Genomic DNA, 72089 nt, shown 5'->3' on the forward strand with positions numbered 1-72089 from the left:
AGATATAAATATAAAAAAGTGCAGTGTTGTACTTTTTAAAATTAAAATCCAAATTCCATGCCCGCAATGAATAACGGAGGGGGGGGGGGGGAGTTGAGAATTTGTAAAATTTGAAGGAAGTAGGCTGGAAAATAACTTGTTGCACTCATGGATGCCGCGTGTTGAGATCCTCTTCAAGAGAACTATACTACCAGCCAGCTTGTGTTAGCTACCCAAGGTCGACGGCCCACTGTTAAGATTCAGCGCTTCGTTTCGTGTTGTCACTGGGCGTCCTCACACGTACATACCCAAACCACTTGAGGCAGACATTCCTCCAGCTGCCCGAAAGTAGTGGCAATCTCCTGATAGTTCTGCAGATCTCTTTCCAGGAGTGTCACGTGAAGGCTGACATTTCACGAATGTGGTAGCACGGTCGTGGGCGGCGAGTGCTAAGAGATGGTGTTATCATCTTGTGACGCGTATATTTATTAATGTGTTTGTATTTAAATCTGTTTAGTTTCGCTATTTAAAACGTGTTTATCTTAAAACGTTCATTGGTTACCAAAAAGTAATCAGTAGGTAGAAACCAGAGTCTATAACTGTAACTGCCATTTTTACTTCCACGTATTATTATCATAACGAAAAAAGCAACCGTTTTTGCGGAGCGTCACAATACGACTGGGCACATAGCGGCGGTGAGGACTGACATACACACAGTGTGTGAGGTAACATTGCGTGAAATATACCCTGCATTATTTGAATGCTGATATTGTTCCCGTAGATGCTATCTGCCAGACGAACGGTCACGTGTCACGGCTTGCTTTGGTATCAATTCAGGTCCTACATGTACTTGTAGGTTATCAGTGTTTTTTCATAAGACAGCCATATATTAAGGGAAATAAATAGTTAGATATAACAGTGTATTATTTTCGTGCTAGAGAAGGTTGAATACGGATTCAAGAAAAGAAAAAGGTTTTTATTAGGTTAGATCGGGGATGGTCAAAACTAGTCCAAATGACAATAACGATGCTTTTACCTGGAATCGTGAAGTGTCGTATGATTAAGAGTCTACTGTATATCGGCAAATAAGCAATGATGACTATAATATCTTATGAAAAAAGAGAAGTTTGGCTTCACCTGAGTAACAACCAGCAACTACAGATGTGCCTGTAAATATTAGCAATTTCAATCTTTGATATTCGACTTCCGAATGTGAATAGTTCATAAATAACTACGCAACTATTCGTGTTTACGAATATCCGCACACCTCAATACATTTTCCATTTTTTTGTGACTAATATTGGTATACTAAAATTAAATAAAATACTCATTTTTAGGCAACTAATAAGATTTTCAAACTGTTGTCTCATTGCTATGTGGATTCATTCAATGTAGCTTCCTAAGTAAAAACAAAATAATCCCTGATAAAGGGATTTATCTTTAAGTTACATTCAGAAAGTCGTCTAAAAATTTACAATTATTTTTTCTCCTCCGAAGAACAGAACAACTTAAAATGTTATGTAATAATACAATGGTATATGTACCTACCGGCTGCCTAATCTACTAAGCCTTTTATTTAATGTAAACCTTAGCATGCAAGTATGAAATCTATTATGAAACTTTTCGCACAGCGGATCTAAGTTGTTCCCAAATATGAGGTGGTGAAAGTAATAATAGTGTAAGTCAATTTAACAAAGTTTTGAGTAATAAGAGGTTTTACTAGTTACGCTACAATCAATTCTACGCCTTTCCGTTACATTTAATTATGTTCTATATTATCTTAGCAATAATGTATCTAACTTTTGCTATCATATATGTAACAATTATGTACACATAAGGGTGAGTTTAAGAGGGTTAATATAACTTACATCACTTTTCCTTCATATCTTTGGGGTATATGTTAACACTGCTGGTTTTAAAAGTGTAACAAATTGTATTTATATAAACATAGTGCATTAAGTAGTACATACGTATGTTAAGTATATAGCTGGCATTAGAAACAAATGTGAAGAACACATTGAAACACTGATGTAACATACATTAAAGCACTGAAACACTTTGTTGTTTTAGTGATGCGTGTTGTTTTAGTCATCACTTTCATCCTCGTCCGTCAGAGGTCCTGCATCTTCAGTGAATGTAGCATTTACTGCGAGATTCTTAAAGTACGTATGGTGTATTGGTGGGATGAAAGGTAGCAAGTCACTTATGTCTTTTTTCTTCTGTACATGTACTGGTTTAGGTGTGCTGTACAGGCAGTTTTTACCAATGTTTTGCAAAAGCCTTGGCCTACCTTTCTGTTTGCTTGGGAGTATACTGATAGTCGAGAAACACATTTCTTCATCAAGATTCTCTTTGTAAAATAAAGTGAAAGGCTCATTACGCTGGCATCGAATCCACTGGATTCGTAACCACGACACATCATCATTATCCATATATATATATATATATATATATATATATATATATATATATATATATTTCTCTTTGTGATGGCTTTCACAAGGGTGGCCGCACTCTTAAAATCTTTTCTAGCCATTTGTGTGACATGGGTTTCTTTCTTCGTGATTTTAGAATCGCTGAGTACCAATCTTCTGGCAAATAAATATGCTTGCCTTTGGAATAGTTCTCAACTGACCCAAAGTCTGCGTCATTGGGTAAGTATGAGTGGCCGCTGACCATAAATTTATAGTCGAGAGTCTCAATCTTGTTGGTGTATTTTACTAACTAACTTTAACATCGATAAGGCAAAATTCCAGTTGCGATTTTGGCCTGTACATGAATCACTGTATGTGACAATGTGTTTCGCACTCACAGCCTGAATTTCTAAGCCTTTTTCGGGTTTCCTTTTTATTTTCATATTTTCGTCTTTTTATAGTTTGTTTTGGAGTTTCCCTTTCCTCATGTGAAGCACTTCCTTTCCTTTCTAATGCCTGCTTGCCTCCTTCCCCCTCTTCACTTCCTGAAAAATATCCACAGTTCCATTAGAGCAAAAGTAAAATTAATTTCTCCCAATACAATATACCATAGCACTAGCCTATTTCCATTTGAATTCATGTGTTCCATAAATAATTTGTCTCTTATAGGTTATCTAACTTAAGAGTTAAATGATTGTAATAAATTAAAAGTACATCATAGCCAAAGTCACGGCAAAACTAAAAATACAAAACAAAAATAAAAAGTACTGTAGGTTCCATGCTACTTTGTAGGTTAGTTTATGTTTTCAATAACAATCAATATTACTTTCATTAATATTTACACTTACCAGCATCATCTAAACTTAATGGTTTTCATTCATCAGTTCCTGAATGTGCTGAAACACTAGGCTCACTGTCATCGTCACTTACATCGCCAATAACAACTTCATCAGCCATTGTAATGTTTACACTATGAACATTCCTCTCTGACTACGCCGTCCAAAGAGGAGGAAAAGTGGTGTAAGTCTGACTTGCACCACTATTCTACAACCTAAACAATACGTTCCCTTGACATTCAAACAAGTGCTGCTATCTATGGGCTTACAGTAAAAGTTATGACTTACGCCACTTTCCCATCTTATAGAATATAATGCGGAGAACACGGGTATGCCATTATCTCAATATTTAAAAAAAAACTGACTTACACCACTATTACTGTAACCGCCTAATATGTAAAATATATTTAACCTACCTAAGGTACAAGTTTCAAGTTTCCACTTTTGGTTCACATTGTCTTGAACTCCAACAAAAAAGGAGGGGGGGGGGATGAGAGAAACTATCACCAAAATTTTTGCTATCTCAGAGCTAGTGCACTGAGATTCTTAGGGTAGACGAATTAAGTAAAAATTATTGACGGAGTAACGAATGGTGCTAAGAAGTTAAGTTTTCCGCTGAATATGGGTTGAATTCCCCAACGTAGCCATGTTAATTTTTTAAGTCTTACACATAGGAACTGAAATAATATATATTGAATTGTAAGGCACAATATTTTTATAAGCAGCAATTAATTTAAAAGTTGGCTAATTGTAACTAACAATTTGGCTTGGACAGTATAATACTCACGTGAATGAAAACAATACAACCGAATTGAGAACCTCCTTTTTTTAAGTCGGTTGAAAATTAACTTGTTTTCATGCTTACCAAATCTAATTTTCCACTTAGAACTGTTTGTTTACTCTTACTTTTAAGCTGAGGATTTTTTTTCCTAACTTATACTTACATAAAAATAAACGCATTTCTTGAATCAGGATAGTTTAGTTTGCAAAGCGTCACTTGATTACATTTCAAATTGAAAAAATGGGAAGTTTTTGTAAAGCACATTATGGGACAAAATATTTTTTGCCCAAACACACATTACAGTAAATGGAAGAAATAATTAAAACTATAAAAAATTTGGGTTCACCTTCTCTTCAAACCTTTAGGATGGGTCCGAAGTAATGGCAACACGGCAGCCGGCTGCACGCTCCCGCGCGCAAGACAGGCGCAAGTGAACCTACTCGCGGCCAGAAAAAATAGCTGAAAATGCAAAATACGAAATATTTCTTGTTCTAATAAAGTTATCAGTATGCCACCGCTTACTTTTTTATCTTTACTTTAAAAGGAAAAATTCTGCAGACTCTAAATATTTGTATATCTTACAGCCTGTTTTTAGACCACTTTTTCGGTTTTCCTTAATTTTAAAAACGTAAAATAAAATACTTATAAATATTTTTTCTACAATATTAATCTGACAGATGATTTCTGTTGTAAAACTGCAGCAAACAAGCCAAGTACGAAATTTTTATTGGAAAAATTGTAGAAGATGTAGAAAACACTTTTTAACCTACAATTCCCCATCAAGTCGCTGGACCAGGGACGGCCTTAATCACGGGCATGTTTTGTTCCATGTTCATCTACTATGTTTCTGCAATAAAATTAATATTTTCTCAGAACAGTAGCCCATAATATACTTTTTTTATGTCCACTTTTGTAATTTATAGTATATACATATATATAAATTATTTTGAATTTAAAATGGATATATTAAATGTATTAGTGTATGTTCATTTTATTTTATATATCGAATCAATTTTTATCACAAAATGAGTAACTGCTTGTTTCCAATATATGTGACATGTATAACAACTGGTGTTAGAGAAGATGGGATAAATTATATTTTGTAGAATGAACTGTGGTGAGACATTGTTGACTTTCCAATTTTGTGAAGTGTTTTTAAGTTTTTATTTAAATTTTATTCAAGCAAATAGGAAAAGTATGTTCCGGAGCAACATGAGACTGCGGATTATTGAAATCAGCTGGTGGTCGTGTTGGAATTGCAAAAATGGCCACTAAATTGTACATATCCGCATCATACATTTGACTAATCGTGAGCAAATATTAATGAATTTCGCACATCTATTAATGATATATGCCTATAAATAGCCAAAATGTTCCATGATTTTAGAAACTGTTTCACGATTATCCCATATATTCCTAAAAATTTCCTTAATTACTCTTTAAAAAATAAATCAAATTCTCACTTAATCATCCTGAAAAGCCACAAAAAGATACAACAATTTCAGAAATTAGCCATAAATTCATTCAATCTGTATTAAAGCCGATTGGAGACAAGTCCAGTCGACTACACCTAACATAGACAAAAACAGGGGGGGTTTTACATTAAAACCCAACGACAGTGGGAAGCTGGTGCAAAGCAAAAATATAAAGTTTTAGAAAAAAATACCAAATATAGAAACAGAAATAGAAATACCAAAAAATAGAATTTTATTCATGTAATCTTATAAAAGTTTAAAAAAAGTTTACAGTTTATAAAACAGCTTAAAATTCTCATTGGGGCAAATCCTAATGCGCTCCCGCGGGACGCGAAATAAATACAATCATTCACACATACAAAACAAGGTAAGCAAGAGTAAAGCGGACATGGTGGCAAAGCGCTGTAAAGTAGCAGAACAAGTAATATGTGCCGCTAGGTGAAAAAAGCTGAAGGCAGAATCAAGAGAGAACTTACAATGCGGCTTGACAAGAAGTGTCCAAGGCCATCGTGGCATGCCCATATACAGCCGCAGAAATGTTACAACATGCTACGGGCAGTACTCGTCGTGAGCTAGGCCGGGTAAACACTCCGACAGAGAGCGCTGGTGAGGCGGCGGGGAAGAGAGCAAGAGGGGGGGTAGGAAGGGGAAGCTGGAGAGGGAGGGGAAAGGAGAAGAGGGGAGGGGAAAAGAGGGGAAGGAATGCTGTACAGTGCCGAAAAACGGAGCAACTGCTTCAACCCCCCTCCCTAAAGTGTCCCTGCCCTGAGAGCCAGAAGATCCACACAATGAAGAAAGTTCATAACGTTGAAATCGGACACTGGTGACAGCATCGAACAGCAAGCTTCAGGATCGCCGCGGCTATCAACAAGATGGCTTCGAACGTAGTCAGACGCTACGCAGGTCGAAGGACGCTGAAGAACAAGTCTTCAGAACAGCGGTAGACGACAGCCAGCGGCTGATACGGAGTAAGAGGTCCAGAGATGAAGTCGGTGATCAGCCCAGAACAAGGGCTCTGAGCAGGGCAGCCCCGCGAGTCGCAACCACCCAGGCATGGGAGGGGACTCCAGCAGGGAGCACCAAGTCGCAGTGCCTTAGCAAGCTGACGAAGGGGTCAGCTACGATGTCCAACACCCGCCAAGCAAGGGCTAGAGGCAGCCATGGACTCACGGCGGTGCGAGAGGCACTCAGCTGGAGTCAACACGGTCGCTCTCCAAGACCCAGAAGTGGCATAACAGCATCGAGCCTCCACGCAACCAGGAAGCCCTCAGGCAAGCTCATGGTAGCACGATGGGCTCTCATAGGCAGGTACCACCAGTAGGGAGGAGGCGACGTATGGAAAGCCCCACAGAGACGTCTCTCGGCGAGGTGAAGCTGAAGATCGCTGGCGGAAGTCGGGCACAGCAAGCAAGGGTAACAGGGAAAAAGGATGGCACGCCAAGCTAAAAAAAAAGAAAAGGAGCCGCAACACCGCGCACAAACCCAACAAAACACAAGCTTCAAACACAAGTTCCTAAGAACACAAACACTTAACAGGCCAATAGGCTAATCTCATATGAAAGGTACAATAACAAATATATACTGCAAAAAAGCTTACAACAAACCCATAAAAATCTATTTAATGAAAGGTTTCACCTGGGTTACGTGAGCCTTTCGGAATTTAAACTTGCGCCTACAGCACTTTAACAAAAGGGTGTTGACACCCAATAACTTGTCGACACAATAAGGTCCCTCATAGGGAGGAAGTCATTTCACATTTAACTGATCAGTCAACTTAGGCAATTTAAACACCCTGCATAGGACTAAATCCCCAATCTTAAAACCATGAGGAGCTCTAGCTTTCTTTTCTTATAATTGTCAGAAACGGCCTTACAGGCCTTATGAATATTACAGGAAACCGTGTCGAGTACACGTTCCAATGCCTGGGCGTCCAGGTTGGTGTCGAGGGACGGCAAACCCCACTGGTTCAGTAAAGGAACAGTAAGCTCACGGCCTAGGAACGGGATCGAGGGTGGAAAACCAGTAGCAGAATGAAGAGCAGAATTTAGTCCGACATTGATATACTCAATGTCTGAATCCCAAAGAGTCTGATCAGACCGATAGAAAGAAATCAGGATGCCTTTGAGAACCTTATTTTGCCGCTCTACCAGGTTGCCCTGTGGAAAATATGCTGAACTATAGATAGGCTTAACGTCCCATTCAAAGAGAAAATTCTTATAGATAGTAGACTGAAAATACGGAGCATTGTCAGAAACAATCATACATGGAGGACCAAACAACTTGAAAACCTGTTCCTTAAGCACCTTAACGATAGTAGCAGCCTTCATGTTTCTAAGAGGTAATAAAATGATAAATTTTGTAAAACTATCCAAAACAACAAGCAAACATACATTACCCTTCTTAGAATGTGTAAGAGGACCAAAAATATCAATATGTAAGACATGCCAGGGGGCTACAGGAGGATCAGCAGCATACAGACCCACCTTAGAATTATGAGGTGGCTTAGAAATCTGGCAATCCAGACAAGATAGAACAAACCTCCGAACATCAGCACGAAGCTCGGGCTAAAACAGGTGCGCTGAAATTCTGCGAAAAGTTTTATCTATTCCCAGATGACCACCTAAGAGAGATGCATGAAAATAGGTTAACACCATAGGCCTCGATACAGCTGGAACAACAGCCTTTCGTGCTCTGCCAGAAGTTCCTGTAAAATATAACATACCACTCTCCTCAATATAGGGAACAGTCTTCTTATCATGAAGATCTCTAAGTACCTGCTTGCAGAGGGGATCCTGAGTCTGACATTCCTTGATATTAAAGTATGATTCAGGAAAAAATTTAAAAGCAGTAATAAATTTAGTAGCATCAGATGAATGGGGTTCAAAGGGCTCAAATTCATCGGTGCAAAACATGCGCGAAAGAGAGTCAGCAATAACATTTTCTTTACCTGAAATATGATGAACGACAAACTGAAATCGTGGTAACCTCAAAATCCAACGACACAGCTTACCCAGCTGATGAGGATTATTAAAGAGCCAACTAAGGGCTCGGTTATCGGTAAATAAGTCAAACTCCCGGGCATCGAGATAACTTTCGAATTTTTCTAGGCCAAATAGGCAAGCCAAGGCCTCCTTCTCGTAGACGCCTAATCGCTGCTCAGACTCCGATAGCGAGCGACTAGCATAAGCAATGGGCCTAATCCGGCCTTCCTCTAGGTGTCCTAGGATGGCTCCAAGCACAATGTGCGAGGCATCAAATTGAACGGCAAACCGTTTACTAAAATCGGGTAGAATGAGAACTGGGGTGAAGCCATACAATACTTCAGCGCCTGAAAAGATTTCTCTTGTTCGGGACCCCACTCAAAAACTGAATCCTTCTTACGTAAAACATTTAAGGGCGCAGATAAGAGGCAAAATTATTAATGAACCTGGCTAAATAACCTAACATACCCAAATAAAATGCTGGACTCCCTTTAAATTTACAGGCCTAGGAAACTGGATGATAGGGGCAATCTTGTCAGGATCCATAAGGAGGGTACCCTGTGAAATAACATAACCCAAGAATTTAACAGACTTTTTACTAATGTAACCTTCTTGGGGTTAACAGTGAGCTTAGCCCCTCGTAAACGAGAAAGGACTTCAGTCAGGTGAATAATGTGATCCTCAAAAGTGTTGCTATAAACAATGATGTCATCAACATAATTAAACACATAATCATACTTGAGATCAGTGGCGGTTATTTCATTAGAGCACACTCGTACGTGAACCCCCTCGCCTCAGTTAAATAGGCGCTTGCTGTAATACTTAAATATCATACACATCGAATAATAAATAAATGCATTTGGTCTTATAACCATTAGCAATATTTTCCAAAACCGCCGCTATAGAGTAAGCGCAGCTTGCCGCTGCTTTGCTTGCTGGGATCGCACGTGCGATGGTGGCTAGGCGGGCGATGGCGCGCCGCTTGGCTCGGAGCGACGTGGTGGGGGTAGCTCCCCATATGCCAGCCTAGGAGCACAGTCCAGGCGTGCGCAACACTATCCTGTGCGCGGCGCGACATTTCTTGTCCTGTTTCTCCCATTTTTGCTCGCTCTTCGAGAATGATGACGGCACTGTTTCTCACGTGTTATTGTTCTACTTTAGTGCTTTTAGTGCGACGTTTAAAAAGTTTGTTTTAACTACTAAGTTAAGTTACTCGTTATGGCCTTGAGTAAGTTAACAGTCTCGGACATAAAAACACTGGTGTTCTCTAATTTGTCATTGGAAAGGAAAATCGAAATAAAACAAGCAGGCAGGCCAATGCCTAAACGTACTATAGTGCAAGTGACTAAGTCAAAAAATAGGGAGTTCAGGAGAGAATTTAAACAGGACATTTACGAGAAAAACTCGTGGATCTGTGGATGCGAAGAAACCAACCGGCTCTATTGTTTTCCCTGCCTGCTCTTCGCGAAACGAAGTGGTGAATCTAATTGGGTAAGTTTTGGCGTCTCAGATTTGTCTCACTTAAGTCAAAAATAAAGAAGCATGAGAGTGCAGAAACACATTTGAATTCCGTCCTGGAGTTTCATCTTTTGGAGAAATTAGACATTCGCCAACAACTTGATAGTGCGTACTGTTTGAACATTAATCAACATAACGAGCAAGTTACAAAAAATCGTTATGTCTTGTCTAAAATTATAGATTGTATAAACTTTTGCGGGACTTTTGAACTCGCGCTGCAAGGTCACGACGAGACACAAGAATCTGCTAATCCTGGAATTTTTAGAGGGTTAGTTAATTTTTCAGCAGAGTTAGACAAATCTTTGAAAGACCACCTTGCAAATGCAACTGTTTTCAAAGGGACTTGTAAAGAAATCCAAAATGATTTGCTAGATTGTATGCTTAAAGTTTGCCAAGAATACATCAAAAAAGAATTTTCATGTGCAAGTTTTGTTTCAGTGATTGCAGACGAAACGACAGACATATCATCTTTATTCCAATTGGTTGTAGTTTTTCGCTATGTGTTACCAAACGGGCAAGCAGTAGAACGATTCTGGCAGTTTGTAAATCCTCCAGGACATGATGCTGCGTCAATCGCAGAATGTATTCGCATTGTTTTAGAAGTATTGTTGACAAACCCGAGAAATTGATATCTCAGAGTTATGATGGGGCTAGTGTAATGAGTGAGCATCACAATGATGTTCAGGCCATTATTCAACAAAATTACATATATGCACATTACGTGCATTGTTATGCGCATCAGTTGAATTTAATTGTGGCACAATCTACAAGCCAAAACCCACAAGTCAGTGTATTCTTTCCAATTTGACTGATATAGGTAACTAACTTCTTTAGCCACTCACCACAGAGAATTGCTGTTCTTGATGGCGTTGTTGGCAGGAGAATTCCTCGTGCTTGGAATTTTCAGTGTCGTACTGTTAACGCGGTGTACGAGTACAGAAAACAACTGATTGAATGCATGAACGAAATTGAGTCGTCATGCAAGCAGTCAACAACAATCAACCAGACGGGAGCTATTCGGCGCATGTTGAATGATACAGTGTTTGTATTTTGGCTGACAGTTTTTCACAATATAATGCCGCACGTAGACATTTTGTTTAATCAGCTACAAAAAAGGAGCATCGATGCAGATAAAGTCAGGAAACATGTTGACAGTTTTCGACTTTCATTTGAGAAAGAAACAGAGAATATGGATAAAGTGAGAATGCGAACTGAAATGTCGGTGCCAGAGCAGCATTCTAAAAAAATGAAAGTGGAAGATGTTCATGTAAATAGAACTGTTGCAGTCAAGGAAGTATGTGCTGTGATTACTAATCAAGTAAAGGAGAGGTTTTCTTTCACAACATATTATTCTGCGGTATGCCTTTTTGATTCCGAAAACTTCCAGGAATATGATAAGCAATTTCCTGTTCATATTATTGAATAAACAACCAAAACGTATCCTTTCTTAGATAAGGCTCGTTTGAAAACTGAGCTAGCAGTAATTTACAAGCGACACGACTTCCGAGATATAGATGGATCAGCTAGTCTTCTGCAGTTTGTTCTTGAAAACAATTTACAGACCACGTTTACGAAAACACACAAATTGTTACTTATTATTTCAACTGTTTCGATGATTACAGCTGAAGCTGAACGATGTTTCTCAACCCTGAAGAGGATAAAAACATTTTTCAGAAGTACAATGTGTGAAGACAGAACCAGTGTGTTAGCAATGCTTTCAATAGAAAAAGACATGATAAACAAAATTCCAAATTTTAATGACATGGTCATTGAATTATTTTCTCCTAAAAAACATAGAAGGATGGATTTAGTTTATAAGAACTGCACTTAAGCAATTCAATTTCAATAATTTTCTAAATAATATCCTCACATTATGTTTTCCTATTTTGTTAAAACCAGAGGTCGTAAAATGTTCAACTACATTTTTAGGCGAAATGAATTGTTCAGCTCATTTTACAGTGAATTGTTCAGATTCCTTTCAAGTTAAGATGTATATAGTCAACGTCCCTCGGCTTTAGGTCCCTGATTCCCCGTTTGTGTAACTGCCCTGTCTTGCCCGTGCAGCTCTCGTCGGTGAGGTGTGGGTCCAGGCCAACGTGGCCGGGACCGGGAAATACGGGACCTGGAGGGAATTGTAGGTGAGGAGGAAGAATGGTAGGCAGTTCCAAGGATAACTCGGTGTTGTCCGTTTCACGAGCCCCTTTTAGTGTCGCATAGAGAGCCTGCCGCTGCCTGGCGGACCCGTCGCGGAATGAGCGCCCTCCCCACTGCGACTCGGACTCCCGGAAGAAAGTCTCGTCCGTTAATACGTCCCGACACAAACTGGGAAGATAATCCCGTAATTATCGTCCCGGTTACGATTGCTCTGTAATGATGCGCAGCGTGTGCGCGGTCCGTCACGTAAGAGTCTCGTACTGACTGAGAGATTCAGCGGCCCGTAACTGCGCGTACCCAGCCTATGACGTTCGTCTGGTGACGTCCCGGAAAACTCGTAAAACTCAATACGGCGAGCGATACAACGAATGCAGCTCAGCTGCAGAGACCAGCCATGACGTTTCACTGTCGTCGGAATGCGAGCTGAGAAAACGCTCCTCACGAGCAGCGCATAGTGGCGTGCACGTCCGCTCTCGATCGCGCCCAGAACACCACTGCGCTCTCCCGCCCGCCCGCGGACCGAGGCCCGCAGGCCGCGGAGGAGGGGGGGAGAAAGCGGCCGGCGTGGGAGAAGCCCGCCCCGCGACGCGCCAGGCTGCGATTACATTACTAGCACGACAAAAGCACTTCAGAAAAATCACAGAATTATTAACACAACTTAGCGAGTAATTAATTAAAAAGCTAATTTACACATGAATTTAATTAGTTACGATTACAAAATATACACAATTGTTGAGGCTCGTGACCATTTAAAACTACATAAAAAGCATAATTTTTTACACAAAATGAAGCCCACTGGCATACTAGGGCGCACGCGGGTACGTCCCTGACCGTCGCACTTCACAGTCGGTGCACTAGTATTGCAAGAGAGGACGTTGACGAGGCATAACGGCCTGAAGGAGCCGAGGAGACACTTGGGTCGACGTCAAATGTCCCCCCTCCGACGAGGCCGTTATGTCTGTCAACGCCTCTCATTTACTCGCATGGACGTGATACACTGGGCCGTTGCACTAGAGCACTAACCTGGGGAGTCCGTACCTGTCGCCATGGGGCTGGCCGAGGTGGGCGGCGGCGACAGCGTCGCGGCGCCTTCAGCGTCAGGCAGCGGCGTCGCTTCCAAGGTGCCCCGCGTGACAGGCGGAAGGGGCGTGGCACCTTCAGCGGCGCGCGCGGCAGCAGGTGGCAGCGTCGCGTTCAAGGTGGCCCGCGTGACAGGCGGAAGGGGCGTGGCACCTTCAGCGGCGCGCGCGGTAGCAGGTGCCGGCGTCGCTTCCAAGGTGGCCCGCGTGACAGGCGGAAGGGGCGTGGCACCTTCAGCGGCGCGCGTGGCAGCAGGCGGCGGCATCGCGTCCAAGGTGGCCCGCGTGACAGGCGGAAGGGGCGTGGCAACTTCAGCGGCGCGTGCGGCAGCAGGCGGCGGTATCGCGTCCAAAGTGGCCCGCGTGACAGGTGGAAGGGGCGTGGCAACTTCAGCGGCGCGCGCGGCAGCAGGCGGCGGCGTCGCTTCCAAGGTGGCCCGCGTGACAGGCGGAAGGGGCGTGGCACCTTCAGCGGCGCGCACGGCAGCAGGCGTGGGCGTTGCTTCCAAGGTGGCCCGCGGGTCAGGCGGAAGGGGCGTGGCACCTTCAGCGGCGCGCACAGCAGCAGGTGGCGGCGTCGCGTCTAAGGTGGCCTGTGTGACAGGCGGAAGGGGTGTGGCACCTTCAGCGGCGCGCACGGCAGCAGGCGGCGGCATCGCTTCCAAGGTGGCCCGCATGACAGGCGGAAGGGGCGTGGCACCTTCAGCGGCGAGCGCGGCAGCAACCGGTGTCGCTTCCAAGGTGGCCCGCGTGACAGACGGAAGGGGAGTGGCACCTTCAGCAGCGCGCGGCAGCAGGTGGCGGCGTCGCTTCCAAGGTGGCACACATGGCGGCGGTCGTGGCACGCCCTTGGTATCGTGCGGTTGTGGCATGCTCTCGTTGACATGCATGACGGGCGGTTGTGGCAGCACGGCCGGTTCGCACCACGTAGGTTCCTCGTGAGCCCCTACGGCAGTTGGGTTGCGGCGGCATCAGGGGGAGGCATGTCTTAGTCGGCCTGCCGAATACACCCGGACGTCAAGTGCCAGTCATACCACAGGGGCTGGACTGGTGCGGCTTCCTCCGTGTGCAGCGATGTCCTTCCGCTCGGCGTTTCCACCCCATAGGGCGGGGGCTGTGTTGGTGGCGGTGTCGGAGGCGGCGTCGGAGGCGGCGTCGGAGGCGGCGTTGGTTGCAGTGGCATCGGGAGTATCGCCGACTCCTGCAGAGTGTCGGCGTCCGCCCAGTGTGACCACTCGATCCTCATGGTCGAGACACTTGCGGCAACACCCACACACAGCTTCGCTCGGCACTGGTCACACATAAAGCCGGACATCCATTCCTCTTCTCTCGCGACCAGTTGTGAACACTCCCTGTGCCATAGATTCCCGCTTCCCGCACGTCTCGCAGATCCGCCCATCAGATGTCCTGCCGGGGCATGAATCTGCACCGCACATTGTCCTACCATACGCCCGGTATTCAAAGCAAAATCCGCACTCATAATCTGCGAAGTGCTCGCAGCTCTCGCCGGGCTCTGGAAAGTCCGCTTCCGCCCATGTCTCGTACGCTTCCTGGAACTCGTCCATGCTTATCGGGAGTGTCTCGCTGATCGGTAATGCATTCTGTGTGTTCCTGCGGCATTAACTTGCACCGAAGATCCTTGCTGCGTCGCGGTCTCAGGTTCGTGGTGCTCCCACGTCGCGTTATCTGTTGCGCCAACGATCCTTGTCGCGTCGCCTGCCGTCTCCGGTTCACACCACTCCCACGTCACGTTATCTTGCGCCGAACGTCTCCGGTTCGCGAAGTTCCCACTCCTTGATAACTCTCGCCGAAATCTTAGGTTCCCGTCGCTCCCACGTCGCGTAATCTCGCGCCGACGTCTCGATTTCGCGTCGCTCTCACGCCGCGTTATCTCTCGCCGGAGCGCCGGCGCGACGACTCAGGTTCGCGTCGCTCTAACGCCGCGCGGCCGCACCTGCCTCCGTCCTGTCTGCGTGCGCTTACGTGAGTTCGTGTCTGTTTACGGCCACACTAATTGGGCGCCAAATGACGTCCCTCGGCTTTAGGTCCCTGATTCCCCATTTGCGTAATTGCCCTGTCTTGCCCATGCAGCTCTCGTCGGTGAGGTGTGGGTCCAGGCCAATGTGGCCGGGACCGGGAAATACGGGACCTGGAGGGAATTGTAGGTGAGGAGGAAGAATGGTAGGCAGTTCCAAGGATAACTTGGTGTTGTCCGTTTCACGAGCCCCTTTTACTGTCGCATAGAGAGCCTGCCGCAGCCTGGCGGACCCGTCGCGGAATGAGCGCCCTCCCCACTGCGACTCGGACTCCCGGAAGAAAGTCTCGTCCGTTAATACGTCCCGACACAAACTGGGAAGATAATCCCGTAATTATCGTCCCGGTTACGATTGCTCTGTAATGATGCGCAGCGTGTGCACGGTCCGTCACGTAAGAGTCTCGTACTGACTGAGAGATTCGGCGGCCTGTAACTGCGTGTAACCGGCCTATGACGTTCGTCTGGTGACGTCCCGGAAAACTCGTAAAACTCAATACGGCGAGCGATACAACGAATGCAGCTCAGCTGCAGAGACCACCCATGACGTTTCACTGTCGTCGGAATACGAGCTGAGAAAACGCGCCTAACGAGCAGCGCGTAGCGGCGTGCATGTCCGCTCTCGATCGCGCCAGAACACCACTGCGCTCTCCCGCCCGCCCGCCGACCGAGGCCCGCGGGCCGCGGAGGAGGGGGGTAGAAATCGGCCGACGTGGGAGAAGCCCGCCCCGCGACGCGCCAGGCTGCGATTACATTACTAGCACGGCAGAAGCACTTCAGAAAAATCACAGAATTATTAACACAACTTAGCGAATAATTAATTAAAAAGCTAATTTACACATAAATTAATTAGTTACGATTACAAAATATACACAATTGTTGAGGCTCGTGACCATTTAAAACTACATAAAAAGCGTAAATATTTACACAAAAAGAAGCCCACTGGCATACTAGGGCGCACGCGGGTGCGTCCCTGACCGTCGCACTTCACAGTCGGTGCACTACTATTGCAAGAGAGGACGTTGACGAGGCATAACGGACTGAAGGAGCCGAGGAGACACTTGGGTCGACATCAAAGTGATGCTCAAAGAAAGTTCTGTCAAAGGAAAAGATTAAAAATTAAATTAAATTTGTGAATGCCATATGTTTATATTACTATTGTAATACTGTAATTATATTTTAGTGCTTAAGGAAAGTAAGTTCAAAGGAAAATTATAAACTACCGGTACTTCAAATTTTGTAAGTCAATGCTGTATTTAAATATTGTAAATGTTATGCTATTGCAAATACAATATATCTATTTATATATAATTACTAACAAAACAATGGATAAAACGATACCCCTTTTTTAAAACTGGTAACATCAATAACACTCTTGCTAGCAACCTGTATCAGAATTCTGTGTACTTTACATTTTATGGTAATCATTTGTATTTATTTTAAAAAGACTTCACACTGAATATATTAACATTTGCTATATTATCAGTGTGAGCGGCATATCCAGTGGCTATTTTGGAGGTAAAAACTTCACTTTCGCCCCACAATAACTTGGAAAAAATTGTTTTTATTTATGTGATTTAAAATTCCCAAAAAGCACCATTTTACACCTTAAAATCCAATTTTTTCCAGGGGGAGGCCCCCAGACCAACCGCTTCAAAAGGGAGGGGGGGTCAGTGATTACTTATATAAAGAGCCCAATGCTGTGAACCCCCATTTTTGAAAGGCACCAGCCGCCACTGCTTGAGATCAGATAAGACATGATCGAGGAACCGGCTCATAGCCTGACTGCCAAAGAATTGACATGGAGGGCATCAGCGACCACAGGATCCCGATGGTGGAGATTGATATGGAATGGTGGGAGGAAAAGGAAAATAGGGAGAAAGTTGTAAGAATGTGGAGTAGTATGGATAAAGTAGGAACGGGGGCATTTTTTATGATGGCCTATTGTAGTTGGGTAGGGTTTGAGGAACTAGAAGAAAAATGGGTTGCCCTGAGAGGCATACTTGAGAAGATGGTGGAGCATTTTGTACTGAAAGGCGGGTAGGTACAGGCAGGGGCGCAACAACTAAATTTCCAAATGGAGGGCAATATACCTTTTTATAAAGAATCATCGATATTGAAGTGGGGGGTCAGGGATTCCTTCCCTGGGAAAATTAGTATATCAAGGTGGAAAATGGTGCTATTTAAGCAGTTTTACTATCCAAAAATTGATTACACAGCACATTATTTGTCCCCGTTTGCCCCCACTTCAAGGTTTCAGAAGGGGGGCAAAATACTATTCCCCCCCCCCTTGTTGTTGCGCCCCTGAGTACAGGGAGTGATCCTCCTTACTATGGTAGAGAGATAAGGGTGTTATAGAAAAAGTGTGGCAGTCTCGTGCAAGGGCCAGGAAGCTAGGAGGGGAGGGGCATAAAGCAGAAATGAAGGAATTGAGCAAGGAGTTGGGGAAGAAAACAAGGGAAGTGAGGGATGCCTACATGGAATGGCTAATGGAAGAAGAGAGAGAGAAGGGACATTGGGCAGACCGGTATCGCTTTGTCAAAAGAGTAAATGGGGTGAAGGTAAAACCAGTGCTGAGGGAGAGAGAGGGATAGGATTGTGTGAAGGACCTGGATAAGGAAGGTTTGCTGCAGGAGCAATACTTAATTTTTTTGTGGAGGGAGAGGTTGACATCGACCCAGGTGTCTCCCCTTCTCATAATGCTGCGCCAACCCCTAATCCTCCCCTGCCCCGTGCAGTGAATGTGTATTGTGTGAAAAATATTTTATAATCAAGAACGTGCCATTTTTATTGTTTGTATATATTATAATTTTTTTCGTGAACTTTTGTTATTATAATTATATGTCTTTCTAAAGTATAATGGTAATTACTGTAACCGGGCGACGAAGCTGAGGCCAACACCCAGAATCACTCCGAGCGCTGCACGTGTCGCGAAGTGGGGGGGGGGGGACGACGGGCGGATAGGAGAGATGCAGCAGGAGGGGGCAGTCATCATCTGGCGGCCAAGGAAGGCAGTCGCCCGGCGAGACGAGTGCGGCAGCGAGACATGAGCCAGAACTGGTGAGGCTGGATCCAGGCGATCGGGACTTTTACGTTCGCGGGCGTTACGCTCTCGGTCATCATTGTAACTAATTTAATTGTAAATAAGTATTTTCTTGGTTTTGTTGAGGCGGGACATTGCGCGAATCGGCGGACACGTGCGTACCGCATCGGGATGGACTTCACGTCGCTGGCGACGGCATTCCAACTTAATTAGTTTCTCGCTATTATAGGGCCGGGGAGAGACAGTTCATCAGTCACATAAAGAACCAAGGGGTGCAGTCCGCACTTGGCGCCTGCCCAACCCCAAACACGTGCAGCCAAGCCTCACTCCGCAGAGGGACGGGTGTTGTGCCGCGGATTGCCCATGTATCTAGATTATGCGAAGGGCTCAATAAATATTTGTGGTCAAACTGTCGAAACATCATTATAGCTTGGATAGTGTTAAATTCCCCCGCCACGAGGCCTGAGCCCTCCCTGAGAATACTACGCAACCCGCATCACGGGGGTGATATCCGGGGTTACGACAAGTGTCGCCCAACTTGTGTGGCCAATTTCTTAAGAAATTCATGCTGAACATTTTCACGAACTTTTTATTAACTTCTGAGCGGGCTGGGCTGAGACGCGGCGCAGCAGGGCTGAGCGTGGGAGAAGAAGCTGCGTGCGGAAGCCGGCGCGACAGGCCGGCGCGACAGGGCGGCGCGGCGAGATAGCAGCGGGTCGAGTTGCGACGCGTCCCACGGCGCTGGTGTGTAAGAGTAGCCGGGCGGCGACATCGAGAAGAAAGCGACGGGAAGATAGCGGATGTCGACGGGACTGATAATGTCGGCAAAGTGCGAGTGGTGTGACTTACCGCATCGGGACGATAACTCTGCGGGCGACGACACAGAGGGATCGTGTGCGTGTCTGTGGACCCGGGAAGTGAAGCCGGACACAGACAAGTGTGACAGGGACAGTAGCGGTGAACTAACGCACGCGCAGAGCAGGGGCAACAGCGAAATGGACGAACAAGCGATGACTAGTGCGGGCGTGACGAGCAAGGAGGGGAAAGTGGCCGACGGTGAAGGAGGGGTAGCAGTGACGGCCGGACATAACGAGTTTCCCGCGGTGCTGCGGGTGGCAGAAAGGTTGACTCCGCTGCCGGAGTTCGCAGGAGAAGTGCACAAAAATCCGCGAGCATTTATCAGATATGCCGGGAAGCACTGAGAGACGTACCGCGGAACACCTGGGCAGCTAGAGTAAGCGGAGAACTGCGAGGGCGGGCCTTACTGTGGTGGACTGAAACGGGCGATTTCCTAGCAGACTGGAACGAATTAGAACGGACATTCGAGCGCCGTTTCGATGGACATCTCGCACGGGCACAGTGCCAACAGACACTACACTGCGAAGTGTAAGGCCGGGATGAAAGTGTCGAGGCGTTCATACACAAGAAGGCACAATTGCATCGCCGACTGAACCCAAATGTACCCGTGAAAAAGTCATTCCCGTCATCGGCGAATTAGTGTTACCAGAACTGAGACCGTTTTTGAGGGGAGTGGCGGACCGGGATCTAATAGACTTTGTGGAAATAGCCCGGGGAGTGGAGCAAGATCTGTGTAGACTCAGAAGTGTACACGCGTCGCAGAGACGGGGCAGCAAGGTACACATACAGGAGCGGTCGGAGACCGAAGAGGCACTGGCAGTGGTGCCATATGCATCCGCATCGACAACAAAGGACATGCGGCGACAAGGCAGACCAGCACCGCCCATCTCGGAGAAGCAGGAGTCAAGGCGTCAGGACAGAGGGGGAGACGGCGGGATACCACCACGTTGCCTGTACTGCCACAATGTAGAGTATCATTGGCACGCATAGTGTCCGACCAAGACTAGACTGTGGGAGAAGATTCCGAGAGAAGGACGTCAGCCGGGAAACGGACAGTAGGGGACAGTGACGCAGTCGAACACTGCCCCCTAGAGACCGGACCTTCCGACACACTCAGAACAGCATCGCCGAAGAAGGACATCACAGCAACGCCACCCAGCTTAGCCGCACAAGCAAGGACGAGCGAATCAACACCAGCACCATGGTAACCACGGCCGATGCGGAGCCATGACGGACGTCGGACGCGGACACCGGCAACGCCCCCACCTGGGGCACGAGGTGTCCCGCGGCAACATTGATTCCGAGAGGAACACCGGCGACAACCCACATCCACGTCGAGACAGCTGACCCAGACGTCGCACGTCCAGACGCCGCGGGAGGCGCGACTGCCGACGTGGGGCCGGACGCCGCGCCGGACGCCGCGCCTGCCCGGCTGGGACAGCTGGGGGACGGCACGGCACATCTGCTGCAGGTACCTGTTTGCCTGGATGGGCGGCCCGTCCACGCTCTGGTGGACACGGCGGCGAGCCACACGTTCGTCGCCGCCCGCCTGGTGCCGGAGTCCCAGCTGCTGCCCAGGGAGGAAATCATCCAGATGGCCACGGAGGGAGTAGACGCGCTCACGTCTGGGCACATGCAGGTAACAATCGCCATACGAGACAAGCTCTGTCAGACTACCACATTGGCGATCCCAGGCTTGCGCGAGGACCTGATCCTGGGGCTGTCCTGATTGATCCAGGAGGACGCAGCGATCGACATCGGCGATGGTAAGCTGCATGTGGGCCGGCAAGGGCGACATACTCTGTACGCTGTCGGACCACCACGACCATCCCCGATGCCCCCATCCATAGGTCTGGCAGGGATACGCAACAAGGTGCCGCCCGAGTACGTGCGCCTGTTCGAGGATGTGTTGGAGCAGCAGCCGCAGGTGTTTGCAGAGGCGGACCTCGTGCGGCGCACTACGTACGCAGAACACAAGATCCCGACTCGGCCCCATGCCCATATTTTTGTGAAACTGTTTGAGTTTGGTCCAGGTGAGCGGCGGGTCATACAGGAACAAATTAAGGACATGCTACATACGGGAGTCATAGAACCTAGCGAGTCTCCGCACAATAGCACCATTGTCATGGCAAAGAAAAAAGACAGCTCACTAAGATTTTGTGTAAACTTAAAGCCTATTAATTCTGTGACTGTTCCTGCCCCGCCGCCGCTAATTAACATAGCTGATGCCCTGGCTGGCCTGGGGAGGGCAAATATTTTCACTTCACTGGACCTAAAGTCCGGGTATTGGCAGGTGCCAGTCTGCCCGGAGGACCGCCCCAAGACGGCGTTCACCGCTCCCGACGGCCGCAGATTCCAGTTCTGTGCCATGCTGTTCGGGCTAATGGAAGCTCCTGCGACGTTTCAGGCCATGATGGTCCGTGTCCTGGACGGATTTGTTGGTGACTTCGTCACAGCCTACCTGGACGATGTGATTGTCTGGTCTGACACGTGGGAGGAGCACGCGCAACATTTGTCTCTGGTCTTAGAGCGGCTGGCCAGACATGGATTAACCTGCAATCCACATAAGTGCAATGTCGGGGCGGCAGAGCTGCAGTTTCTAGGGCACCTTGTCAGTGCGGACGGGTGCTGGCCGCTGCCCGAACACTTGGACCTGATTGCGACAAAACCAGTACCCAAGACACGGAAACAACTGCAGAAGCTCATGGGGCTACTGAATTGTCTCAGGTCATTCATCCCAGACTTCGCCACCGTGACAGCACCAATGACTGACCTACTATCACCTAAGACAAAGTACCAGTGGACGGAGGCGGCGAACCGCGCGCTTACCGCGGTCAAGAGTCTGTTCCGCGACTGTCGTACTTTGGCGAGACTGACCCCAGGCGAGCCCCTGTACCTGCATACTGACGCCAGTCAAGTGGGTATGGGGGCCGTACTGTACCAAGTCGGGCCCGACAACGAGTGCCGTGTGATTGAGTACGCGAGCGCGAAGTTCGGCCCGGCCACGCAGAGGTACGATGTCAATGAGCAGGAATGCTTGGCAGTGGTGTGGGCGGTTGGCCGCTACCGGCACCATCTGGAAGGACGTAAATTCACCCTGCGCACTGACAACCAGTGCTTGAAGTAGCTCAATACCATGCAAGGACGGAAGCCCAAGTTTGCGCATTGGGCCATAAAACTGCAGAATTACGACTTCCAGGTGGAGCATGTCCCGGGAAAAGCAAACCAGCTGGCCGACGAGCTCTCCCGACACCCGTACACGACAGTAGAATACGAGGACGATGGCAGTTGGGACGACCTAGTGCCACCAGAGGGCAGGAGACACGACACCGCGGACGTCAACGCACCTGCAGTGCTGTATGCAACAGCACAGCCCGTGCCGGAGGCGAATCCGAGGCCGGTGGACACTCTGCATGACCTGGTGCAGGCCGTAAAACAGACCCAGGTAGGGGATGCAGACACACTGACGATGAGGGATTCATGTGAGGCGGAGTTTTCGCCGTTTCAGCGGTGCGTGGACGGAGGTGTGCAGACCCGGAGTCCAGGGACCATGGGGACCTGGTGCACGTACGTACCAAAGGGGGCACGAGCCGCTGTGCTCACGTTCTTTCACGATCACAGTTTAGCTGGACACCCTGGGGCTGACCAGACTATAGAGGGGGTACATAGGACTTTCCATTGGCCGGGGGTGACGCGTGATGTCCGTGATTACATTCGCCGGTGCCAGATGTGTCAACAATGCAAAGCACGGAGGTCAGACAGGGAGGAGCAGCAGCGACCACGCCGCCCACAGCAGCTGTTCCAGACGGTAGCACTGGACATCATGGGACCGTATCCCCGGACAGCCAAGGGGAAACGGTTCCTGGTTGTCGTGACCGATCTGTTCACGCGCTGGGTGGAGGCGTACCCAGTGTCCAACATAAGGTCTGGTACACTGGTGGCACTGTTGGAGGGGGAGGTGTTCCCCCGGTTTGGCTATCCGGTTGTGCTGTTGAGTGATAATGGGGGACAGTTCAGTGGTACCCGCTGGCGGGAGGCATGCAGGAAGTGGGGGGCGAGCACCACACGACCGCCACATACCATCTCCACGCCAACCCAACCGAGAGACGGAACCAGGAGGTCAACGGTTGGGAAACGAACACACGAAGAGGGACGTACATATCCTTAACTTGCTTTATTGTCTGAGACGTCGGACCAATGCCGCTACCGGGTACTCGCCCGCGGAGCTGGTCCAGGGCCAGAACTTGGCCCTGCGGGGCGAGTGCCGGGTGGCTGCCGCGGCAACGGAGGAAGAGATGGGGGAGGCCCTCAGGACAGAGTTGTCCGTCATGCGGGACCAGGCACGTCAGCGCCAAGAGGCGTACGTCCAAAAGACGATGCCGGTGGTGGGATGTCCTTCCCCGCCGCTGGAACCCGGTGACATGGTGCATGTGCGGCAGCACCACCTGTCGTCCAAGGCTAAGAATTTCAATGCAGGGCTGGCTCCTAAATGGTCAGAGCCAAGGCAGGTCATCTGCAAGTTCGGGCCCATGTCGTACCTGGTACGGACGCCGAGCAGACGACCTGCAAATATACACAGGGACGACCTTCGGCGGGCGGGAGGAGACCAGGCGGAGTCTGAGATGACAGAGGTGCAAGGGGGGTCACCGGGGAACAGGAGGCGGGCGCGGTCTACGGACCGGGAGGAGGAAACGCCCCGTAGGAATGCGCGGGGAAGTTTTGGCCAGGGGAGTCGCGGGGTGCAGAGGGACGTGGATGTTGAGTCACACGAGAGCCAGGAGCGAGTTTTTGCCGTGCGGACAGAGGACACGAGCTCTGGGAGGGAACCGGACAGGATCCTGCTGGCTAGCGGAGAAGGGATAGCGTGTGAGGAGCGGGGCGAAAGGCAGGCATCCCCACGTCACGGTAAAGCGGAGCAGGGGGCGTGTCTTAAAGGGCAGGGAGGGGAACACGACATAGGGTGGGCACGGGAACTGACAGGTGAGGAGGGTGAGGAGATTGAGATTACGGAAGTGGAGAAGGGGGACATGGTAGTGTGGCCATCCAGCCACGAGCTGGCGGGGACTGAGCAGGAGGGCACCGTCACGGTGCCAGAAGCAGACAGCGAGGACACGGAGTCGTTAGGGGACTGGTACAGCCCTATCTGGCCAGTGGACATCAGCCTGGCTACCTCCAGTTTCACGGTCTCCGTTACGGAGCCGGAGTCGGAAGGGGAGGGGTCGAATGTGAGTGGGTCAGTTCAGGGGAAGAAGAACCCGCCACGCCGATGGCAGGCGCCGGTGCAAACGTGTTGTCCGGCGAGTCCTGATGAGGGGGCTCGCGGCCACACTGAGGTACCGGTGGATATCCTGGTAGACACGTTGTGCGATGTGTCGGACGAAGCTGTCCAGGTGTCCACGACGTCAGGGGAGGAGACGGGCATGAGCGGGTCAGTCCAGGGGAGAAAAAACCTGCCACGCCGATGGCAGGTGCCGGTGCAGACGTGTTGTCCGGCGAGTCCTGATGAGGAGGCTCGCTACCACACGGAGGTACTGGTGAGTATCCTGGTAGACACATCGTGCGCCATTTCGGACGGAGCTGTGCAGTGGTCCACGACGTCAGGGGAGGGGCAGGGACCCACAGTCCAGGGGGACGAGACAGGAAGACCCTCCCGAGCACGCAGGGTGCTGACCTACCTGATGGACTACGATTACCACCCACTACCTACACAGACAGCCACTCATGACGAGACGCCACGTGTCAGCGTGATGAACCTCCTGCCCTGGTTCGCGCACAGGGATAACACAGACAGGACATCCCTAGGGCGGCCAGCCGGCATGCAGCACGAACCCGATTGTGTCTTGTAAATATGTTCATGGTAGAGGGGCGTTGGCGCACATAGCAGCCTCATTGACGGGGGGGCATTTGACGTCGACCCAGGTGTCTCCCCTGCTCATAATGTCCATTATGCTGCGCCAACCCCTAATCCTCCCCTGCCCCGTGCAGTGAATGTGTATTGTGTGAAACATATTTTATATTCAAGGACGTGTCATTTTTATTGTTTGTATATATTATAATTTTTTTCGTGAACTTTTGTTATTATAATTATGTGTCTTTCTAAAGTATAATGGTAATTGCTGTAACCAGGCGACGAAGCCGAGGCCAACACCCGGAATCACTCCGAGCTCTGCACGTGTCGCGAATTGGGGGGGGGATGATGGGTGGAGAGGAGAGATGCGACAGGAGGGGCCTGCCATCATCTGGCGGCCGAGGAAGGCGGTCGCATGGCGAGACGAGTGCGGCAGCGAGACGTGAGCCAGAACGGGTGAGACTATCCAGGCGATCGGGACTTTCACGTTCATGGGCGTTATGCTATCGGTCATCATTGTAACTAATTTAATTGTAAATAAGTATTTTCTTGGTTTTGTTAAGGCGGGACATTGCGCGAATCGGCAGATACATGCGTGCCGCATCGGGACTGACTTCACGTCGCTGGCAACGGCGTTCCAACTTAATTAGTTTCTCGCTATTATAGGGCCGGGGAGAGACAGTTCATCAGTCACATAAAGAACCAAGGGGTGCAGTCCGCACTTGGTGCCTGCTTAACCCCAAACACGTGCAGCCGAGCCTCACTCCGCAGAGGGACGGGTGTTGTGCCGCGGATTGCCCATGTATCTAGATTATGCGAAAGGCTCAATAAATACTTGTGGTCAAACTGTCGAAACATCATTGTAGCTTGGATAGTGTTAAATTCCCCTGCCACGAGGCCTGAACCCTCCCTGAGAATACTATGCAGCCCGCATCACGGGGGTGATATCCGGGGCTACGACAAGGTATGGTATGGAGCACTTAGAGATAAGCATAAGGAAGAGGGAGGGCTGGTAAAAAAAAATGGTGGACATGATGAAGAAGGTGAAGAGGCTAAATGGGACGAAGGTGGCCGGGACAGATGGAGTAGTGAACATCCACTTCAAGCTAGGTGGTAAAGTGATCTGTAGATATTTTTGCAGGTGCTATATAAACAGTCGCTGGAGGAAAGGAAACTGCCATGACAGTGAAAGGAGTCAGTGGTGATACCTATTTTCAAGGTAGATGGAGATATGGCACACCCTGCAAACTATAGGTCGGTCAGTCTGACATACAGTGCAGGAAAGGTATAATGGAAAGACTAATAGTGAGGTATATAGTAGAAAAAATTGAGGATTTGGATTGGATGAAGGAAAGGCACCGTGACTTTAAGAGGGTTTTCTCTTGTGAGACACAGATGGTGGGGCTGCTGGAAGACTTGGTGGAGGCAGTGGACGAAGGCAAGCAGGTAGATTGATTTCGAGAAGGTATTTGATAGGGTGCTGCACAGGAGGTTGATGGAGAAGGTAATTCGTTTCATATGGAACAACAGAATCGTAAATTGAGCATGAGATTTCCTCAAGGTTAGGAAGCAGCAGGTGAAGGTGGGAAATGAATGATTGGAAGAGGGGGTGGTGATATCAGGTATACTGCAGGGGAGTGTCATGGGGCACATGTTATTCTACATTATGATTAATGATGTATGGGAGGAGATTAAATGTAGATTAAGATTGTTAGTGGATGACTGCATGATATAAAAAAACTGTGAGGGAAGTGGCTAATCTGCAAGATGAGGAAGTAAGAAGTTGGTTAAGTTGGTTGGGGAAAATTTAATGGGTATAGATGCAAACAAAACAAAGATAGTTATATTCACGAGATAGAAATCTAAGTTTTGAATAACAAATAACTCTCACAACTCTAGCGGGATTGCAATTCCGACAGTAGAGGAGGAAATTAAGTAATTCTGACAGTTTGTGATGTCAAGCCGATACATAACTCCGCTAACCATTATTCAAGAATACAGTTAAAACTATATTTCGTATTTCATTCATTCCTCTAGCTCATGACTCATTACTGTTTTTTATGTTCTTGGCTGTATATAGTTCACACTGGCCATCAAAATTTGGCAATTAGAAAAAAAAGTGCTGTTTTTTAATTTAAAAAAGTAAAAGTAAAACATTAAATAAAAGTTGTAATATGAACGTTTGTTTACCTATATGGGTATTAATAACGTAAAATAGAATTTATGTATGTTCTGATCAGTGTATCAGCAGCTATTTTATCCGTTAACTGTATAATAATATCTTAACGAATCGAAAATGGCAGAGTCCAAAAGTAGCGAGGGTGATAAAAGGAAAGTAAAGTCAGAGGCAAACGACGAATCATTGCATTCAAGTCGAGTATTCACCGTTGAAGGTAATTATTTTATTGTACTTAACGCTTTTTAACTTAATTGATGTTTGTATTTTTTATTTAATGTGACATGTTTTATAAATATGTTTTAATTCGTGATTTGGGTTTATTGTAATGTACCTGTATAAATTTGGAAACGGTTTGAATGTTTTGTTAGAAAGTTAAGTTAGTGTTAGTGTTCAAACAGTTTACAAGTATTAGCATAAGTTTAAAATGATGAAAGTAATAAAATTAGACTACCACCAAAATATCTCGTCTAGGATTGCGGTCTGCGAACCTGAGCGACTCCAGCGTTGACGGCAGTTCAGATGACGACGACGATGTTCCGTCAGAGCCACCTCCTTCTAGAAAGCGAGCTCACAGTGACAGCTCCAGCCATGATGATGCTGAGGCTTATGGCACCGTGGCAAAGAAGTTTGTGCGGTATGCCAATGACATGGAACCGAATTTCGGAGAAAATAAGGCTCAGAAGATGATGGCAAAGATGGGTTACAAGTCAGGACATGGTCTTGGTAAGCACGAGCAAGGTCGGGTGGCCCCCATTGAATTGTCGCTTCAGAGAGGGCGACGGGGTCTCGGGCTGCATCTGCCTGGGCTCGAACCTGCCAACTTGGTTTGGAACTCGGAAATGGAACATATATCTCATGAAGAGGAAGTTGCTTGGTTCACTCACGATCCTTATGAAGATGTTACGTATGAAGACATGTGCAAGTGGCCTGTGATAGGGCGTAAGAAACTTACTATTGATGATGAAACAAATTTTTGTGACCCAGGTGTCTTGAAAAATGTGTTAAGTGAGAAGAATGTGTTTGATAATTTGGATGGCTACGAGCTTAGAAAAGCACGATCAAGGTCCAATCCTTTTGAGACAATACGCGGTGGAATGTTCCTGAACAGGGCTGCTATGAAGATGGCCAACATGGACAGAGTGTTTGATAACATGTTCACCAAGCCGGTGGATGAGTATGGGCAAAGCCTGGTGGAACCGGGGGAACTATTGTATTTTGCGGATGTGTGTGCGGGCCCGGGAGGCTTCTCGGAGTATGTTTTATGGAGGTGTGGCTGGGAGGCCAAGGGCTTTGGGTTCACGCTTAAAGGAGAAAATGATTTCAAACTGTCAGATTTTTATGCGGGCAATTGTGAAACATTTGAGCCTCACTATGGTGTTGGTGGTGCAGAGGGTGATGGGGACATTTTTAAACCAGATAACATAGACGCATTTACGAAACACGTTATGTCTCAAACGGACGGACGAGGTGTCCACTTCATGATGGCCGATGGAGGATTTTCCGTAGAGGGCCAGGAGAACATTCAGGAGATCCTTTCGAAGGAGCTGTACTTATGTCAGTTTATAGTAGCTCTTTGCATAGTGCGTGAGAAGGGCCACTTTGTTTGCAAATTGTTTGATCTATTCACGCCCTTTAGTGTAGGTCTGGTTTATCTCATTAGCAAAGCATTCCAAAGAATTAGCATCCACAAGCCCAACACCAGTAGGCCGGCCAATTCGGAGCGCTACGTAATCTGCCAGTGGAGGCGGCATGACTTTCAACTTGAACCGGTCAGGGAATATCTTAGGTACATTCATGGAAAGCTACACGAGTGCCAGCAGCAGAAAGATAAAGATGTGGTGGAGATTGTGCCCTTGTCACTGCTCACGGAGGAAGGCAAGTTCTTTGACTACATGGTTACCTCCAACAACGTCCTTGGGGAGCGTCAGATTGTGAACCTGGTGAAGATATCATCGTTCTGCAGAGATCCAAACCTGATGGAACCCCTGCAGACGGACATGAAACAGAAGTGTCTGCAGTACTGGGACGTGCCGGACAAAGCCCGCACCATCCCGCCACGGATTAGCCCGGAAACCAAGTTTACGGAGCTTCTGGGGTCTACCAAGACAAGCGAGAGTGTGTTGGGGAGTGGAGAGGAGGAGTTGACTCCAGGTAACCTGCTTGCAGTGCTGGGATCAGGGTTCGATTGGCACTGCATGGTGCTGGGTACGCGTGACGAGGGTCGCCACCGCACCCTGTACCTAGGGATGGGACGCGGCAAGGTGTTCCGACTGGATGGGCCTCGCTGGCGTAAGGTGGAGGAGTCTATAGAGCTCAGCCCCGACACGCTGCTATACGCAGAGATGGTTGCAGAACTTCTTGGGGAGGGCCGGTCTCAGCGCAAGGTAATGTGCCTGCACATCATTGATGCGCTCGTGCTAGGGGGCCGCCACATCGGCCAGCATCATCTCACCGAGAGGCATGCCCTCTGCCAAAAATTCTGTCGTGCTCTCAACAAGCCTCTGCGGACTCCGGCCACCCATGTGCGAACCAAGGAGCTGTTTGACCTGGAGGCGGCGGAGCAGATGTTTGCTCGCCTCGATGCTCGCATTCTGAAGGGGTGCGGGCAAATTTCCCGGAGGGTGTTCCTGGTGGACGATGGCCATCGCTGCTATGTGCCCGGAGGTGTGCTGTTCTTGAATGCGACGCGCCCACCTTGGTTGCGCTTCCTCAGCAAGTCAACAGGCTTCAAGTACTACAACAACCCAATCACAAAAACCTCGTTGTTCGACCGGCAACGGCCAGATGATGCGTGTGCCAGCTTTGAGACAAGCGTGAAGCACAGGCGGGTGTGGTGGTGGGGGGCGGGGGTTCATGTCCATTCGGTGGATGCCCAGGAGGAAGATAAGGACAGGCTTCAGGGTCGACAGCTTCTGGACTTTGTGAACAGCATGTATCTGCAGCAGAGAGCAAAATAGCTGTATCTGACCCTTGTTTGTGACTCTTTTCTTTGGTTCCCTACCGTAGCAGTCTCTAAGCCAATGGCTGTGCTTTTTCTTTTCCAGTTCACTGAACTGATGGCAGTATTTATTCCTGAAGACTGTTTCTCTCTCTCTTTTGAAGCTGGATGGTCGTACTTACTTATCCTGACAGACAGCTTCTGTATTCTGTTAGTTGACTCCGTGCTCATTCATTGTTGTCACTACTTTCCTTTTTGGAAATGATTTAGGTAAATTTTATTCAGTTTATTTATCATGCAAGAAAATTTACTTTTCAGTCTGAAAATTTGTCAATGAATTGGTTTATTTAGTACTTGCACTTTATCTACTTTAGTCTGTGTTGAGTTTATGATGGATGTATTCTTTGTATGTGATGTTTATATTTTATCCTAAAAATTGCTTGGTCAAGAGTAGGCTATTTTGAATGCCTTATTCTGAATATCATGTTTGTGTTAATAGTTCATTTTATTTTGGAACTAAGATATGCCGAAATTAGAATAGAAAATGTTTTACGCTTTAGAATGTTAACAAATTTACAGTAATTTTAATTTATTTTCTTTGGATTCATCATAATTTATTACCAAAAATGTTTTTGTCAGTTTAAAAGAAAGTTTAGAAAGCCTGCAGATGTAAGCTGCTTCATAAACTTGTCGATGCAAGGAACATTTTCTCCTGTTTCATTAAAATTTGTTGTGCAAGCACACGGTTGCTACCTGAGGTATGAGCCAAGTATGTGGAGTTAAGACAGATGCTGAACCTAAAGCTACCTTCTTCTTTACTATCAGCTAGTAAAACTTAAGTAATAAAATGATTAAATAAAAACATATAATTACTTTAATGTGGTAATTTTGCTAACTCTTGTAAATTTAATTACACTAAACAGGAAACATGAAATAATAATTTTGATTTCTAAGTAACTGTCGGCCGGGTCGGAGTTGCTTGGTTGTAACTTACTGCGAGTCCACAGCCATGGTATCGGCATATGCTAGTGGTTGTGCAGTATCACCAACATGCCGCGTGGAAATGCCTTTTAAACATACTAATTCAAAACCCCAATGTGTAATAACTTCAGATGTCTTTGTATTGGCTTCATACAGTCCTTAAAAATTTCTTAACTATTTTTAACTTTGCAGCTAAGGGAAAATTGTTACTGTTGCCAAAGTTTTTGAAATGATAGAAGCACTTTTGGAGATGGATATTGCTGTATCTTTAAAGTCTTTCACAAAAAAGAATAATCTTGCAGAAACATTGGGTGTAGTATAGTGTAATGTGATCAGAAAGACAATTAACACTAGTTATGTGAAAGTCAGAAGTAAACTTAATGAATGCTAGAGGAAACAGAAATTCAGATATTTTCTATGTTCACTGCTGTTATTGATATTGTAACACTCAACGTTTCTTGGATGGGACTGTGTCTATTGCTTATTAAGTGGAGAACTATTTTGACTTTTTGTAATCTAGTATTTTATCTTTAGAACGACTGCAACCTGGTATGGTAATATCATGTTCTACTTCGACTACAGCATGTGGTTAAATTAGTTTATATTTGTTGCAATGATTTTTGATCTTCAAATTTTTTCATCAAGTTCTTAATTTTTTTTTGTTTCACAGGCATAGAACCATGTTTAACATATTGATGGCCCCTTAGTAGTAGTGGAAAGTACCGAGGTGTATCAAAGAATGGTTGTTCAACTATGCGGACAATGTGTATTAATTATTTTGAAACTTATCTTTGATCAGTTTGGTATGTAAAGCAATCTGTGAACACTGGTGAACTTTCTGAGGTTCTTTATAACGCAGTGCCATGTGTTTTAAAGTGAATTCAGCGGGAAGTTATCATTCACCAATAAATTGGTTCAGCTGCATCTTGGTTCTGAGTTCACATTATAATACCCACATGTTCTCCACATAATATATAAATTAAGGGTTTTCGAGGATGGCGTCATAAATAAGTCAATTGGGGTGACTGATAATTGTATGCAAAAAGTTTGTAACATGTATAGTGAATTTTCTAAAGCAACTGAGAAATTTTGATAGGTGGTGTTGGTACTTCTGATTCTGTAAGATTTGCAATAAGGCTGTTGCTATTGAACAAAGTGTGTGTCTGGTAGCTAATTAAAAGTACCTAATTTATGAGGCATTATGTAATGAATGATTTGACCTTCTAACTTCTATGTTCCTTGGTAACTGATTTAAATTTTAAATATATTTATCAGTTGGTTATAAATATTTAGAGATTTCTTAGCTAGATGCTATAATAGCCATTTATTTTAAAATAATTTTATTGATGGCATAAGTAATTGACTACAATGGAGTGGCTTTGATAGCATTTGTGGGGTGACTTTGATATAGTACCTATACATAATAAATATTTTATAGGTGCAGTCACAGTGATGAAAATGTAGAAGAAGCTGTACAAAACATAGCAAATGGACACTTGTCTATCAAGAAAGCAGCCCAACAGTATAAGATACCATATGGCACACTGTACAACAGGTTCCATGGTAAACATATTCACAAGCCGGGAGGACAAACTATACTTTCAGAAGTGGAAGAAATGTGTATTGTGGGGGCTGTGCAGAAATATGGGGACTGGGGTTTTCCCTTATCAACAATGGATGTCCAGATGTTCACTAAAAGCTATTTTCATAAAAAAGGAATCACCACAACCAAATTTAAGAACAATGTACCAGGTCTTGATTGGATACGAGGTTTCGTGAAACGTCACAGGAACCAACTTTCACAAAGGATTTCACCAAACATTACTCAGGCAAGAGCAAATCTTTCTAGAGAAGCTGTGAAAGATTACTTTGAAAATTTGACAAACACTGTTGAAAATGTACCTTCTACACACATATTCAATTATGATGAAAGTAATTTGACAGATGATCCTGGCAAGAAATTATTACTTTACCGCAGAGGTGTTAAGTATCCTGAAAAAATCATGAACCATAGCAAATTATCAACTACCATAATGATTTGTGGTTCAGCATATGGAACACTTCTGCCACCATATGTTGTGTATCGCAGTGAGCATCTGTGAGATACATGGATTCAAGGGGGACCAAAAGACAGTCCTTGCTGCTGTGAACCTTGTTGCAGTAAAGGAACCCATTACAACAGAACAAATCATGGCTGGATGGAAGCTCAGTGCTTTAGTGACTGGTTTCATTCAGTCTTTCTCCCACATGCTAGAAGACTCGAAGGCCGAAAAGTATTGATCGGGGACAATTTGGCTTCTCACTTTACTGATGAAGTTCTGTCAACATGTGCTGAAGAGAATGTGGCATTTGTGTGTCTTCCGCCAAACTCAACACATATTTGTCAACCCCTGGATGTCTCATTTTTCCGACCCATGAAGACTGCATGGAGATCTTAACTTAACAAGTTGGAAAATTAGAAACCCAAGGCAGCAAGCTGAGATCAAGACCAGTTTTCCCTTCTCTTTTAACATCAACTTTTGAGAAAATGGACACGGTGAAGGACTTCCAAAATGGAGGAGGTGCAGTGCGAAGAAATCTCATCTCTGGATTTGAAGCTACTGGTATAGTACCAGTCAGTGCAGACAAAGTTCTAAACAGACTCCCAGAAAACAGTGAAGATCCTGCAGAAGTTAATGTTATAATAAATGATTCACTAACAGAATTTCTAAGAGAACACAGGTATGCACACGCAGACAAAGGTATATGCCGCAGAAGAAAGAAAGTTAATGTTGGCCAGGAAAAAGTATATCCGGTCCTAGTGAAATTACCAGTGAGAGTTACAACGAAGACATGGTGGTAGATATGTGCAGTACAGATGCCAGTGATGTTGATGAGCCAGAAGAAAGTCTGTGTTATTCGACACCCACCCTTGAAGCATTAACAGTTGGGAAGTTTGTGCTAGTGAAAGTAATATCTGGGAAAAGAAAAAGTGTTACTTTTCTATATGTTGCAGTAATACAAGAATGCACGGAAAATTATTACAGTGTAATGGGTCTAAAATCAATTGATAAAGACAAAATCAGATTTAAATCTTTAGAAAATGATACATTTGTTGTTCATTTCAATGATATATTGGCAGTTTTACCAGACCCTGAAATTGATCAAATTGGAGATAGAGTCAAGTATGTTTTTTAGAGCAAAGTAGATGTTAATGAAAACTAAACTTATCATACAGTGGAAATATTGACACTTTCCCATTTTGTTTTGTTGTTAGTCATGCCATGATTTTTGTTTAGTGTTTAGCTGAAATGTAAAATGTCTGTTTAGGTGTACCTAATTTTTTACTTATTTAAATGCCACTACATATACTATCATTAGTCCAATGTAATGTTTGTATGCACAGTAGAACCCTGTTATAATGTTCCTGCATATAATGTTTTCCTGCTTATAATGTCATATTTTTAAAGTCCCAACATTTCCCCCATAAGGACAATGTATTTATTTCCTGCATATAACGTTCATAAATAGTGTAATTTCCTGCTTATAATGTTTGCTTTCTAACATTCAATAAATGGGGAAAAAATGTTTTAAAACCAAATTACTTACGATAAAAAGTTTCCTTTATGTATGTTTATGTTTACAATCACTGCCATACAATACATGAAGTTTGTTAAAATACAATTTTATGCAATATACTGAAGGTACACAATGTTCATAGTTACGTGTCAGTTGGCACCCTTAGTCAACTCTTCTCTTCCTTGCCATTCCAGTGGGTATTCAGATGCACGTACATAGTCCTACGATATTTAAGTTGCCAACCATTGAGCGAGGGCATAACTTAAGTGTTTTCTATTGCTTACAAATAATTTTTTTTTTCATTCATACATAGGAATCCCAAAATTAAACATTTTCAGGTGGCGAAGGAGTAGACGTTCTCACTCTTAATGTTGTCATCATGAATTGTGAGACAATTTTACAAAAAATGTGGCAGTGTATGTTTAAAGACAAACAAAATTTAACCAGGGAACAAGACGAAGTTGAAAAATTGTTGGCTTGTTTCAGAAAATTCATGTATCAAGTATACTATTTTGGTTTTAACATTAAAGTTGTTTACATAGCTTGGTGAGTCCATTGGTACAAAGCTCGAACATTGTTAAGTGCTAAATTGAGATTTCCTGCTCATAATGTTTTCCTGCTTATAATGTTTTTTTCCTTGTGCTCCCTTGAAAAACATTATAACAGGGTTCTACTGCAATTAGGTTATTTGAACACTAAGGCAACAAGGGTCTTGTTTTTGTCTGTTATTAAGCCATAAAAAATGACAATGGGGTTGTTAGCGTTAATTCATTGGAACTGAAACTATGTACCTGAAAGTACATGTATATAACATTTGCAATACAATTTTTTTGTAAAAACCATTTGTGTCTAGAACTAGTTCTTCCAAGGTATCAAAGTCACCCCAAGAACTAAAACACTGGACCTCTTTTAGTATGAAAAATGCTTGACAGAATTAACTATGCGGTGAGATTGACACGTATACTGTCATTTCATTAATTCTGTGCATTTTTGAAAGTGGTATCAAAGTGACCCCAACAGCTGGGGTGAAGTTGATAACCTATAATTAATTTTTTTTGAGAAAAATTGTATTATTTTTAAAATTTAAACTACTGCAATATTTAATTAAAATTAGTTAGTTACTCTTAAAAAAATTATTTCATATAAATTATGCAGGGAAAAGAAAAAACCTATCAAAGTCACCCCAGTTTACACTGAAACCTTGTGTACAGAGCTCTTTCTTGTGGAAGAATGTGAACTCTTTTTTTTTATAACTTGTCTTCTTGCAAACTTTTATCGTGCGTACAACCGCCAAGTATAATGGCCAGTGTGATATAGAGATAGTTTTATTTTTCTCTCTCTTTGTTATACAAATCTAGTGTGAACGAGCAGAAATATTATTTTTAGCAGCACAAGAAAATATAATTTTCCACTTGTTCATTAGTTCTAGATTTATTTTAGTACATACATGTGGTAATTAAATAAATTTTATAACAGACTTAAAAGACGCACCGAAAATAATCAGCACATAAAATTATACCTTGATTATTATCTACTAAATTTCTTGCATGTTAGCTTGAATGAGAATTATTGTTCACTTTCTCTTCACCTTTCATGTTATTTCTGAGTTTGAGAGAGAAGCCTATGTACATTACTAATTCAAGGCACATTTAATTATTTTGTACTAGCTTAAAAGCAAACAACTTATCTCAGCTACGACCAAATTTTACTATGTTGACAATTTTTACAACCACCAGAGTAATATCAGTATTAATACAAAAAAACAGATTAAGGCACATTTTGGGTCCGCACCACCATAATGAAAAATGTGAGGATAAAATCCAAGTGTTTTGTATTAATATTTAATTTAATTACCATACTCTTTAATATAATGGTTACAGAATAGAAAATCACACTAAGCAAGGGTCTGTGGTAACTAAAGTAACACACGTACACCTCACATTGCATCAAATTCAAGTGTCTATTGAAAGTCATATCGATGTTGGTGTTGCCGAGTGTTGTAGGGGCAGGAATCGCCATGGGCATCATACCGAACTGCGCGAGCATGAAGTCATTCAGCACCTTTTTATCACTGTCGGGATTAACATTATCACTGTTTTCTGTATTGACTTCCAACGACACCTGTACATGATCCGTAGACGTTTGGACTGTCGCTGTATGCCCGATGGGCCAGCTATGTAATCGCTTTGCGCAGTTTTTTCATTTCCTTTTCAACACTGCCATAGCTCTCGCATTCGCTCGAGACTGGAATTGTGAGTCTTTTTGGATTTCTTTTTATGTGAACTTTCCTCTGACTTGTGTTTTCTATGATTCAGAGCATGTTTATGAGGATTCATATGAGACAAAATCTGTAATTATTTTGTATTTATCAATTTAATACTGATTTTCTCTTATATTTCGGCAAATATTTTAATTGTCTCACTTTGGATCCTAGCAGATCTCCACAAGCTCTTCACCCAAATCAATGTCCTAGCTGAACACATTTCCATGCTTCACCAATTTATAACTTTATACAAAGCTAATTCATAATAATCACGCATGCGTGTACACTGGTACATTGGTGTCACAAACAAAACAAATACTGTGTGACAAACACGTACAGACATGATCTACCCTTTGTGGCCTCAACCATTGGTGTCACATTATTAAATAGTCTCATACTTATTAGCGATTAAAACCTGACTGTATTTTGTCATACAAGAAAGTTCTACTGACTATCACTGTAACAAGCAAATAAACGTTTTCACATCATAATCTAGCCACAAGTTTTGTTATAAATTTTTTATTTGGTAATGAGAAATAAAAAGAATTTACTTCAAATGCATTTTCGTATGTAGGTACTTTTATAAGCAGAAAATGGAATCTTTCTTATTTGATTTAAGTTGTGTTAGGTTATTACAGTGTGTGTAATTTTTTCATCTTTAAGAATTCTGTCTTGGTATGAAGGTTGTATCATAAGCATAACCTTTAATTTTTGAAAGAATTTTATTATTGTATATTTTTTGTGATTTTGTATTGATACTATTTAAGTATTATGTTATAGATAACCAGTGTTGTTAAGTAACGAATTACAAGTGATCAGATTACTTGTAACGATTACTTTTCAAGTAATTTATACTTGTAACAAATTACATTTAAAAAATGTAATTTTGTACTTGTAATCGGAATACATAACATTAATTGTAATCGATACATTAAGGTAATCGATACTTTATATTTACTTGCTGTTACTTTTATTTTTGGAACGTATAATCAACACAATAAAGAACAAGAAGATCATATACTTTTGTATTAGTAAAGTTTATAATTTTACGCTTGTAGTGCTACGATCGTATGCACAACATCTATGATCAAAAATGAAGAGCCAAAGTGACTTGCAGTGTCTCCAACATTACCCTATCGTAAAATATGCATTTTTAAAATTTAACACATCGCTGCCGTCAAGTGCTCCCGTTGAGCGTCTTTTTAGTATTGGTAAATATGTTTTTGCCATCAAGAGAGGGAATCTATCTGATGAGAACTTTAAAATGCAATTGTTTTGTAAGGTCAATTCTAAAATTTAAAGAGTTACTTTTATTACAGGTAGCTACTTGTATGAAGTATTTTGATGTTATTCAAGCAAGTTTGTCCTCAAATATTTATTCAATTAGGCCTAAAGATAATCAATTTAATCATTAAATGAAATCATTTTTTTTTTAACAAAACACATATGTATGTATGTTTATTAATGTAACAAAGTGAAAAAAAATTGAATCGTAGGTCAGTTTTAAAATGGTAGCGGAAAGTAATTGTAAATGTAATTGTAATTTTACTGATTACTTCTATGTAAAGTAATTTTTACTTGTAATCAGTTACATTATCACCACAGTAATTGTAATTGAGCCCAATTACTTTTTCCGAGTACTTTTAACAACACTGTAGATAACTGTGTAAATGTGATTTTATTAATGTGGTCAAGTTTTAGTAAGCACCTAGCATTTGGAACAAGTGTTAGAGACACATATAAATTAATATAATGTATATGATGGCTTGGTAGGCCCGGAGAATGATTTTTATCCCTAGCTACCACTATAGGGAGATGAGAAATAGTGTGATTGGGTAAACTAGGCAAGATGATACTGCAATGGTTCTGTGTTGCCTTCTGTAGTGTTACTGGTGAATGGGCAACACAGTACCTAGTTCTGGACCTGGATCAACATGTTGTGAAATATAATATAAAAATATAACAAAACAAAAAGTACATGCCTATACGTAACATGCAACAAAAAAAAATACTATTCAACTTCTCAGATAAGTCAAGGCACATACTGTCAAATATATAGAATAGTTTTGAGAAAAGAAGCCTCAAAGCCTCCGAAGAGAGTAACCGTTTTGATAAGTTGTTTACGAAAACTTGATACAAGGCAGCAGGTACATATATATCCCTTTGGATATCCCTATATTAACATCCAACATATCATAGTATCTAATATTTTGTCACTTACACACACCTTTACTTTTAACCGCTTTAAATCAGAAATTCTCTACAACTTCCACTTGTAAAAAGGAGAATACTAATATATGTTTATATTCATCCATGGAATAAAAAAAGTTCGGATTATTTAAAAATGTTTTTTTTTTTTTTTCCTTAAGATTTAATGCACATTCCTGGCAAATGCAGAAGTGGGGTTTTCAAATAAAGGTATTGGTAAGAGTTTTGCGGAGAGTCTTAGACAACGGGACCTCGAAGAGTAAAGTGGGTCTGAACATTATGGGTGTCAACATGGTCCTCGTAAACTGAAGTCATGCCGGGGGTGTTGCATCGACCCATGACTCTTGCCTTGAGCGTGATGTAGCATCGCTTATTTCACCCAGTTGTCTTGTAGCTGGCTTGAAAAGTAGGAAAGCCCTTTTTTATCAGAGTTATTTAAATTTTTAGTGTACCTAACTTGGATTTTGCATGTTGTGCTGTGTTGGTTTTTGCTATTTTTGTGGTATTTTGGCACTTACTGTTAGTACATTGTTTGAATTAATGATGGCTAATATTTTTTTTTTATACAAACTAGACACCAATCACTTAATAAATGGATATTTATGTTTGATGTCGCTGTTTCACATGTTCAGTGTGTGGATGTAAATTGATTTTTATGTGTTGAGAGTAAGTAGGATTTTTTGTAGAGCTCAAGAAGCTGGTAATTTAATTGTGAGCCAACTTTATAAAAATGACAAGTAGGGTTCAGAGTTTTTTTTGTTTCATAAATTGAAGGGCCCGTGTACTTAGCAGAGCATTTTATTTATTTCTTTCATGTTTCTTGTAACATGTCTATCAATAGTTAAGGCTGGTTAACTTTTGAGATAGGCACAACACAAATACAGATACAATTAAGACAAAACATAAAACTGATGAACAAACAAAAATCATCCAGACTCTACATAGGTGGGCATTGCATGCAGGCAGGCACCACCCACTAGGCAGGCACCACTCAAAGGGCAGGATCCACCTACCATAGAACAAGGAGGAAAATATGAAAGTATAACTCTTACAGTGTAAATGGAAACCATGTTTTGTGAGACGTGTGTCGCTATATGTTGGGTGAGCCGTAACTACAAGTAAAAAAATGTGGGTGAAGGTTCAGTTTTAAGTGTTGGGTTTATGTACATGTCGTCTAATTTCTAAGTAAAATAGATTTAAACAGTGCATAAAACACTTTGCCATTTTGTTATAAAAAGCATGTTTATATAAAGTAGGAGTTGGTCTGATAATAGCTGCATTACTTCACACATTCATGTAGCTATGTTAAATATATATTATGAAAGCTATTATCTAGCAGGTGGACCCAATACTGCCTCAAAAACAAAGTTTTTTCCCCCTCGATAATTATAGTTTCTCCTCTATGCCACTGACTAACAATACAAAACAGACTAAATCAAAGGCAAAATAACAGACCAACTCACAAAAACATAACATCCTCTAGTAATGTATAATGTTACACTAATGAAAATTATTATTAACAACAATACACTTACATTGTTAATACATATACAAAGGAAGTGGTGTATAAATTGTCGTCCTGCCGATGTTGATGCGTGGCTGGGTGGTGTCTGAGGGCGCCAACTAACCTTTAATAGTGGTGGTTGCTGTGGGCCAGTTCACAGCACGAGACTCCTCTCTCTCGGTGGTCGTGACGTCGCCACGTGGCAGGCAGGAGTAGTTGGACCACACACACGACTTAACTCGAAACGTTGTCTGCATGCGCACGACTGTCCGGTTTGCACACAAACGCCGATCGCCAAACTCCGCGAGTCGCACACGACTGCTCGCGCCGAGGAGTGAAGGCCAACTGGCGCGTCCTGGCAGGTCCCGTTAGGGCTCTATTCGATCTCCGCTCTCCATGACAATCAACCTGCACCCGTTCGAGGCACTTACCACCGATCACAAACGCCGACCAGTGAGGCACCGAGGTGGCATAATGACCTGTGCGAGTCACGGGAGAACCTGGGACGACGTCAAAATATAAACAATTTACCAAACTATAAAGTTGCCAGAGAATCAGCAGTTGTAGGAGTTAATTGTCTACATTAGATCCTGGATTATCTGTGACCTGATTAACAAGGCATTCGGTTAACTGGGTTATCAATGAAAAAAAATGTTTGTGAAAGGGTGGGAGACGAATCCCGCGCATTGTAATTCATAGGGAAGAGACCATAAAGGAGTAAAACTAAAAACTATGCATTTAAAGTATAAATGAGCAGACAAAAATCAGGGGGCTAGAATTGCCCTTACAAAATTTTTCTGTATTGTATAACCTAAATACATTTGAATTCAATTATCCGGGATTTTCGCTTATTCGTGCTGACCTTCCCCCTCCATTACCCCGGTTAATTAAGGTTCTGCTGTACATGGCTAATTAATTAAAGTTTTTTATAACTCTAATAAATATTAAACTTAAATTTTATTGTGTATTGTACATAATGGAGACTTTAATTTACTATTAAACTATAGTAAAAACTGTATATTTACAGTTAAGTTTGAAATGTAACAACTAACAAAAAGTGAATCCAAGTATTTTCAGCACTCACACAGCGAAACTAGGTTAGGATGATGACAGCTTTTCTTTACTTACAATTTTGAGTATTTTAATAATTTCAATTTTGCCACTGCCTGATTTACTAATGTTCCATTTTTGTATGGAAATAGTCATAATGTGTAACTCAGACTTCTGAGAATTTTAAGTTTTTCTTTTGAATGTTAAGCTGTGGAGGGAGTACCAGATACCGGTTACTCTTTGTTAGTTCACCACGCTTGCCTGATGAGCGTATAGAATCAAACATAGATTGCAACCAGACAGGCTGTAATGTATGATGTCTTTGTTGCCAAAATAGTGAGTAGGGATATCAAAATGTCTGCATAAATGCTGGGGCAAAATCTTATTTCTGTGGAGAGGAATCCTAAAAATGAATACATTATAATTTTTATTAGTGAGGTAATTGATATACCTTACCACTTGAACTTGTTACAATATGTCAACATTTACAATTCTTAGGTAACAGTTTTTTATTTGCGCCAAAGTCAAGCTTTTCAAAAACCAAATTCAAAATTGTTTAGGATGACTTGAATTTGGAAAAACATCTCTGTGCAGATTTAAGTGAACTTAACATGCTCTGCTTTTTGAGTGTATTTTCAAGTTTTACTAGGTTAATTTTTAAAGTCAGTTTGGTAGTAAATGGTACAAGGGTGAATATAGAGTCTACCCTCCATAGGCAAACTCAATGTTTTGATCTTCTAGCCATCAATCCCTTGACTGCTACCAAGAAAAGCAATTTTCAGGTGATGGTGCATGCCCACTGCAGAAGCAGACTTGGTGGACAGTGTTTAATCCTCTGTTCCACACCAGCAACCATCGCCTACAGACAACTTCTTTCAGGGCTGTTCACTAATTCTTTCATTACAAACTTGTATAACGTATAGTGACTGCTTTGAGGACATATTAAGTAATGCATCACTTTTTCACAAACACATATACACATGTGAAATAAAAGGGCTACTGTGCAAGGAATTTGCGTGAGTGCAGCTGCAAAGCACCCTTCGGGATAGCCCTTGCCTGGACTTTACAAGGGCTTGAGCCATGTTGTACGCCACTTGTTACCTCGGGAGTCTCTCACATGAATGTCCATTAGCCGCCCACTTTAGTCCTTGTTCAAGTGTGGTATCGTGTATAACCCCATGAATGGATGAAAGAAAATTATTGAATAATCTGTAAATCATTTTGATCATAAGGCTACTGGTACCTTTGGATTAGTCCTTGTGGTTGGGTTTTAAAATGATTGTTATGAATATGATTGTGTTATTTATCACTATATGAATAGAGAATACACAGTCCACAATCATGGACTCTGAAATAGCATTTTCCAAAAACCAAGTTTTTTTATCACTGTAACATGGTATTACTCATCATTCAATTTCATGCAAACTTTTATTTGCAGAGTATCACCAAAATGAAACCTGCTGTGGTTGTGAGGTTTGCCTTCACCCTCGTGTAAGACTCATAATTTATGTGTGTTAAGACCATGTTTTTGAACCGCTTGTAATTTTGTAAGAAATATCAGAAATGTGTTGAATTTTCTCCTATGCTGTTAGCATTACTAACCAAACAGGAGTTTTTGTTTCTGTGTCAATGTTATAATGCCAACCAGCTCAGTTGAATGAACGATTCAATGTACGTATCTGCAAGATGTGTTAGTTATATACTAAAGTAGGCTACAATCACATTAGTTGGAGAAGTGTACGACATTTTAAAACATTATTTGCGATATAACACAACTGAATATTGGAAAGGAATAATTGGTGAAAGAGTTGGTTATGACCTTTGGCAAGAAGCCACTCCAGTGTTAGTCTGAGGGTGAGGTAGAGAAACAGTCCACAGCTGGCTGATTCGGGTGTAAACCTGGGCCCTAATGCGAGCCTAGGACACAGCCATGCACCATTCAGTTCAGCTAGGAACACATTGTAACTCAGACATAGTTTAAGGATAAGCAGTCAGTTTTGTGATACAATTTCTAGGAATCAGACAATAACATCTTCATACAACATTTCTGACAAAAGATTTAAAGAGATTAGGAGTTAATAAAGGTTTTAACAGCAGTTTTGAAAATGTTAATTATTGGGGAAAAAAAAATGCAATGCTTTAAAGGCAGTGAGATAACAATCATGCAAAAATCTTAATTCTCTTTTAAAATAGACATTTTTGTGATACACAAACTGTGTTTATTTGTTCTCAAAGATTGTTAGTTTTCATCCAAGTATAAATGGGCTTGTGGCCAAATTTATTTCTTTTTCAGGATATTGAATCATTTTTAAGGTAAAATATAAGTTTTTATTTCTGACTTTAAAAATGTTGTTCTAAACATTATTTAAAATTTCATTTCACTGATAAGTTTCATTGTTTCAGCCGGAATAAATCTAGGAGCAATGAATGCAGGTAAATCTTTGACATGTGACTCTTTTCTCTCATGTAATTAGTTTGACTTTTAATGTCATCAATATTTTTTTAGAAATTCTTAAGATAGTTTATTTTTTTATTTAAAAATGTGGAAGTGCAGTGGTTTTTAAATGAGAATAAAATAAAGTGCACACGTGGCGGCAGGTACTGCAGTGCCGGAAGGGGAAAAAAGGGATGAGAGTTATGGAGGGAGAAAGCAAGTGAAGGTAAGAAAGACATTTAGTACACAAACTGAAGACATTATCCAATTCATATGCTCATAATCCACGTATGTAATTACATGAGAAATATTATTCATAATCTGGCTGAAAACATCCAATACTGAAACGACAATAGCCTAACTTGTGTGAAACAAATTTGATATGGCTAGTGTTGTAAAACAATGGTTTATCAAAGCATGGTTTTTTTTTCTAAAAAAAAAATCTGTTTTATTTCACAAAAAAAAGTTTTTTTTTCCATAGACACAATAAAGATTAACTGTAAAGTATGAGCTACAGTTAAAGTAAGAAATAACCGTAAAAACTAATGTTTGTTGAACATACCATAGTTTATTATAATGTAATAATATATATATATATTTTTTTAATTTGCCAACTACCCATCTTACAGGTTTAACAGCACTTAACTTCACTTCTTGGCTACAGTCATGCATGACCTGATAATTTGCAATTCACAGGCTCATTAGTAACAAAAATAAAGTTACCGTAATTTATGAGTCATCCACATATTTATTTTCGTATTTAACAGTAAATAAATGTAATATGCATACTTACTGTGCTTAACATAACCTTACTTGGTTACACAAAAGACTCATCATCGTCGATGTCTAAAACGTAATGCAGTAATTGGCCAACACAGGAAAAAAATATTCCGTTAAGCTTGCATTGATTAATATTTGTTCAATTTGGTTTTTTGGCAGTATATTTTAATATCAACATTGTATGAGTCACACAGCTAAGTAATATATTAAAATTGTTTTATGCTCTGCAAACAACTGTTGCTTTTAACGACTTGCGATTGCAGATTGCGGCCCACTGGCTTATGAGATGACGTCCGAGACCAATATTGTTTACGTGTGAAACTCGACAGTGCTGTTTTTTTATATTTTACGAAAACAGTTTTCAGAGGTAAATTTGACAAAATGCCATTTAGGCGTGGTTCTGGCAGGAAAAAAGCAGCTGTGAGTGAATTATTTACCAGTATTCCATCAAACGGTGGTAAATTAGATAGTGTTAAATGCACATTTTGTTCTTACGAACTTTCAAAATCTGGTTCCCGTATGACCAAACATATTAATATTTGCAAAAAAATGTCCCAACTCGGTGAGAGACAAGTACATTACATTGTCTTCAGGAGAAGTTACAGACCATCAAGATTCCTACTGCCTTTCACAACAAAGTCTTGCATCTTTGTTACAAAGTCCAGTAAGTTTGTAAAATGTAAACACTTCAACCGAAAGACAAACACAACTAAAAACTTTAATTGACAGAATTAGTATACCAGATCAGGAAAAAGCAAATGAATTACTGGCAAGGGCTATTTATGCAAGTAATTTGTCACTTAGAATAGTAGAAAATCCATTTTGGATAGAATTCTTATCATTTTTAAGACCATCCTTTAAAGTACCGACAAGGCATGAGGTATCTGTACCATTACTGAACGCAGAATATGAAAAAATAGCTTCACGAGTGAGTCAAAAAATTGCTGCTGCAGAGACAGTTTCATTAATGTGTGATGGGTGGACCAACATCCTAAATAAACATGTTGTTAACTTTGTGGTTACTACACCTTCACCCATTTTGTACAAGATTTTGCCAACTGGAAAAGACTTGCACACAGCACAGTACATTGCGCAAGAAATAGGTTATGTAATTCAAGAAATTGGAGCGCAAAAAGTGTTTGGAATCGTGACAGATAATGATGCGAATATGAAAGCAGCATGGGACATTTTAAAAAATGAAAATGTTTCCACTAATCTTTACACGTATGGATGTGTTGCACACACACTAAATTTACTGTTCCCTGACCTGAAAAATCTCAAAACACTACAGACATTTTTAGCTGAAGCTGTTTCTGCTGTAAAAGCAATAAAACATTCTAATAGACTTACAGAAATATTCAAAGAAAAGCAAGGTCAGCAGCGTCATAATCATAACCCTGTAACTTTAAAACTTCCCATGCAAACAAGATGGGGATCCACAGTGCACTGTTTGGACAGTTTAGAACAGAATAAACAAGCAATTAAATTAGTTGCTGTAGAAGAGGAGGCTCAAGAAGTTATTTTGAAGAAACATCCAATTCTAAAGAAGGTTGCTCTGGATGAAACATTCTGGGATAAAGTGAAAGGGTTTCTCCAATTACTAAAACCTATTGCAACTGCCATAACCAGTGTTGAGAGTGACAAACCTAAAATTTTACAAGTTGCAAGTGTTTTTAGGAAATTGGAGCTGCACTTTGAAGAAACACTTCCACAGAGCCCACTATCCAAAGCAGAAGAAGATGAAGTCAAAAAAATACTTGTAAAATGAAAAGATTTTGGTGTTTTTGAAGTTCATAGGGCAGCCAATCTCCTGGATCCACTAGCAACAGGTGTTGATTTAACACCAGATCAGCAGATGAATTTCTATTTGATTTATACATAAAATTTTTAAAAAATCATGTACCTAACATTTACATTGTTATTTTTGAGCTAACTTAGCTATTGCTTAACAATTTGATAAGTTTACTTTTTGAAAACCAGAAATTTGTTTTACCCACACAAAAAATTTGGTTCTTTGCCAGGTATGACTTGAGCACTTAATAGTATAAAAATATGACCTAATTTTCTAATTCTCATCAATTAATTTGCTACGAAAGAATAATATACCCCCATAAAGTACCATAATTATTTTTTTTTTAAAAAGGCGTAAAACCATTTTTAAAATGTTACAATCAATCGTCACCTGAGACCTTACACAACATAATAATAAATAAAACCAAAATATTAATATACTGCTGAAACTTGTGCTACAACAATAATACACAATTTACTCTACTTTAATCTTTCTAACTAAACTCTTCATACTTCTCTCAACTATGAATTAACTTAAATTTATATTGTTGCAAAAAACTAAAGTCTGCATAGTTCAATTACTTCATTTTCTTTTCAGACTGAAGCTACAGAAGTTATATTTGAGGCTGCCAAAAAAATGCCTGGGATTGATGAAAGTGCAGTGCTAATAGACCTTGCAAATTACCGTGCAAAAAGTGAATTTGTAGCTGTGTCTCGCACGCTACAACCAGTGATATGCTTGTAACAGATGGTTACGACTCATATATCAGAGCCGTAGAGTATAGTGACCCTTGGCCAGGGGAAAAGAAACCCAATAAGCAAAACACCCATATAATTCTCCACTCGCCCTCGGCGAAATCCTTTTTATTTTAATTAACACACAAAAGCTCACGCATTCTACAAGGCCTCTCAGATGGGCTAACATAAGGTGATTAAATTATGTTGTCGCATCGCAAACATCATCATCGTTATCACAAGGAATGAGCAATATGGTTTACACGACTAATGAAGGCCTATGATATTAAATGACTAGGATACAAATACGCCAGTTACATACGTATACAATCTTATTACAATACGTATATATATCACAGTAAGGAATTACGTTTAGATGTCGCGGCCACGACAATAAATGATCATATATAGAATCTCAAAAGGCTCATAAGACATTAAGTACAATAAATATAAACGTGGAATAGTCAAATAGGCATGAGGCGTGCGGATCAAGATCAAACGACCCTACGAAACAAGCCCGCAATCAAAGAACGTTCAAATTCCCGGAAACCAGAACAAGACGCAAATAGGATACTATATAAGGCAGACATAACTACGCATAATTACGGAAATATTGCGCAACTAACAACCGCTCATGGTAGCAACAGGCAAAACAGCAAGCAATCAAAAGGGCAAATCAAGAGCATCCCACTATAACCAAAAGATACGGCAAAAATACTGCCTTACGAAAACGAAACATGACTTTTCCAAAGTGAATTTCTACAGGTGGCGGCCGAAACGGAATTTAGAAAAGTAGGCACACAACGATACGTCACCTTAAGGCATGGCTAATGGCACGGCCACCTCGTGCGACGACAATCCTGAGAATATACCAAAGAATTACCCCTCAGGCCAGCTACTGCCGAGCTCCGCACCCCGCATCCTACTGATACTAACTTTTCTAAGAGCAACTAAAATAATGAACGAGACCCAGCGCACGCAGCCGCTTTTAAGACCTCGCAGGTGGTGCTCAGATCACTAAGGCGCTAGAGGGGAAGGAGGAGTGGGGAAGAGGGGAAGGTCGCCGATCCGACGCATGCGCGAAAGTCAGGGCTAAGCGCCCGCTTCAAATTTTTCAGCAAAACTTTCTTTTGGGAATCAGTTTCCAAAATAACGCCAATAACTTGGTGGAAAGGATTTTGCAACAGCAGAGAAGTTTCAAAGTTGGCAGTAAGGTTTTTGGAACTTCCTGCAACTTCAGCTTCCTGTGAAAGGAGCTTCAGTACGTATGGTGGAATTCACACAAAAAAAAGAAATAGGCTCACCAATGAATTGTGTTTATAGCACACAACTTAAAACTTCGGAAAGAAGATGTAGACACAAGCGTGGCACTGGCAGCTCATGAAGCCAGCCCCAGTCCTCGACCTCAAGCGCTATCCGTCCCGAATGTAGCCAACATGGATGAAGATGAATCGGATGATTATTCGGTTTGGTCGGTTCCGGTTGACAGTGAATCTGATACTCGGGAGGATGCGTCTGAGTCAGAAGAGATGGACTTTTAAATGTGTGTTGCGGGGACGGAGTGTACTATGTCTTATTGTCTTGTGTTGTGGACTGTGGTTTTTTTATTTGTAGTTTTGGAAAAATTATTTTGTGTATGTTTTCTGACCTTTGGCTATGAAGACTATTGGCGGATAGATTTTTTTTTGCCATGATATAACATTTAATTATAGTGTTTGAACTTACTCTTATTCTATTTGCTTTGTTTTCTGTGCTGTGAAAGAGTGAAACTATACCAAACAATGCCTTAGTGTGTTTCTCGAGAATTACACTTTTATTTTTTATTGTTATTTTTTTTAAATAAAAAAACATGTGCCTACTTAGTCTAAACTTTATATCACACATAAACTTATGTTTAAATATTTAACTAATGTCTCGTTGACTATTAGAAAGGTAAAAAGGAACTTATTTTTAAAATGAAAAAAAACCCAAAACATAAAAAAAACTAGGGCCAAAATTTTTTTTTCTAAAAAAAACATGTATTTTTCAAAAAAAAAATTTTTTTTTCATTTGCAACACTAGATATGGCAGAATAATATTTTGAAATTAGTACTAACAAACCTTTTTGATAATGCAACAAACAATAATGAAGTATTCAAATACGATAGCCATTGTTTATTCATTTTGTTTTATCTGTGAGTTTTATAGCTTTAACAAGTAAATTTTGTAAAAACTGCAGTAGCGATAAGCTATCAATGCACAGCTCTCCATTAATCTAAAATAAAATTTTGAATCTCATTCAAAGACAATTAGTCGATAATCCACTCAAGTATTAATTACATGCTCCTAAGCCACGGGAAAATGGATATGTGATTTCATCGCGACGCAGAGGTGTTTCAGGAGGAGCTACAGCGAGAGGTTGAGGCAACTGTATCAGAAGTCAGTCATGTTCACGAATAATGTTGCACCGAGTTCACGGATGTGCTGTGTGGATAGTAACTTTATAAAAAGGTTATTGTATCCCCCCTTTCTGCTGCTTCTTCCATTAAACAGAGGTGCCCACCCCCCCCCCCCCCCACCCCAAACACTATGACTCACCCCCCTAACCTAATGATGGGCCCCCCCCCCCCCCCGAAATTTTTTATGCCTTTTTCTCGATTTACTCAATTATTTTATAATATTATACTTTTTAGTATTATATTTTATCACATTTTGCATTAATTAAAACTGATTTTCTAATAATAATTTTGGTCATATCAGGTAATATTTCCATCCTGAACCGACATATGCCAAACTGCTTTTGTTGAGGAAAGTGCTGGGTTGCCAATTTGATTTACAAGATCCCTTTCAATTATCAAAGCACCAGAAACGTATTTTCACATTAGAAGCTATAATTCTGTAAATAATATATACATTTTTCTCGTCTTTTAACCACCCCCCCCCCCCCCCCCTGAAATTTTAATGACACAGTCTGCGTCGTTACCCCCCCCTTGTGGGCATCCCTGCATTAAATTGTAAACAACCTACAACCGCACTACTCTCTCAGTTTGTGCACGGCTTTGCATTAGAGAGTAGTTATTTTTAAATTTTTTCCAATAAATTCTTTTTTTAATCTTAGTATTGTCTTCCTGCCAACTCCTTCACCTGTTTTAGAAGAATGAATTGTTAGGATGGTTGCAGCCGCACGTTTAGTGCCACATGTGAAGTGTGCTGTGAAGGAGGGTGTGCAATACAGCACGGCGCGGTGGGTGTGCAGGCGAGGAGCAGGCTGCGGTACCGGCCGCGCTGGAGTGCGCCATCTGCCTGCAGATGTGCGTGCACCCCGCGCAGCTGCCATGCGGGCACGTGTTCTGCTTCCTGTGCGTGAAGGGCGTGGCCAACCAGAGCAAGAAGTGCGCCATGTGCCGCCAGGAGATCCCCTCGGACTACCTGGAGCGGCCGCAGCTCCTGGAGCAGGCGGCGGGGGGCAAGGAGGCCCCAGGCTTCGACGACGGCCACCAGTGGTTCTACGAGGGCCGTAACGGTAGTTCTCAGATTCCTGTTTGCCGTAGCCTTCGTGTGATCCTGCTGCGAGTGGGGACAAGTTTTTATGGTTTTATTTTTAGCTAGTTTCAATTTTAATGTGGAATATTTAGATTTCACTGGTTTTATTTTTGTAAAATTTTATTTCATTTATTTAGTGCTATAAGCTGGAAACTGCATGTTGATTTTCATTTTCATCCAACATTTCACGAATTGGAAGTCTTTTTAGCGTTACATAGTGTATTAGTTTGCATTTTGGTTGTATTTTGTGAATAGACACTATTTCAGTGTTACTTTACTTTTTTTTGCAATTCACCATAAAATGTTGTCCCTAACAATGGGTAAAAGCTACACACACTATCAACTTAAAATGCTCAAACTGCTCTTCTGTAACTGCCCTGAAATGCCAGAATTGTAAACATTTATTTCTTACAATTACCTGATTCTCGTGTATATATTTAATGACATATACTTACAAGCTTTTATAAAACAATTTACATAAATAATATTATTATACGAGGGGTGTTTGTTTTAGTAAGTACCGTTTGAAATTCAGCCACTGCACCGCTGCGGTTGGCATCCATCCCGCGCATGCAGGCTGTTTACCTACATTCGTTGGCAAGCTACAGACGCCATTTGAGAATCCCGCCGACTGTGAAATACGCGCTGTGATTCAATTTCTTAGTGCTAAAGGCATGAAACGGCTGAATCAGATCAGTGAAGTATATGAGAAAACACCAGATCAGTGAAATGTTTGGAGAAAACATTATGATCGATGGAATGGTACAGAAATAGGTTGTAGCTTTTAAAGATGGCTGCAATAACATTCATTATAAAGAAAAAGTAGGCAAATTTCTGTCATGACTGAATATTTGGTGCAGAAAGTTTACAAAGTAGTGAAAGAACAGGCACGATTTCGTCGTTATCTGATGAGTTTCCTCGCGTCTCAGGAAGTGTTTTCTATGCAATTGTGACCGAATGCTTAAATTATCTAAAGTAATGCTCATGCTGGGTACCAAAAATGTTGACAGAGGTACATTAAACCAAATGTTTAGCCAGTGCGTTGACTTTCCTAGAGTGGTACAGAGAGGAAGGTGTCTATTTTTTAAGCCAAATTGTCACAGATGACGAAACATGTTTGGCTTACGTTACACTGTAATCGAAGCAGCTAACCATCGAATGCAGCATTCAATATCAACCATGAAAGTGAAATTTAAGCAAACAATTTCAGCCCAGAAAATCATGTGTACTGTGCTTGTGGATTTTTTGCCTCATAGTGACACAAATTCTACAATATATTGTGAGACCTTAAAATACCATGCTGTACAATCCAAAACAAAAGGTGTGGCATGCTGAAGGGATCATTTTTCTTCATGACAATGCCTGGCCACACATGGCTAATAGAACTCAAGATCTCATCGCATCATTTCACTGGGAACAACTTAATCACCCTCCATACAGTCCAAATCTAGTGCCCAGTGACTCCCACATTTTTCTGTATCTGAAGAAGCATCTGGGTGGTCAGCGTCACAACAATGATGTTGTTGTTCAAAACGGCTGTGCTGCAGTGCTTGTTAAATCAGGTGCCACACTTCTATGAGGATGGGATTCAAAAGCTGGTCATACAATACGATAAATGCCTTAATATTGAGGGACATTATGTAGAAAAGTAGATTAAGGTGCAGGCTTTTATGTAAAAATAAAATTGTTAAGAAAGGTCTACTTGCTTTTTTTTTTATTTTAAAGTGGTACTTACAAAAAAAACATGCCTCGTAGTTACAAATATATTTGTCATGAACTAAAGCCTTTTTCACGTATATAACATTTCAGATATCAAACCTTTGCCTTTCTACAAATATTGTAATAGGGACAAAATGGTAAACTGGTAAGAAATACACAAGACAAGTGATGCCAGCGAACCTGGTGGTGTGGAGTGTACCTATGTTTTAAGTCTGTTAAAATTGGTTTACAGTAGTGGAGTGTAAAATAGCTTAAGAGAATACAGTAAATTGACACGTGCTTTGCCAATGCTAATTGGTCAGAGTTTCCCATACTGTCCTATTTGTTCTATTACAGTATTTGCTTCCCATCATGAATCGCACTTTACTGCCCCTGACCTAAGCCTTAAAGGACACAGTTGTTAGCAATAATAATATGCATGCAAGCTTTACCAACATGGATGCAAGCCGTAAAGTCACAAACACAAGCCATAGTGTCATGAGTGCTAGCCTTCCTGTCGTGGGCACGAGCCGTACTCAATAAATGTGTTTAGGTACATTCAACGGTTCCTTACATTCATATTGTGTGGCAGTAGTGCAAAATGCTTAAATAATGTTAACCTAATAGAAATGGAAAATTTGTCGTTTCTTCTTTCTTGATATACAAGCAACTACAGCTTTAAATCAGTGTCAGACTTGCTGTAAGGCTGCTCTCTTTTTTTTGTTTGTAAAGTAGCAGTTTTCCCTGTCTGATTGTTTGCCGCATGAAGAAGTTGGCTGTCCTGGTGGTAAAGCATGCTGGTTGGTTGTCCCTCAGGTTGGTGGCAGTACGAGGAGCGCACCAGTGAGGATATTGAGGCCATGTTCAAGCTGGGCGAGGCACGGTGCGAAATGTTGATTTGCGGCCAGCTGTACGTGATAGACTTTGAGCGCAAGCAACAGTATAGGAAGTACGACCCAGCCAAAAAGCGCAGGATCAAGCGGGACTTGAAATCTGCTCAAAAGAAGGGCATTGCAGGAATACGATGATGCCGACCCAATCATCGGCGACAGCCCTTGGGACAAGTGAAAATTAGTGTGTTTACACAAGTTGAACAAAAAAAAATGTTCTAAATCAAAATTAAAATGAATCTCGGTGCTTAAATTAGAAAGACTTTTAGATACTGTCAGTATTGATTTCATTTGAATTATGTGCTATTCATCGTTTTGCTTTCTACTTTTTATTAAAGTTTTAATACAAACAAAAATTTATTTTTGTAATTTATGCATCCTCTCCTTATATCATCCCTCACTATGCTTATCTTCTAGTGTGACCATGGGAAATATAGGTAAAAATGTCAGGTAGACTGTTTATAAAGTATGTTTTTGAGAGGGGCAACGTGTAATCAAGTATTTTTGATTATATTACTGTTTTTACAGCTACTGACTTATGCAAACTTTTTTTGAACAATCAGCATCCTGTAGCCATGTTGGTAGAGCTTGACTAAGACTGAATTAGCATCATTGACTGCATAAGTACCCACAATTGAGGCTAAGAATTAGGTACTTTAAGTATTATTTTTAATATATTTTAACCTTAAACTGCAGATTGCCACAGTAGACGTTAAATGCTTGGCTATTTCACAAAGTTACATTTTCACTGCTATAGTGTTATTGTTATCAGTTAAAATATTTGTGTTGTTATGTTGCTTTTGGTTGCCTGCGCTGCAATTACGAAGCTCTCCACTCCATTCTGTGTAGGCAGCCAGGGTTTAGAGAAAATAGAAAGAGTACACATCTAGCATTAAGCTTATCACAACTTGCACTAGGTTGGAAAGATGGCCACCTTAAGGCAGCTAGACAAACCTTCAGCGAAGGTATAATTCTCTTCCAAGGCTGGAATCAGTGCCATATTCCGGGCCCATCAAGTAGGGGTATGCAATGATGGTGATTGTAGCTTCCATCTAACAAATTTTTTTTTTAGGTTGCTTCAAATTGTACAATTTTAGTTTACAACCTATTTATTGTGTTACTTGTACAAGATTAAACTCTTTTTTCTAGATAAAATTGCTACAGGGTAGTTTTCTGTGGTATCAGTTTAATTGTGTACATACATAAATATAGATATAATGTAGTTTTTCGGACATACGCGATTGCAGTTTTGCACTGTGTCTGATGGAAAAATTCCAAAAAACAAAAATATGAAGATAAATATTCACAAAAAATAAGACTGAATCAACTGAAGGCGGACAAACGGAACGAACAATGAAACTAAAAAAGTATTATGGACAACACAATGACGACAGCACGGACAAAAAAATTTCAACCTCTATAAATATCAGCCAGCACAAGATTCCATTGAAGTAACTTAGTCGTGAAAAATATGTATAACGACACAGACAACAAACCTGGACAATGCAGCAAACATAAATACAGCAACAAAGATAAACAAGTACTATAGACAACACAATGACGATAGCACTGACGAACACAGAAGATTTCCAATGACAACAGTTGCGACGTTTCTGGAACTGTCATCTGTTTCCGTCACAAACAGACTGATATTAGAATCATACTGCCATCCGGGACATTTAGTGTGTGCGAGACCAGAAACCAAAGTTGCTATAACTCGCTTGGTGCATTGTAAAGCAGGTGCACCCCACACTTTTCTTAGAATCACTTGGATCAACGGGCGGGGTGCGTGTCTAGTGGGATAGGTTTGGCACACGGATTGGACACTGGAAAACTGGGTTTATATATGTTAGAGCTCCTCTCCTTGCACAGGCAATGGCAGGTAAGGGCTATTCTGATTGACAGTGCACAAAAGGGGTGATGACATTATTGGCTGATGTATTGCTGTGAGGGTTGTTAGTTTGCATCTGAGTTCTGTAGTAAATTGGTTTCTGTTTGAAACATTTTTGAACATTTTTTGTCTGTGCTGTCATTGTTGTGTTGTCCATAATGCTTGTTTAGTTTCATTTTTGGTTCCGTTTGTCCGAATTCAGCTGATTGTCTTTTTTTTCTGTGAATATTTATCTTCATTTTTTTTTCCGGACAACTGCAATAGCGTCTGTCCAAAAAACTGAATTAAATCATAATTCCCCATTGCATGAATCATTTAAAGAACATACATGAATATTGTCTGGGGTGGGAAGTTCAGGTAGCATTTTGCCACCCCCTTAACTATGCCCTTGGTGTAAACGTATAAAATGTCCTGAAGCACTCGGGGAAAGTAGCCCCAGGTGAAAGCAAGGTTGCATTGCACAGCTTTGCTCCAAATCAGTTGGTTACCGAGTGTTAGTGATGCAGAGTGCTGGAGTGAATCATAGATCCTTGTCTGCAATCACTGTCATCAAAGACCCTGCTCTTAGAAAGATAGGGAAGGATGAAAGAGAAGCAGATGATTTCAGGAATCCAGGAGAGAGCAGAAGAATAAAGCTTGTTCTAGCAGGAGAGATATGGAAACTGGAGGTAGATAAATGACTGCATCTATGGTATAACAGTGATTGTAAACAAAAACGTAGGTAAATTGTAAAGTAAATGGTTTAACTTGTTAATATTCACAGATGGGATAAGTGTTGAAATAGTTAAGTTTTTAAAAATGTTTACTGCATTTATTGAATTTAAAAATCAAATATTATAAGCAGGAAATTCACCATTCGTGAAATGTTATACACAGGAAATAAATACAGTGTTCTTTTGGAGGAAATGTTGGGACTTAAAAAATATTTTATAAGCAGGAAAACATTATAACAGGGTTCTACTGTACATTAATTAGAAAATAAAATTATCAAAATAGCTTAACATCCGACATCAATTCAAGACTATCAAGCATACCTATGACAAATTTTGGGTGATTAGAAACAGGCCTGTAACACACTATCAAAACCTGACCAAGCCCAGATGTAAGAAACAAAGGTGGAATTCTTCATAAAATTGCTTATACTTATTACATAGTAGTCACTTGTCCAAATTTTCCATGCCAAACTTATTTTTTGGGTTCGCAATTTAAGCTGTATGGGGTAGGATACGTTCACTTGCATCAGCATTTGTTGGAGTGTATAGCATCATGGCCCATCGAAGTTTGAGACTAGTAACAGCAGTTTGAGCATTTTCATTTGATAATGTGTGTAGCTGTTCCCCCTAACTCGAGGGGATGCATTGTGCCTGCATGGCTCCATTGCAATATAACTGCAGCAACAGGAATGTCGATAGAAATGGCATTTGACTCACTGTGGTGTGGAAACCAATAACATCCCTTGATGGTCCTAGGAGAAGGTGGGTGAGGGTTACAAGATGGTGAGGATGTGTCATCGTGGAGTGCTTGTTTGCATCTAGCACTTTCAGAACAACCTGTTCTGGCTTGGAGAGTATAATTGGCATGTTGGTTATGATTTGCATTATTGTATTATTTTGTGACTGCAAACTCTTAATTGTAGACTTTCGCCAGAAAGTACTAACTGGCACAATTAATTTTTCAATAAAAGCACCAGTCTTTTGGAGGAATTCCAACTGTAAAGAAGTGGCCATGCTAGTTATACCAGTAGCTCCCAACACCGCAAGGACTCTGTCTTGCAGGCTGGTGGCAGTACGACGAGCGCACCAGCCGGGAGCTGGAGGCTGCCTACAAGCGCGGGGAGCGTCACTGCGAGCTACTCATCGCCGGCTTCCTGTACGTCGCGGACTTCGACGCCATGCTGCAGCTGCGGCGCAATGACCCGTCCCGACGGCGCCGCATCAAGCGCGACCTGGCCACCATTCCCAAGAAGGGCGTGGCGGGACTGCGCCTGGAGGGGGAGGCCGGGCCGCCCAAGGCTGTGTCCACGGCCCTGGACCTCGCAGCGCAGCAACTGCACTCTCTCACCCTCCACGACAGCAGCGACGACGACGAAGACGAGGCACCTCCGCCCCTGGCTCCGTGGATGGTGCCCCTCTCCTCTTCCGACGAGGAGAAGCTCTGAGCCACCGTAGTGTTTGCCTCTTTCTGTTTCGTGTGGTGGAACGCAAGCGAGCCATTCCTTTCAGGAATATCTCCAGGATTTCATGTCTTTACTACTGGAGAGATCTGGAAAAGTGTACACGGTTTGTGGTAAGTAAGTGATGTATCAAGGATCTTGTCTCCAGAAGATAGCATTTATCCACCTATAGAACTGATGAAGGAAGAAGAAACACTGAAAGCTCATCAAAAAATAAATCCCGGGGAAGACTTGAATCTCTTCGGGTGTTACTAAAGAATCTGGTTGGCATGCACAGTATCTGCATTTCCATTCAACGGTGTAAGGGAATGATGTTTTCAGTTTCATTTTGTAAAGATTGATTTAGGAAATTATAGATTCGGTGCCACTTCAGCTCTTCTCTTTCCTGTCTTGCTTTTCTTCTCTGCTGGTATTAGCATGTGTGTCCTTATGTTTCTCTTGTAACATTCATCATCCTGATATTATTCCACACCAAAGCCAAGTCAGCTCAGTATCTGTCTTCACCTAACTATTGTACTCCCAGTTATTCACAAGCACTGAACATACCCCGAGAGATTCACACCTACTGTAACTTGGAGGATCATCTGCCTGAAGCTTCTGTGCAAACAGAATTATGTATCACTGAATGTATTAAACAAACCTGAGTAAACTTTGATCAATCTTTGATTATTTTTTTTAGTGAGTCTAGTAGAGTATTTATCCTAACCATCGTAACCCAGCAACTTCTCGTAGCTGGTCCCCATGCACAGTTTTCGGAGTTGTCCTTTAAGCATGACTTAGTACTGTAGACTCTGCCGCACCATTGATTGATTATATTGAGCGGACAAGCATACAGGAAACAAAATACATTCCTCTAACACAGAAAAAGATTTTCTGTGTGATTTCTGGTGACTGGTTGTGGCACGTACAGGTAACTGCTTTAACGGCTTTGTACAATGGCATGATTCCAAGTAAATTCGTATTAGTGTTCTTTCCTGCTTGGTATTCATTAGGCTTTTGAGTATTCCATTAGACAAATTTTATACTTGCTCTAATTACATTATCTTTTTTTGAAGTTTCTTTTAAAATTTGTTATTTTAATTAATTCCATGTTTATTTTGTATTGATCTTAAATTAAAAATATTTTAGGGGATAAAAGTGTTACAATATAGGTTGGGTTTTTTTTTGTGTGTGCAATAAACAAGATATTGTGCATTTTTTGTACAGGGAAGGGCAAATTCATGCACCACCCCCTTAATACACCCTTGCTTTGGTTGTGTGTTTTGCACAGGCGGAAGATTTGGATCCACATGTCCTGTGTTTAAGACAATTGATCTAAACACCCCGATACACTGCACAGAATTTACCGGTATAACTGTTATATTCACATGGTTTGTGTGTGTGATGTCTTTCATAAAGTGTTTGCCTGTCTAGGCTTTGCCGTGTTATTTGTGTATTTCCTAGAAATTGTCGTGCAAAAAGTAATGCTTCAAGTGTCATCTGGCAAGTGTTTTAAAGACATGCTCTTCGGTTTCACTGTAAGGCATACATCATAAATCTTTAATCTGTACACATTTGTATCCTTTCTTAGGTTCATAACAAAGCTTGATTGAAACAAGAAGTGTAATTCTTTACTTGTTAATAAATTTTTTGTATATGTGTTTTATATGAATTTAAATCAATTAATTACTCTATAATTAGTATGCCTGAATTTATTTTGCCCTGTTCAGTCCATGATCCTTTAACCAAGTTACATTGTGCGCTTAGTTCGCTTATGTCAGTTGATGAAATTTTATCTATAATGTACTGAACTTATTTGCCACAATTATCTCTTTTATTCCTGATAATATACAGTTTAGAGGTAGCTTAAAGAGTTTAGTAAACAAAATGGAATACCCGTAAAATTTCTTGTTTGTGAGGAATATTTAACATTTGAAAAACAGTAATTCAGTCTTATTCTATAATTAACTAACATCCACAGGATGTCATAAAATGATTTCCAATATTGAGTACTTAGGTTGGTAACAGTTTAAATTAAAAACATTTTTGAAGATATACTTTTTTAGGCACATTATGAAAAAATTACCTATTGGAGTAAAATTTTACAGCTAACACATTTCCTGCAAACTCAAAATTGGATCTTGCTAAATGTTCATTAATTTTAACGCCATGTTCATCCAAATGAGAACCAAAATGATTATGAGGCAATAAACCAGCCAGTTCCCGACTAAGAGGAGCCATTCTGCGCTCTACTCTGTTATACGCACTTCATCCAGGAGCATTGGTAGCTAAAAACAATGCATCGAGATCATGTTACTGAAAGTGTTGTATAGCAAACCCTATAACGTTTTGATAACGTGGGTTTTCATTTGGCCCTCCATCAAACCTTCGTGATTACCACTGGTTTTACCAATCCATGGCCAGTTTTAGCTAATGCTTGAAACTCTTCAAGTTCGAGAAGGGTCTCAAAATCCTGAGCATGAGTATTAGCAGTAGATGAACTATGCTTTCCACTTCGGATAGCGATGTATGTTAGTCCAGAATATCCAACGGCTTGCGGTTGTCCTAGCATACTGGAAGTGATTTTGATACCAGCATAAACTGATGGTATTAATTTATGCCGCTCAGCGATTACCCAGTCGTGATCAGGCAATTTGATTCTATATTCCATGTGCATTAGAAGAGTAGCTTGCTTATTTGCCGCAGTTACACCAATAAGGACCCGAGCTTTATCATCTTGAGAGATGAAAAATACTTGATCTGGTCCAAGTATGGATGCTATGTTCTCCAAATAATGGATTAATGTTTCAATGAAATTGCTATCTAAGTGGTTTTTGTGGTGATCAGTCTGAGTCCGAGTGAGCTTAACAGGGACTGTTGATACATGTCTTCGTCCCTCTGCAGAATTAGATTTTCTGGAAATCAAACGAAGATATGTCCCACTTTGACTAATGTCAAATCCTATTTTACGTAATTCTTGTGTGAGTTCATCAATAGTTTTTACACTGCAAATAGATTCCATTCATCCTCTATCATATACTGCACTCCCAAATAAAGCAATATCCGCAATGGTTTTCAATAGTAATGGTTGATGGACATGGACAAACTGTTTGAAATTTCATATGTACTTAAATATAAATGGAATAAATATAAATTTAAATATAAATGGAATAAGTACATTTATATACTGTATGTATATTTCTGAATTAGTTGTGTGATGTTTTTATGTTTATGGGTTGGTACGGAGGAGGAAGTGTTGTTTGTCGGAACAGGGTCGGATTTAGAGAGTGTTTTGTTTTGTGGTTGTATTGCCGTTTTTGTTTTGTTCAAGGATGTAGAGAGTTGTGTTATGGAGAAATGGAGATATAAATGTGCTGATTAAGGATTCAACATCATTATCATTACAAACATAAAAGTGGCGACGAGGATGGGATATTAGTTAAAGGAAAAGTGTTTACAGTGGTTAGAGTGTCATGGCGTTAGGCAAGATTCCTGAATTGAAAATTAGTGAGCCAGACACGTGGCCACATTACAAAACACAATTTTCATTTTTCGTCGAAGCTAACAAAATCAAGGAAGAAAAACAACTACGAGCCACGTTTTTAACACTCATTGGAGAACTGGCTCTTGCGCTACTTGCATCTATTGTTACGCCAAGGGAATTGATCGACTGTAGTTACGATAAACTGCTTACTGCATTGGATGGGCATTTTGACCCAAAGAAGAATGAAATTGCCGCATGTTTTGTGTTCGCAAATAGAAAACATCATACAGAGTCCATATCAGATTTCGTGGCGGAGTTAAAAAGGTTGTCCAGGGGGTGTAATTTCCAAGATTTACAAAAACAGCTTTTGATAAGGGTAGTTTGTGGAGTGAAATATGAGAAACTTCAGCATCAGTTGTTATCGGAGACGGATTTAACGTTTGATAAGGCTGTAAAACAGGCATCTTTTGAGGCGGCTAACAAAAACATTGAGACAATTCTAGCTGCATATAGCGAGGTAAAACAAGTTATAGGTACTAGGAAAACGGTAGGGGCAGTGCAAGACTGCCAGTATGTGGTTGTAAAGAAGGAGGATAAATTGAACAGTATAAGTGAAGTGGTGGTGACATGTTTCCGATGTGGTGCCCCGGGTCACAAGGCACCGGTGTGCCGCCATAAGTCTACAATTTGCTCGCACTGTCAGAAAGTAGGTCATTTAAAGCGAGTATGTAGAAGTAATTCGGGAAATAAGGTAAGCCAAGTAGATGTTTGCAGCATGGGTAGTAAGTCAACTGAAACTAGAGAACTGTGTAAGGAAGAGGATCACTATGCAGGGCTGTATAATGTAAAGTCATGTGAACATGCCATCAAACCTTACAAGGTTAACATACAAATAAATGGACACAGTCATGAATTTGAAGTTGATTCAGGAGCCGCTTTTAACTATTATAAATCGCAATGTGTTTGAAAAAATTCTGCCTGAGGTAAGGGACCGACCTGAACTAGTACCTAGTGACTTAACGCTAGCAGTGTGGGGTGGAAAAAAAGTGCCTGTTTTTGGCAAGATATCTGTGCCAATTAAATTTAAGGAGAAGGTTTTTGTAAAGGAGTTGGTAGTGGCAGATTCTGCAGGACGAAGTTTGTTGGGTAGGAACTGGTTCGGAGATCTAGGAATATCTTTGCAAGGAATACATGTTATGGATGTAGATGACTCGATTATTCAATCATATAAACCCTTGTTTAATGAAGATGGGTTAAAACCCCTGAAGGTATCACCAGTGCATATAGTATTAAAGGAGGATGCAGAACCAATGTTCCAGAAAGCTAGATCTGTGGTTATACCATTACGTAACAAAGTAAATGAGACCTTGGAGAATTTGGTAAAGGAGGGGGTTTTGGAGTCTACAAATTTTTCAAATTGGGCAATGCTGGTTGTGCCGGTATTAAAAAAAGACGGTACTATTAGAATATGTGCAGATTACAGCAACACAGTAAATAGGTGTGTTAAGCCAAATGCATACCCGTTGCCCATAGTAAAGGAGCTGCTGATAAATCTTTCGGGTGGACAAGTTTTCTCTCATCTGGATGTAAAGCAAGCATATTTCCAATTACCAATAGATGATACCTCATCAGAAATATTAACCCTTAGCACATCACGCGGGTTGATGAAAGTAAAACGACTGCCTCAAGGTTTTTCTGCGGCCCCAGGAATATTTCAGAATTTTATGGAACAGCTGCTGGCGGGCATTTCAGGAGTTGCAATATTTTTGGATGATATTGTTATTTCAGGGGCATCCAAGAAGGAACATGATAATCGACTGCATGAAGTATTTTGTAAAATGTCAAAAGTGTGAATAAGTATGGCATTCAGCCAGACTCTGAGAAAGTACGTGCCATCCACGAAGCACCGGTCCCCAGGGACAAGACTGAATTGAGAGCATTCTTAGGACTTTTAAACTTTTATGAGACTTTTCTGCAGGGAAAGGCTCATATTGCTGAACCTTTACACCAATTGCTAAAGAAAGATGTAACGTGCAAGTTTGGAAAAATAGAACAGGAAGCTTTTGTTGCATGTAAACAGTTACTACAGTCTAACGCAGTGTTGGCACATTATAGTGAAGACAAACCTTTAATCTTGATGTGTGATGCCAGTCCGTATGGATTGGGTGCAATTCTGGCAGTAACAGAGCGGGATGGCCGTGAACGACCAATTGCTTTTGCATCAAGGACTCTGTCACCAGTTGAACGAAACTATGGCCAGTTTGACAAGGAAGCGTTAGCTATGGTTTATGGAGTCCAAAAATTTCAAAACTTTTTACTTGGACGAGAGTTTACAATATACTCTGACCATAAGCCATTGTTAGGGGTGTTCGACCAAACCAAACCAATGCCAGGAATTGTATCACCTCGCATGTTGCGGTGGAGATTGTTTCTGTCAGCATAAACCTTCGTTCTGAAGTACAGACCAGGGCCACAGCTAGGAAATGCAGATGCCCTGAGTAGACTACCTTTGCCAGATACTGTGACAGATCCGCCCAACCCTGCAGATATTTTTTTTTGGAAGGTGAAGATGCAATGTATGAAGCTGCAGACATTGCAAAGGCAACGGTCCAGGATGTTCAGTTGAGGAAGGTTAAGGCTTGGATTGAAAATAGGAAGATTGATTTCGGCGATTATACTGCCAACTCACAGCTGGAAAAATTCAAGTCTCGGTTTAATGAATATTCATTGTCAAGAGGTTGCATTTTATGGTCAAACCGGGTGGTCATCCCGGAGGTGTTAAGAAGGCCAATTCTTCATGAACTACATCTGCATCATCCAGGAGTGGTGGCAATGAAGGAACTGGCGAGGTGTTATTTTTGGTGGCCAGGATTGGACTCTGACATTGAGATTTTGGTGGGTGCCTGCGTTTTGTGTCAGCAGTCGCGACATAGTAGACCATGTGCAAGAAACTCGTTCTGGTCAAGGCCAGCAGGTCGGTGGCAACGTTTACACATTGATTATTTGAGACCGGTTCAAGGGCAGAACTATTTGATAGTGGTGGATGCGTTTTCAAAATGGTTGGAGATTATTCCCACCCGGTCCACGAATTCTGCAGTTGTTATTCGAGTTTTGAGAAACCTGTTTGCTACCTACCCATGGATTACCTGAGAGTGTTGTGTCAGACAACGGCACAAATTTTACATCACAAGAGTTTCAACAATTTCTGCAGAGAAATGTTATTGAGCATGTCCTAACACCATCATATCACCCATCCAGCAATGGGATGGCAGAACGAAACGTTCAAACGGCTAAAGGTGCGTTACGGCGGATGGAAGGGCGAAACATTGATGTAGAATTGTCCAGGTATTTGTTAATGCGTAGGAACACTCCAAATCAAGCCACTGGGAAATCACCAGCAGCATTGATGTTAAACAGGAGATTGAGGACAGTTTTTGATAACATTCACCCAGGTCGACAAGTTTGCAAGCAAATTCCAGTGGAGAAGTTTTGAGTGTTCCAGCCTGCTGAGTGGGTGTGGGAAAGAAAACATACCAGTGATGTGTGGAAATCTGCAGTGATTTTAAACCAAGAGGGGAAAATGTGCTATAAAATTAGGTTAGAAAATGGTAGAGTTTCAATGCGCCATGTGGACCAGCTACGGGGAAGGTACCAGGGGCAGAAGAAAGACCTACCAAGGGAAGAAGATAAAGAACTAGTGACGATGCCATGCGTAACGGATGCTGGGGGAAACAGAGGGGCAGAAAATTGCAAATTAATTCTCAGTGGAAGGAAGAGTATCCAAACGAATGCAGAAGACGATGAAGAAGAGCCATTCCGAGGTTTCCCTAGTACAAATGAGGATAATGCAATTGCTGCTCTGCCTAACCCTGAGCAGGGAAATGAAGGAAGCCCTATTACTGCTTTGCCTAACCCCCAACAGTTTACAGACAACAGCTTCCCAGTCCACCGGCCAGAAAGAGAGTTTTCCAAGACTTCAGTCCTGCGGCGTTCACAGCGTTCTATAATAAAGGAAAACAGTAAATATAAGGACTTTGTGTGATCTATGACTTTAGTAAAGGTGCTGTCATTTGTACTTTGTGTAAGGAGGTTGTTTTTAGATTGGTGGGGAGGACTGTGATGTTTTTATGTTTATGGGTTGGTACGGAGGAGGAAGTGTTGTTTGTCGGAACAGGGTCGGATATAGAGAGTGTTTTGTTTTGTGGTTGTATTGCCGTTTTTGTTTTGTTCAAGGATGTAGAGAGTTGTGTTATGGAGAAATGGAGATATAAATGTGCTGATTAAGGATTCAACGTCATTATCATTACAAACATAAAAAGTTGCATTTACAAATCAAAAGTTTATTGTAAGTGTTCACGTTTATTGTGTAACATGTTCATCATTCTTTTTTTAAAACAAAAGTCACCTATTATCTTCTGTTTGGCAGTTTTCAATGACTGTGAAAACAGAAACTGCTCCAAATTGAAAATACTTTTTCACACATGATCTGGAACATCACTAGCTGCCTCTATATAACTTTGGACAATCCCCAAACTATCCAGAGCATTTGCACTTTGAGGGCGTTCCGGTGTTGAAGTGTGAATATCGGAAGGAATTAATGGGCGCCACCATGTGAGTGGGCACGTGGACCCGGCTGAAGACTCTAACCCAGGGCGTTACGTGGCCCTTGTGCGGCGAGATATTAGCCCTCCAGATGTTACACGCAGCTCATGTCCCTACCTAAGCCCGCTCTCAGCGTCGGGCACGCTTCTAATCCGCAGTGGACTCTCAGGGCGTCCCACACGCCGCTGGCCAGGTTAGGAACCCACGTGGCCCCCCCCGAACACAAAAACCAGTAACACAGTTAATTGGTTTTTATTCTACTCATGGTATACGTCCTTACACGTTCCTCCACTGATACAACTGCAAAACGCCAGAGGCACGAATCAGATTAGGTGAGGAGGCGAACCACGCACGTGGTCGCCTCAAGGCAGGGACACGACCGCCCTCGGCCGGCGGGGAAGAGAGGCTGGGATGAGCTCATGGATTGCGGGTGGCAACATGGTGCCCTTCGCGCCGAACACAATTACCGTTACAACTTTGCTGTAGCGTGCCTCGGGTTACTCTTAGAAAATACATAACTAATTTTACAATAATTATTAGATAACTTTCATGTCCAGACAGTCTGTAATAATTACTTATAAACATAAAACAGGGTTCAAATGAGTTTCATGCTAGTTCCTCCGTCGCCCGCTAGGGAGCGTCCGTGTTCGTGCTTGGACTTATAAAAATAACAACAGACATGAAGTTATTAATAAAAAGCACATACATGCATAGCCATCGTTACACTGTTTGGGGCGGAAAGAAAAAGGGTTACAATATTAATTAACATATTTAGGGGTGCGGCGCACTGCATCTAACCGCCCTCTTGCCGGGCTAGAAACACACGCACACACGCACACTTGCACGCACGAGCGGGAGGTTTGAACTGAGATGGTGGTTGGGCGGTGTCATATCGGGCTCAAAGGGGCCGCAGGCCCGGACGACGTCAATTGCCCCCTCCGAAAGTAGGCCGATATGACAGCGCCGTTTGACAGATGGTTGGGGGGCGTTGCCTGTACTGTTTACGTCGCGCACACCCACGTGGCAATGTTAATATTTACGTTTGTGCGGGCAGGTGGCAATGTTGACATGACGGGCGGACAATGTTGACATGATGGAAGGGCGAGCAATGTTTACATGATGGCGGACGAACAATGTTTACATGATGGTGGGCGCACAATATTTACACTATGGAGGACGATACACACGGGCAGAATGGGCGCTGGCTGACTAACCTTGTGGGTGGTGACCCACCAGTTGTCCCGAGCCCCAAATCTGCGTCAGCTGCGGCTGCGGCGGCTGCTGTGGCTGCTGCGTGTGACAGCGCGGCGGTGACCAGGGCGGCGGCCGGCAGGGGCGGCGGCGACCAAGGTCAGGCAGCTTTTGGCAGGCGGGTAGCAAGCGCGGGCGGCGCTCGGCATGGCCCGGATCAGCCTCGCTGACAGGCGGGCGCTTCGCGGCCCAATGTGACAGACGGGTGACAGGTGTCGAAGTCCGGGTGGTGGTCACGTTCGGCGGTGGGACGGTCGGGCGTCCTGGCATCGTGGCGTCGACCTACATCGCGACAGGCGGATGCAAGGAGCTCAGGAGCCTCTTCACGGTGCGGCGTCCCAATGTTGCCAATGACACCGTTCCGGCTGCCTCCCCGTCAAAGCTATCAAGTTTTGCGGGATGGGTCTCGGGGTTTGGGTTCGGCCAAGTGGCGGGAGGCAGGGACGTGTCCGTAGAGGTGATCCTTGGGCTGTTTAGGCCACCTAAGACGCCTTATACTACAAATGATGCACTCCGCTACGTGAAGTGTGGTTTTTATTACACACCAACCTCTACATGGTGCTATCCATCCCCTGGCCGCGACTGTTCGGGGTTAGAGAGCTCTGCGCGTGTACGGCTGTTCGGCGATGACCCCGCTTACTATGGAGAGGGGGGAGTTTTGAGCGAACAGTACGTGGCGGACGTTGCTGCTAAGACCTGCGCGGTGATGCACGGCCAGTGGTGTTGTAACTCACGATCTAGATGCGATTGCGGAATTGGCGCGAAGACGACCAGCCTCTTCGAGCTCCCGGTGGGTACTGACTCACTCGTGTAGCACAGCGCTACAGCAGGCCTGCCAATTGCGCGCCAGAAGCGCAGCGCGCGGGAAACAGACGCGGCCAAGTTTAGGACCTATTCGCACGTTGAACAATGGAATTAACAAATAAAAACATTTGATGAAATATACATTACATAGTTTATGTCTGTGAGAGAAAACATGTGCCCTTGATGCTATAGTCCGGCGGAAGCACATTGCCACACCCGGCGGAGTGCTTCCGCCGAGGTGGCCGGTAGTGGTGCTAGCTGCGGGTCGTTCGGTGCACTCACACTCGTTGCACCATGTTGCACGCGCGGGCGTGTTCGTGGCACACGGCTTTGAGAGGCGTCGGAGAGGCATCGCGGCCTGTGCGACTAAGAGGCGCACTATCGGCTGGCGTCAAATGCCCCCCTCTATCTGAGGCCGCTATGTGCACCGACGCCTCACAATGATCGCACGGGAGTGATGCACTCGAAGCGCGGCACTGGGGTGGTGTACTATGCCTGGGGTGAGATTCTAGGCCCTGAGCATCTCTCTTCAAACAAGAAAATGACTGTGTGCCTCCCTCACTATGCTCGTTCCCCCTCAGTAGGGGCAGTGATGTTTTGATGTGGATAAGCTCCATTGAGTTGCACTGTGGTGGCACTGTAGGGTCCCTGGCCTGGCCCTGATGATTGGTCCATTCGTACTCAGCAAGGTGAACCGGAGCCCTGCGGGTCCTCTGTGGCCGCAGTGGAGGGGAGGGGGCTGCCGCTTGCTCGGGTGTGATGTTCGGCGGGAGGCACCCCTTCAGGGGCAAGAACTTGTCCGAGGTATTGTCCTCAGTCTCGTCCAGGGGAGTGATATCCTCAATAATGTATCTCCCGGGCTCGACCAGGGTGTAGGCCTGGCTAGCTTGGTCTCTCTCAGGCTCGTCCGGGGGGGTGACATCCTCAATTATGTATGTCTCAGGTTCGGCCAGGGTGTAGGCATGGCTAACTTGGTCTCTCTCAGGCTCGTCCGGGGGGGTGACATCCTCAATTATGTATGTCCCATGTTCGGCCAGGGTGTAGGCATGGCTAGCTTGGTCTCTCTCAGGCTCGTCCGGGGGGGTGACATCCTCAATTATGTATGTCTCAGGTTTGGCCAGGGTGTAGGCATGGCTAACTTGGTCTCTCTCAGGCTCGTCCGGGGGGGTGACATCCTCAATTATGTATGTCTCAGGTTCGGCCAGGGTGTAGGCATGGCTAACTTGGTCTCTCTCAGGCTCGTCCGGGGGGGTGACATCCTCAATTATGTATGTCCCAGGTTCGGCCAGGGTGTAGGCATGGCTAGCTTGGTCTCTCTCAGGCTCGTCCGGGGGGGGGGGGTGACATCCTCAATTATGTATTTCCCGGGCTCGTCCAGGGGCGTGATATCCATGGACTCATGTTCGTCTAGACAGCACGTCCGGACTGGAGCCCGCCGCGTGCGTGATGGGTACCTTCCCCCAATGTCAGTTCCTTCCTCCCCCCCTTCTGACTCATCACCTGACTCGTCGACAGACATTTGGGGGTTGGCATCTACCAAGCTCATGTTCAGCATCCATGATGGCTCATCCCATTCCTCTGTCTCCTCCTCGTCATTCTGTTGCCATATCGGGGAGTCCTGATGGGAGCCACCCGCGGTGTCGATCGGAGGGCTCAGTGTATGGGCAGTTGGAGTTTCCAGTTTGGGGGGGGCAATATGTATCGGCTCAAGTCCCATGTTATCATCAGATGGTGGGGCGGTGCCCTTTGGCAGAACCTGCTGGTTCGTTACCTGCTGGCCCTCTGATTGAGGCACCCTCGAGTTGGGCCCTGGTGACACGCCTTCCATTACCCCGGGTGCTACCAACCGCAGGTCATCCCTGTGGACCTTGGCAGGCCGTCCCCGGGGGGTACGGACCGCGTATGACGTGGGTCCGGATTTCCAGAGCACTTCCCATGGCTCCGACCACTTGGGGGCCAGCCCCGCACAGAAATTGCGAGCGACCGATGACAGATGGTGCTGCCTCACGTACACCCACTGTCCAGGTTGTAGAGGCGTTGGGGGGTGACTGGTCTGTGGTGTGTGCTCCGATAGGAATTGGTTTTGCTGTTGCCTGGCCTGTTCCCTCCCTTCCTCAATCTCCGGACGGATTAGAGTGTCCGTGATGGCCGCTGCCACCCGGCACTCCCCTGGTAGGGCGAGGTTCTGTCCATACAGCAGCTCGGCCGGGCTGTGGCCTGTGACGGCATTCGTACGGCGCCTAAGACAATACAGTAACTTGGGTATATGTACATCCCACTTAGAATGGTCATCCCCCAGGCGCAATCTTAACTGTGCTTTTACTTCTTGGTTCCGACGCTCGGTCGGATTGGCCTAGGGGTGATAGACAGGGGTGGTGTGGTGGTCTAGGCCCCACCGACGACAGTCAGCTCGTCAGCGCTTCCCAGTGAATTGACACCCATTGTCTGTCAGTAGTACCCTCGCGAAGCCGTAGCGCGGGAAAATTTCCTGGTCCAGTAGAGCTGTTATGGTCCCAGCTCGCACATTGGACACTGGGAAGGCCTCAACCCACCTTGTGAAGATGTCCGTGATGACCACTAAAAATCTTTTGCCCCGAGTGGTCCGGGGATATGGCCCCATGATGTCGAGTGCCAGTGTGTGGAACGGGTCACGGGGTCGACGGGGGCGCTGTTGCTCCACTCCGTCCATCCATCAGCCGCGCCTTCCGCTGTTGGCAGCGCTGACACTGTCGCACGTAACCCCTAACGTCGCGGGTGATGCCTGGCCAATGAAATGTTTTGCGGATGTCCGTCTGCGTCTGGTCTGCCCCGGGGTGGCCAGCCAAGTCATGGTCGTGGTGAAAATGTAGTACGCCAGCTCGTGCGCACCCGGGTACGTAGAGACGCCATGCCTCCATGTCGCCAGGCACCCGTGTCTGTAGCACTCCGTCTACTACCCGTTGGTAGGGGTGGACTGTTCCCTCACCCGCCTGCACTTCGGTCTGAGTGGCCTCGTCCGTCTGCTGGGCATGCTGCACGGCCGCCACTAGGGCAGTGAGGGTTGGGGCAATGTCCGGGGGCGTGGTCACGGCGCACAACACCGCTGGTGCCTCCTCCCCGGTGGCGACAGGTAGGGTACCTGGTGGGGGTAGTAGCCCCTCCCAGCTGTGGTCGTCCTGGAAAGTGGACCTAGGGTCGGGGTGACGTGATAGCTCGTCAGCGAGCTGGTTGTCCTGCCCCTTCACATGCTCGACTGCGAAGTCGAAGCTCTGGAGCAGGAGTGCCCACCGCGTGAACTTCGACTTGCGGCCTTGGGCGGAATCCAGCCAGCTTAGACACTGACTGTCTGTCCTCAACGTGAAACGCCGGCCCTCCAGGTGGTGTCGGTACCGCCGCATCGCCCAAACGATGGCCATGCACTCCTGTTCGTTCACATGGTACCGCCGCTCGGGCTGGCCGAACTTGGCGCTCGCGTACTCCACTATCCGGCGTTCCTCGTTTTCCCCTACCTGGTATAGGACAGCCCCCATCCCCTCTTGGCTTGCATCTGTCTGCAAGTATAGCGGGGAGTCGGGCCGCAAGCGGGCGAGTCGGTGGCACTCCCGGAACTCGTGCTTGACAGTGGCCAGTGCATGATCTGCCTCCTCTGTCCACCGAAACCGGGTCTTCGGTGACAATAGGTCGGTCATAGGGGCAACTATGCTGGCAAAGTGGGGTACAAAGGATCTTAGCCAGTTCAAGAGACCTAGGAGTTTTTGTAGCTGCTTACGGGTGCTGGGTGCAGGTTTGGATTCAATGAGGTTCAGGTGTTTGGGCAGCGGCCGACAGCCTTCGGCATCCACGAGGTGCCCCAGGTACTCAATCTCTCGCGCACCCACGTGGCATTTGTGGGGGGCGCATGTGAGTCCATGTCTGGCCAGCCGCTCAAGGACCAGGCCTAGGTGGCGTGCGTGGTCCTCCCACGACCGCGACCAGATGATCACGTCGTCTAGGTACGCTGCAGCAAACTCGCCGGCGTAGCCATCCAAGACGCGGACCATCATGGCCTGGAAGGTCGCAGGGGCGTCCATCAGCCCGAACGGCATGGCATAGAACTGGAAACGCCTCCCATCAGGCGCGGTGAAAGCTGTTTTGTGCTGGTCCTCCGGGCGTACCGGCACCTGCCAATATCCTGATTTTAGGTCTAGCGAGGTAAAGATGCATGCATCGCCCAGCCCCGCCAAGGCATCCGTGATGTTGATGAGGGGAGGGGGAGGCAGGTATGGTGACTGCAATAATTGGCTTGAAGTTGACACAAAAGCGCATTGAGCCATCCTTCTTACTGGCCATCACAATCAAACAATTGTAACGGGACTCACTTGGCTCAATGACGCCATCGCGCAACATCTCAGTGATCT

General features: G+C 43.4%; 1 protein-coding gene across 3 annotated transcripts; it reads left to right on the forward strand.

Moving 5' to 3' along the window:
* The first annotated feature begins 27090 nt into the window (after positions 1-27090).
* Positions 27091-59238, forward strand: LOC134538140 (E3 ubiquitin-protein ligase rnf146-like). Of its 3 annotated transcripts, XM_063379200.1 has the most exons (4): positions 27129-27391; positions 50655-50921; positions 53456-53512; positions 57196-59238. In XM_063379200.1, exons 1-4 carry the CDS (start codon positions 27295-27297, stop codon positions 57576-57578), a joined length of 804 nt encoding a protein of 267 aa, XP_063235270.1. In that variant the 5' UTR covers positions 27129-27294; the 3' UTR covers positions 57579-59238. The 3 variants fall into 3 exon arrangements, with proteins under 3 accessions (XP_063235262.1, XP_063235254.1, XP_063235270.1); XM_063379192.1 differs by lacking the exon at positions 53456-53512 and having other exon boundaries at positions 27091-27391; XM_063379184.1 differs by lacking the exons at positions 50655-50921; positions 53456-53512; positions 57196-59238 and adding an exon at positions 27649-39735 and having other exon boundaries at positions 27120-27391.
* Positions 59239-72089: the final 12851 nt, after the last annotated feature.

The sequence above is a fragment of the Bacillus rossius genome, chromosome 1, assembly GCF_032445375.1.
Source record: "Bacillus rossius redtenbacheri isolate Brsri chromosome 1, Brsri_v3, whole genome shotgun sequence".
Taxonomy (NCBI): domain Eukaryota; kingdom Metazoa; phylum Arthropoda; class Insecta; order Phasmatodea; family Bacillidae; genus Bacillus; species Bacillus rossius.

What these genes read in the sequence shown, in the direction of transcription:
- LOC134538140 (XM_063379184.1), top strand. Translation starts at nt 27,295, where the DNA reads ATGGCAGAGTCCAAAAGTAGCGAGGGTGATAAAAGGAAAGTAAAGTCA. An exon ending in TCGAGTATTCACCGTTGAAG is followed by an intron (nt 27,392 to 27,648) that starts GTAATTATTTTA and finishes TATCTCGTCTAG; the next exon opens with GATTGCGGTCTGCGAACCTG.